The sequence below is a fragment of the Grampus griseus genome (genome assembly GCF_964374135.1).
Source record: "Grampus griseus genome assembly, chromosome: 4".
Classification (NCBI taxonomy): Eukaryota; Metazoa; Chordata; class Mammalia; order Artiodactyla; family Delphinidae; genus Grampus; species Grampus griseus.
The window spans coordinates 135442928-135515016 of record NC_138997.1 but is presented as its reverse complement, the minus strand read 5'-3'; the positions used below and the strand labels follow the sequence as shown (position 1 = coordinate 135515016).

Below are 72089 nucleotides of genomic sequence, written 5' to 3'. Positions count from 1 at the left end.
GTTTCTGCATTCTCCCTTATCTACTATGTCATGAAGAACTACTGAACCATCTTTTGCTAAGTCTGCAATGCTTCTCTGTGGGTGGAGTAACAACATTCCAGCACTTTGTTACTCATTCTGTTCTTCTGGTAGTTAATACAGTTAGCAGGTGGTGATAATTAAAATGCAGAAGTAAGCAGATGAATCTCTCTACTGAGTCCAAGTCAAGAAGATAATGAAAGATTAAGAAGAAATTTCTTGTCACTACCTGAATTATCTCCACTTCAACTGAAGCCATTTTATCTTTTGTGTCTTGAGCTATACAGACAAAAAACCAACAAAATTTTAAGAATACATTAAAATTATTTCTTCTTCTTAAATCTTCATATAAAAATTTCCCTAAGGTAACCAATTCCAGTTTCTTTATTCTTCAAAGAAAAGGAAATATTGTATAAGCAAAAAAGACACACCTGGGATGCAGAAGACGTAATTTTTTGTTTTGTTGTTGTTGTTTTTATCCTGGCTCTTTATAAAAGCTGTGTGTCTTAGGGTAAGTCACATAATTTTTCTGAGTCTTACTTACCTCCTTTAAAAATTGAGAACATCAACACAACTCACAACGTTGTGCCTAACTCACAATGTGGTAGGAAGGATCTAGTTAGGTAACTTCAAACCATTCATTTAACAGATGCTGTTCTGAGTACCTACTGTACATTACTTTAGCTTCTGGGTGAATAGGACACATTCCCTGCTATCATGGAACATACTTTCAATTGGGAAGATATAGTAAATAAATGATAGCCTAGCTCCTACAGTTAGAAGCTTTATAAATCTGTAATACATATTTTTAAAAAAGGCTCAATTAAGGACTGAACTGAAAATAACTGATCCTTCTTATGTTGTAGAATGTATCTCTGCCTTTGATTTTGTGACTGGTAGAATTTTCTCTTCCCTTATTCATAAAATATGATAAACATTTAAAACATATTTTGCCTCATAATGTCATACTACGTTTCACCAGTTGGCTATGTAGCATCAAATAAACTGCACATAGAATGTACAAGTATTTTTAATGGGTTATCTAACTCAGAAAAATTAATATACTTATCTTCCAAAAGTACTGAAGGTTTTTTTATATAGTCAGATTAGAGGGTTAATTTAGGTCCAGAAGCCGAATTATCAGCTCTCATGAATGACATAGTAATGAGATGTATGCTGAGTGGTTTGGCAATGTGTAAATCTCACTTGTTTAGTCTTAAATCACTGAGTTGCCTGTACTTACACCCAATAATTAACAAGCCTATTTTTCCTGTGGAATATGTATGAATTATGGAAATAAAGACAAAAACTGAATAAAGAAAACAGCTGAAGAGAACAATTTCACTCACCCCAAAATCGTTAAACTACTTACATATCAATAAAGGAAACTGACAAAGTATAGAGGCTATAAAGAAGGATAGAGAATGAGTGAAACACAATTCCCCAGTATTCTTCTTAAGGTGGAGTCAGAAGTGAACAAAATATGTAGGTTAGATCAGGGGTCAGCAAACAACTTTGTGAAAAACAAAAGGAGAGTGAATATTTTTAGGCTTTGAGGGTCATCCAAGCTCTGTTGCAACTACTCAACTGTACTAGCCCTTGTAGGGAGGAAGTAGCCAAAAACTGTAAGTAAAAGAATGAGTGTGACTGTGCTCTAACACACCTTTATTTACAAAAAAAAAAGCAGCAGACTCTTGGGTGATAGTTTGTTGAACTCTGATCTTGGTGATATATAACTTGAAATATTGAAAATAATTTTTGTATTTTGAATGTTAGTTTTTATATTTTTCAACATTAGTTTTAACTCTGTTTAAATTAGGATCTACCAAAAATAAGTTTTTGGCAATAATAGATTCCAGAAGGCAGTAATAGTTAACATATCTTAAATTATCTTAAATTATCAAAATTTGCATTTAGAGTTTTAAAATGTTAGGCAAGAGTCTATTTTTTTTTAATTTTCCAGTTTTACAGAGATATAATCGACATCTAACATTGTATTATTTTAAGATTATAACATAATTTTTTACATGTACAGATTGTGAAATGATTACCACAAGTTAACATCTTTCACCTCACATAGTTACAATTTTTTTTATTGTGATGAGAACTTCTAAGATCTACTCTCTTAGCAACTTCCAAATATTCAACACAGTATTGTTAACACAGTCAGCCTGTTGTACATTACATCCCCAAAACTTATTTATCTTACACCTGGAAGTTTGTAGCTTTTTACCCATTTCTTCCATCCCCCATCCCCCAACTCTGGCAACCATCAATCTGTTCTCTGTTTTTAAGAATTCAAGTTTATTTTAGATTCCACGTATAAAGGAGATCATACAGTGTTTGTCTTTCTCTGACTTATTTCACTTAGCTTAATGCCTTCGAGGTCTATCCAGGTTGTCAAAATGGCAGTATTTCCTTCTTTTCAATGGCTGAATAATGTTCTATTTTATATATATACCACATTTTTTATATTCATTCATCCATCCATAGACACTTAGGCTGTTTCTCTGTTTTGGCTATTGTTAATAATGCTGCAATGAACATGAGGGTACAGATGTCTTTTTGAGATTGATGTTGCTTCCTTAAGATACATGACAATAGTCTTAAATTCACTGTATATTATTAGGTAATAATTTTACATGATATTTTTGAAAGGATTTTTACTTTGTCAATAATTTAACATATGGGGGGCTTCCCTGGTGGCACAATGGTTAAGAATCCACCTGCCAATGCAGGGGACACAGGTTCAAGCCCTGGTCCGGGAAGATCCCGCATGCCGCAGAGCAACTAAGCCCGTGTGCCACAACTACTGAGCCTGCGCTCTAGAGCCCGCAAGCCACAACTACTGAACCTGCGTGCCACAGCTACTGAAGCCCGCGCGCCTAGAGCCTGTGCTCCACAACGAGAGAAGCTACTGCAATGAAAAGGCCACGCACTGCAACGAAGAGTAGCCCCCGCTCACTGCCAACTAGAGAAAGCCCGCACGCAGCAACAAAGACCCAATGCAGCCAAAAATAAATGAATAAAAATTAAAAAAATGATTTAACATATGAAACTTTCAGCTTTTTTTCTTCAAATACCTCAAAGCCTAAAACTTAACAAGTCAGTTACATTTTTTAAATCATTTTTGGACCCCCATCACAGATTCAGATGTATGACCCTTCAACTTCATGTCAGAGTATGTCAGTTGACAGAAGACTGACCATTCAAAAGGAGCACTGGCCTTCTGTTGTTTCTTGACATATATATATATATATATATATATGGATTAAACTAGCAAAAATATGGCAAAGAAGAATTTAAATGAGGTCAGGTTGACTTTTCTAAATACTCATTTGCAGGTTTAATTTAAAATTACAAAATTAAAAAAAGGAAAGATGTTTTAGAATAAGATATAAAAATTTTTAATAAGATCCTTCATACTTATTGTAATCTTCCATTGTATTTAACTTCATATTTTATGTCATGAAGGGTGAACAGAAGGAATTAACAGGTAAGGAATTGGAAAGAATATCTTCAAGGAAGAAGTCAGAATATAAACAAAGGTAGCATATAGCTCAGTATGGAGGGAGCTGTGTGCAGTGTGTGTTAAGCTTCAATAGAGAGACATGGAGAGATGACAGATGAGATTTGCCATGGAAGGGCAAGGAACTTAGATTTTATCCAGAAGTCAAAATTTAAGGAAAATGACACAATCTGATTTACATCATACAAAGATCCCCTAGGCAGGAAATGAAGTGTGAATTTTAACTGAACAAGTCTGGAGACAGGGAGAATAGCAAAGAAAACAGATTTAGAGGAAAGATAATGCAGATCTGAACTAGGATAACAGAGGAAGGAATGACTAAGAGAATACAGGATCAATGAATAATTAGGACACATAACTCACAAACCATGCATGGACAGTGGGAAGCTGGGATAAAGAAGGACATCCTGGATTCTAAAACTAGACCAAAAGAAACAAGAGCAAATCATTGTCAGTAAATGTATTCTGAATACAGTATTAGGGAATGCTATCTAAGTAATATGAGTATAATTACATAGAACAATTGAAAAAAGTATTTGATACCAACCACACCAGTTAAGTTGGGTTATATGGTTACATTTATCACCATTTCAGGATAATTTTAATAACTGCCCAATATCCCTTACAATTCGATATTCCTGATTTCATTTTAACTATTTAACTATAACCTACAGACTGCTTTAAATTTCGGTATCATAAATAAGGCTATGATAAATTTTCATATATATAAAGCTTTTAAATTGTTTTCATTATTTCTCTAGGAAAAAGGCACATTTGTAGCATTGCCACAACAGAAATATGAATGTGTTTAAAGCTATCACTTCATAATGGGATATTGCTTTCTAGTTTCTATTGGTAGTAACAATATATCACAGTATCCATTTCTTTACACTATTTCTTAGAACTGAAAAAAATACAAGAATTTCTTGTTGAAAAGCTAATATGTCTCTCAGTTTAAGGTATTATTTTGTATTTTATGATGAAAAATTTAAATATACTTATTCTAAAATTCTGAGAATTACTAGAGCATGTTCTTTAATATTTTTTAGGCATTATTATTTTCTTGCTTGTAGGAATTCATTTTTTCAAATTTAATTTTTTATAAATTTTAAAGTTTATTTTGGAACATCTGAAAAATACAGAAAATTATTAAGTAAAATATAAAAAATCATCAATAATTCTATTACCCAGAGATAAACTGTTAAACTGTGGATGTATTTTCTTTCTATGCCTATAGTGTGTATGTATATATGTAAAATAATTTTTAATAGAATTATGCTATGCTATACATAGTCTCAGGGCCTTATTTACCCACAATATGTTATATATTTTGCCATGTCATCAAATGTTCTTTTTTTGGGGGGGGATTTAAACTTATTTCTGATTATTACTTTAAATTCTCTGACAACAGCTTTACATAGTTTATTGAAGTATATTTGATTTATAGTTTTATATTAGTTTCAGGTGTACAACACATTTATTCAGTATTTTTATAGATTACACTCCCTTTAAAATTATTACAGAATGATGGCTATATTTCCCTGTGCTGTCCAGTATATCCTTGTTGCTTGTAGGAATTTTTAAGTTAATAATATTTAACATGTTTGCCATATATATCATTTGTTTTTTCTTTTTCGTTATGGTATGTTTTTAATATACAGTATTATTAATGACAATAGCCTGGATATAATTTCTTGGAAGAAAGCAGATAGAAGGTACTGCTATAAACATTATCAGTTTGCTGACAGAATCTAGTTATAGACTTTGTCAGCATTCAGGGATGGAAGGACGCTTGAATAAAGTAAGCAGAAAAAGCTAATAAAATATTTAGACTTTGCATTTAGAAATAAAAAGCTCATGAACACATTGAAGGAATAAAGGAGTAAATGCCTGTCAGAATGAAACACATAAAATGTTGTAGATGAATGTGACATGTAAAGAGAAGCAAAGCAGGAATAGAGCCAACTCAAGGGAAAACATTTAAACAGGAAGAAGGCCATAGTAGAGAGGGCTTGTGAGTGAACTCAAAAGAGGTTATAATTAATAGTTGCTAACGAAATAAGGAATCCATGTAAATTTTTGACAGAAATTATTTGAAAAAGATATTTTATATAAATTTAAGTCTTCAGACACTAGGGGCAAGTAAACAGATCAAATAATCACACGTGTCTGATATGTAGACAGTCATAATTTCCTTTTATATGCTCTAATACTGAACAATACCGATTTAGTTGTATATGTAGGATCATCTAAGACTTTCAAATATGCCTTTGAAAGCAAAATAGTCTTTTGTGAAATGCTCTCTTCACACACTTTTTTTAATTCATATTTTTAAGATATGTGGAAAAGAGATCTTAACAAACCAGTAAACTTACCTCTAGTTTTCACTCTGACAGACAGATGGGTGGGCAGGAACACATTGTTGATCTCAACTTATTTGGAGTATAATTGTTTTACATTGTTGTGTTACTTTCTGCGGCACAACACAGTGAATCAGCTACGCGTATACTTATATCCCCATATCCCCTCCGTCTTGCATCTCCCTCCCACCCTCCCTGTCCTACCCCTCTAGGCCATTGCAAAGCACCAAGCTGATCTCCCTGTGCTATGCGGCTGCTTCGCACTATCTATCTTACATTTGGTAGCGTATATATGTCCATGCCACTCTCTCACTTCGTCCCAGCTTACCCTTCTCCCTCCCCATGTCCACCAGTCCATTCTCTGTGTCTGCATCTTTATTCCTGTCCTGCCCCTACATTCTTCAGAAGCATATTTTTTTTAGATTCCATATATATGTGTTAGCATACAGCATTATTTTTCTCTTTTCTGAATTACTTCACTCTGTATGACAGATTCTAGGTTGATCCACCTCAATACAAATAACTCAATTTCATTTCTTTTTATGGCTGAGTAATATTCCATTGTATGTATGTGCCACGTCTTCTTTACCCATTCATCTGTCAATAGACACTTAGGTTGCTTCCATGTCCTGGTTATTGTAAATAGAGCTGCAATGAACATTGTGGTACATGGCTCTTTTTTTTTATGGTTTTCTCAGGGTGTATGCCCAGTAGTGGGATTGCTGGGTCATATGGTAGTTCTATTTTTAGTTTTTTAAGGAACCTCCATACTGTTCTCCACAGTGGCTGTATCAATTTACATTCCCACCAACAGTGCAAGAGGGCTCCCTTTTCTCCACACCCTCTGCAGCATTTATTGTTTGTAGATTTTTTGATGATGACCATTCTGACCGGTGTGAGGTGATACCTCATTGTAGTTTTGATTTGCATTTCTCTAATGATTAATGATGTTGAGCATCCTTTCATGTGTTTTTTGGCAATCTGTATATCTTTGGAGAAATGTCTATTAAGGTCTTCTGCCCATTTTTGGATTGGGATGTTTGTTTTTTCGATATTAAGCTGCATGAGCTGCTTGTATATTTTGGAGATTAATCCTTTGTCAGTTGCTTCATTGGCAACTATTTTCTCCCATTCTGAGGGTTGTCTTTTCGTCGTGTTCCAGCGGGTGAGCAGACAAGCCTCTCGGGCTGGTAAGTGCTGGTCGGCACCGATCCTCTGTGCGGGAATCTCTCCGCTTTGCCCTCCGCACCCCTGTTGCTGTGCTCTCCTCCGTGGCTCCGAAGCTTCCCCCACCCCCACCCCGTTTCTCCCACTGAAGGGGCTTCCTAGTGTTTGGAAAATTTTCCTCCTTCACGGCTCTCTCCCACTGGTGCAGGTCCCGTCCCTATTCTTTTGTCTCTATTTTTTCTTTTTTCTTTTGCCCTACCCAGGTGTGTGGGGAGTTTCTTGCCTTTTGGGAAGTCTGAGGTCTTCTGCCAGCCTTCAGTAGGTGTTCTGTAGGAGCTGTTCCACATGTAGATGTATTTGTGGGGAGGAAGGTGATCTCCACGTCTTACCCCTCCACCATCTTGAAGGTCCTCCCGAATGAAGAGTTTTGAATTAACTTCTATCTACTGTATGTGTATTGCTTTCCATTCAAATTCTTTAATAGCTGTTCCTCAGAGAGTTTAATGGATGTATCCAAAGTCACACAGGAAGCCAGACTTGGAAGCCAGGTCAGCTTAGCTCAGGCCCCTTCTCACGAGTCCTCAGGTCTCCCACCCAAATGAAGTCCTTTCTCAATGCTCTCCATAGATCAAAACATGCCTCCATTCATTTCTCTTCTTCTTTCAGCAGTTTTCTCCCATAATGCTGACAGGAGGTGGAACTCAGGTGGTAATGTAAGCGATGGGGATTGGCATGATCAACTGGGCTTTATTCCAGTGATGCAAGAATAGTCCAACATCCACAAATCAATCATTCAAACTGAGCCACAGCATTGGTAGTTGTATTAAAAAGTGCCAAGGGAGATGAACTTGGGTCTTGTAGCACTAAACCTAGTGCAATTATCCCTCAGTATCCACAGGAGATTGGTTCCAGTACCCCCCTGCAGATCCTAACAGATCATTTTAATGTCAATGAAGAATGCACAGAATACAATTATGCTTTCACAGTATGGCTAAAGAGCTAACAAGATGGACTGCCTGCTTTTGTAAAAGTGCACAAATAACTCTGACATAATAGCATTCACAGAAAACTCACAGAATTTTAATGTTAATATTTTAAAATTCATTATTAATATCAAAAATATGGAAAATAATATGATACTCTTTTTTAGTATCAGAAATTAAAGGTGTTTAATTCACAGAAAATATATAAAGTTAGAAGAAACATTTACCCATGGAGAAAAAAAAGGAGGAAGGACTTTTCAATTATTCTTTAATATATACCAACAACATATTTGATTAAATTTTCTCATTAATATTAAATTAATATATTGTTACACATATAACTTCTACATATGCATAAATTATAAAAATCTCTTTACTGATAACATTTTTGCTTGAAATTTTGAATATGCATCTATTACATGGGTGAAAAAATAGCATTTATATACATGCAGTTGTAAAATGATGAATTAAGAACAATGTAATGAAAGCACACAAAATCTAGTGAACTAGACAAAGGTGTTTGATGATCACAAACACTAAATTTTACTTGCAGCTTTTTAAAATTGAAATATAATTAACATATTCTATTTTTTTCTCATGTATGTCAAAATGATTTGATATTTGTATATATTGTGAAATTATCACCACAATAAATTTAGTTAACATCCATCATCACATAGTAGTAAATTTTTTTCTTATGATGAGAACTTTTAAGATTTATTCACTTAGAAACTTTCAAATATTCAATGCAATATTGTTAACTATGGTCACCATGCTGTACCTTCAATCCCATGGCTTATTTATTTTATAACGGGAAGTTTCTACCTTTTTACTACCTTCACCCATTTCCCTCACCTCCGACCCCCTACCTCTGAGAACCACCAGTATGTCCTCTGTATCTATGAGCTCAGCTGTTTTGCTGTTGCTGTTGTTAGATTCCACATACTGTAAGAGATCATGCAGTATTTGTTTTTCTCTGACATTTCGCTTAGCATAATGCCCTCAAGATCCAAGTTCCAAGGTCAAGATCCATATTGTCACAAATAGCAAGATTTCATTCATTTTTGTGGATGAATAATATTCCATTGTGTGTGTGTCTCCCACATTTTCTTTACCCATTCATCTATCTATGGACACTTAGTTTGCTTCCATGTCTTGGCTATTGTAAATACTGCTGCCATGAACATAGGGGTGCATATATCTTTTTGAGTTTGTGTTTTTGTTTTCTTTGGATAAATATCTAGAAGTGGAATTGCTGGATCATATGGTAGCTCTATTTTGAATTTTTTGAGGAACGTGCATACTATTTTCCACAGTGGCTTCACCAACTTACATTTCCACCAAGAGTGCACAAGTGTTCCCTTTTTTCCACTTTCTCATCAATGCATGTTATTTCTTGACTTTTTGATAATAGCCACTCTAAATGGCTTGATGTGATAGCTCACTGGGGTTTTGATCTGCATTTCCTTGACAATCAATGGTGTTGATCACTTTTTCATATACCTGTTGACCATCTATATGTTTTCTCTGGAAAAATGTCTATTCAGATCCTCTGCCCATTTTTTAATCGAATTGTTTGTTTGTTTGCTGTTGAGTTGTGTAAGTTATTTATATATTTTTGATATTAACCCCTTATCAGATATGTGATTTGCAAATATTTTCTCCCATTCCATAGGTTTCCTTTTCATTTTTTTAATGGTTTTCCTTGCTGTGTAGGAGTTTTTTAGTTTAATGTAGCCCCACTTGTTTATTTTTGCTATTACTGCTTTTGCTTTTTGTGTCAAATTCAAAAAATAATTCCCAAGACCCATGTCAAGAGTTTGCTACCTATGTTTTCTTCTAGGAGTTTAATGGTTTTAGGTCTTATTCAAGTCTTTAATCCATTTCAAGTTAAACATTTGTAGCTTTTGATGACTCATAACGTTTGCAAATCCAGCATTAAGATGGTTGACCACTTAAGCCACCGAACAGACCTGTAATTATTTTACTTTTATCTACTAGAAAATTTCAATTAAAGATTTCAAAATTTCTTGATTCAAATGAAGTCCACATTATACAGTCCATGTTACATACGGTAGTGTGTCTCATTTCTAATCTCTTCTTTCCTCTCCTCCACACTGCCACCCTATTTTCTTCTAAATATTTTCTCTGGCATTTTTTACAATATTTACTGTATACATATTTCCCATAACTATACCATTTGAGCTTTCTTAATGAAATAGGCTTTATATTTCCTTTTTTATATTTAATATTGTATAAATATTCTATGTTTGGAATAATTAAAAACTCCGCTATAAATCTGTAATTGTGAAAGTGTAAAAATTCTGAAATAAAATTTTATTAGTGATTTTCTTCTAAAACCAATAACCTGTTATTCTGAAAAAGACAGATTTTGTCTGTCTTTTGTCTGTCTTCCTCAGTGACAGATTTAAATTGCTCAAGGACAACACACCAGGAATGACGGTCATTTCATCACAGACAAATTATGGTTTGTCTCCCTTTAAACTAGATGCCCAAACCAATAAGGTTCTTTCCTGGGTAGTGTTGCCATATTGTCAAACAGGTTATGACTTGGTAAAAAACTGAAGTGAAAAAAATTTATTTTTGACTTGTTATGTAGCTCAAGATCAGAAGACGTTCGGCAGCTTTACAATGCTGACATTAGAGCAAGCATTCCCTTGATTCAGCACATCATTTTCAAGAGTCTGTACACCTTTAAGACATTTTGGTTTGAAGAAAATAAGTAATACATTTTTTCCCCTATTGCATAATATTTATTTCAACATAAAAAAGAGCTTCCTTCAAACATTAGAAACAATCTGTATTTCATTTTAGTGCTTGTGTTTTATACTTACATTTCTTTTTGAGTTATTATTTGTGTGATTTTTCCTTTTAGTGTGTTTGGTTGTTATCACTTTCTCATATGTCTCATATGTTAAAGAGGCTGAAACTAGTTACTCAGTTATTTTCTGCTTTTCAGAACAGTAATTTGAATAATTAAATAATTAAATAAAATAATTTAAATAATTAAATAATCAAAGTGGTGGTAGACTATCATATATGTATCTATATCTGTATATGGAATACCTATCTATATCTGTATCTGCATATGGGTATCTACACACACATCTATATATGAGATCTTGCGCTCTCTCTATATATACATTTATATAGATTATTTTACATACATCACTGGCAAAGAAATTATTACTTTTATAGCATTCAAGTCACATTTGGGGCATTTTTTAAAAAATCATTTGTTGACAGAGAGATTCAAATAGAAGAAATAGAAATAACTGAACGTAATATGATATGACTATATTGCCATTATGTTGATTGTTCCATAGCACATAATAATGCTTTATTTGTACCATGCTGTAATTGGCACTTATACATTCCTTTCTCTGAGAGGCCATTAGAAATGCAATTATGCCAAAACATGATGATATATTTCAGCACATGGAATTGAACCTCTGCCTTTGGCAATAGTCCCATGAGGTAAACACAGCTCTGTGAGCAAAATATTTATCAAAGAAAAAAGTAAAAGCTCATTTTACTATTGTACTGTATAGTACTTGCTTCGCAGCTTAGCCCAGTTTAAAAAAAAAAAAAGGGAACAGGCTGATACTTCTCCCTAGAAAGTAATCAGTCAGTGACTGATAAGATCATATTAGCAACAGGGGCAGGCTTATGATATTAACCATCTTGTGATCTTATCTGCTCCAGATAATTATTTTGCAATGGAAAGCAAGCAGTAAGCAATACCATCAGCCATTACTCATGGTAGGTAGAGGTTGTGTATTCTGCACTCCTTATGATAAGCCATTCTCTTTGTGTTGTTTTAGTGTCAAAGACAATCCCTATGCCTGTCAAAGATAAGCCATGCATTTTGAAACTCTTCATAATACTGTTTCATTTATCTAAGCCACAACCAAAATGATTTACAAACATGAAAAACGGATATTGGAAAAAAGATTTAATGACTTTTAGTTTCTATAATCAGATGTTGATGAAAATCAACATCATGTTTGTGAGAATATTCTAGAATTCTTATGTCTACCTTACAGTATCTTTACTATAATAATTCCTTAAACTTAAAATATGCCAAGAAACTTATACACTTACTTCATATATTTTAAGAAAAAGACAGAAGCTATTGATCACTTTTAATATGAAGATATCAAGATGTGGAAAGGCTATAGATTGCTGGAGGGAAACATAGCTAAACTAGAACCCAGGTTTAAACACCACATGAAGAATAAATTCCACCTAACCAAACTGTATGTATAAACAGCTTGCACTGGAAATACACATCTTGGACATTGCCATGTTATGTGGCAATAAGTAAGGAGGAAATTGGCGAACACAGCATTTGAGAAAAAGAGTCAAAGAATGTTAGACTGTGAGAACTCTACAAAAGATTACTATGTTCTGTGAAAAGAGTCTTAGCAGTGATATAAAAGATGATTTAATATGTTTTGTGATAAATAGAGAATTTTTTTCCTCTTTCCCAAGAATAGAACCTGAAGTTTTGGCAGTAATGCTTTAAGATAGATGTAGAGAAACCCCTTCTGACTATGGGTTGGATCTTCCTGCTGCAGACACTCAAGAGGAGGTGTGCAATGCTTCAAAGAATCTTTCATTTCTCTCTGGTTGGTATGGGTTACATTATTTAAAACACAGAATTACAAGTATAAAGAAATGGATTTCAAAAATTCCTTTTGGCCTGATGGAAAACAGGTTGTAAAAACACCTTGTATTGATAGGAAAGGGAAATAAAAGTAAATTTAGAGTTTAGGACTGGTCTTTTTATAGCTAATTTGTAATGAATTAATACACATGAAAAGAAAGTTGATATTGCAAAACAATGTAATTATTTTGGATTAAAGCAATATGTACTTTTAAGAGTAGTTTATAGACAATTCTGTTATACTATGTATAATTCTTCCTCAAGATTCCCCTCTTTTCTTTCTGAAATAGAAACAGACTATTTGCATTAATTTTAATGGTTCAACTGCTTGATTTCTCCCTGCATGAGACTGCATGCTTCAGTACCTCATATCTGCTGATATAATAATTCATATACTCTCAAGAGGTGTCAAGAAGGGATTTAAAGTAGAAGCAAAAAACATATGAACTAAAATTAATGATGATCCCCCACCACTTGCTGATGAATAGTAGAACAAGGTCATTCATTTCAACACAGAGGGACTGCCTTTTCTCTTAATCTTTTCTGGTGCCTCTGGCTCTGCGGGTGTGATTACAAGCTCCTTTGACACTGCTGGGCAGCACTGAGTAGAATAATACTAAACCCATCCATTAAGAAGTAATAAGGCCATACTATGAAATAATAACTTATTGCATTGTAGTAAACAATGGTACCCAAATACATTGAATATGTTGAATTAATTCATGCAGTATTCAAAAATGTACAGTTTATAGAAAAATTTGTATTGATTGATTAGGAACATGGCTACAAATATCAGAAAAGACGCACCAACTCACTCAAAGAACTAAAATTTTAGCATACTTTTAAATTTTCAAGGATTTAACAAAATACATTGCTTTTGTTTCTCCTCAATGAACATTTCCCCACCAAAATTATCCACCTAACAATGAACACAAATGTGTGAAGTGACTTTTTTCATAATTTTAGAACAAGAGGTTTCCTTGAATGTCACAGAACAGTTCTGCCTGCATGTCTTAGATGCTTTTTATTATTTATGGAAATATGTCATAAAACTGCCAATAACATCTCCTGAATTTGTTGTTCTATTCCATTTCCCTAGGGGAAAGCCCATAGGTAACAGAATCCATACTCACATCGCCATTATTGCTGCTTTTGTAAGTAATCTCAACAATAACAAAAAAATGACTGTAGAATATTCACTGTTTAACTTACATCCACTGGCCATTTTGTGATATTTAAAAAATAAAAGACATGCATTAGTTGATACAATATTCCCTGTACTTATTTCCAGAGTATTTGAATTTTTGAAGTGGCTAGTTGTCAAACTTGTGAGCATTAAAATCACTTTAAAAATCAAAAAGCAAGAAGTCATTATTTAAACTATAGAGAAATACTTCAACTGACCAAGGATTGGGCACTGTATCACCGTGACAAATGGATGAGAGTGTCACTCGTCCCCCCCAAGTGACATGTACATGTCAAGTAAGAATTCTAATGTCAGGATCAGAGAAAAGACCACTTCACTAGTGTCCCATTATGATGTGACACCCATACCAGGCTCAAACATGCCACAGACTATTATCAACCTATCAAATTGACTTTGAATTATTAAACAGATGTTGAGACTATGCAAATGAAAGGATAATCATATGTCTTTGATTCGCTGATAAAAACAGATAACATGAAATAGTATATTTTAAAAATCTATACCTTTCTTTTCATTTTAAATCTCTAGAAACCCCCATTTTGACAGTTTTCTCATTCTCAATTATTTGGCAAGTTAAGTAGTCAGCAGATATTCCAAAATGTCACACTGGTGAAATCTTTGGGACTTTAAACAAAAATGTCTACTTGCCAGCTTTCTCATTAAGTGGACTCAATGTGGGATTAAGGATGTTATTTTTCATTTTTGAAATAAGCACAATTCAATTGGCTACATGATTGCAATTCACATTATTCTTTCCTTTATCACATGTAAATGTATTCATTATACATTTTGGTGGAGTGAAAAAGAAAAAAGATAGAATGACATATCATTGTCAGTATAATAAAATGGTTCTTCTTAGCCAATTAATATTTTCTTTTGTTTCACATCTCAAATATAATTTTGGTTGGCATCTATGTCTGAGCATATATACATCTTACTACCGAATCATGACAAGGATCGCTATTGAACTAACTCAGAAACTCATCATAAGTCCTTATCAAGTCAATTTCTATGTGGTCACTTTTTATAGTTGTAATTTGTTGAAATCTCATGGGCCTTGCACATTTCCAAAGCTGGTAGATGACAATTAAACTTAGTTTCAAGCTCAAGTGTAGGAATTAGTTTTAAATCACTAAATCAGTCCTTACATTCACCATGGAATCTACTGTATGAGTTCCATAGGTTCAACATACTCATCAATCTACTGGAGGGAGGTTGTAGTAGCTTCAGGCACCTTCATTGCCCTGTCCAGTGTCAGTACAGCCCTCTGATCATATCTGTTTGTGAAACAGAATTGTAACAATACTGCTGTACACACTAAGAGACTTGGCAATTGGTAATACCTCTGTAAGGATTTCTTTATTTCTATTTTATCTGCCCTTTCTCTCCATAAATGCATCATTCAAAATACCAAAACTTTTCTAAAATATTTCTTAATATTTATTTTGATAATTACTTTCCACATTAAAATTAACTGATACAAAGTATATTATTGTGATCAATTTCACTCCCAACTTCCCTACATTCATTCATTCAATCATTCAACAAAAAGTTTAAAAGTTATTTGCTGCATAGAAGGTGAGGCATACTCATAGATAATTGGGAGGTATAGTGACCAAAAGAAAAATAAATATAGAAGTCATTTAATTTTTATTCTTTTTCATGATTTATTCCCATTGCAAATAAACTATATATGGAAATATCTTCTTACATGTAACAGCCATTTGTATTTCATTTATTATAAAATACGTCTTGCCCATCTTTCTGTTGAGTTGTGGTCTTTGTTTTTTCATTTGGTACTACTGCTTTAATAAGAATTTATTTATTTAATGCTATCTGTTGTACACATTGCAATTTTTTCCAGTTTGTGTTTTTGAAATTGATTTTCTTTCCAGTAATATTACTGCTATTCAGATAACTTTGCTTTAGAGTAGCCATCGGTACCAATTTTTATGTGTGGGGTTTGTGGTTTTGTCTCTTGCTAAACACAAACATCCACACGCTGGTATTTTTTCTAATAATTTGGTGAGTTCATTTTTATGTTTAAGTCTCTGATGCAACCAGAATTTTTGATGATGCAAAAATTTGACGTTAAGATAATTCTATATATTCACCAGGTTTTTAACCGTTTTTTCTAGCAATGTTACTTTGCAATTTTCTCCCGAATGCTCTGAAATTCTACCTATATTTACTGCTATAATTCTGTTATGTATTTAGATAAATTTCTAACTATTCTTTTTTCCCCACTTTCCTGTCTGTCTACATATATGCATAGTAGAAAACAATTTTAATTATAGTAGCATTACAATGTAGCTTAATAATGTAGGAAAAAAAGTCTCCACCGTCTCCCAATTTTTCTTTTACGGAAATTTGCTAGAAATTCTTGTATATTACATGACAAAATCAACTTTATTGGTTTATAATTTACACACAATAAAATGCACATCTTTTACATGCAGAGTTTGATGAATTTTGGCTAATTGATACAGTCATGTAACCACCATAAAAATCAAGTTAGATTATCCCCATTGTTCCTTGGTGTCCCTTCCTAGTCACCTTACCAGGGCACTGAACAACCACTAATCTGTGTTGTCATTATAAATTTTATTTGACTCTTCCAAAGTGTCATATAAATAACATTATACAGAGTACCTTCCAGCACCTGCGGGCTGGAGGGAACGCTGCTCACAGCTCTCTGTCAGCACGTCTTCGTGTGTCCTTACCTGCCTTATCCTGCACCCAGTCGCCCAGAGCAACCTTCCTCCGCGACCCCGCATCTGAGGCATGGCTGCAGGCTAGAGGCTGCCCTCGCGGTTCCTGTCTGGCCCTCGCCCCCCAGCGCCCGCCGCCCGCGGCCTCATTGGGACGATGCTGGAGTCCACTCGCGGAACGGAAAAGCTTCACTGGCCTGAGCAAGAACTTGCTAAGAAGTCTATTCTAAATGCAGAAGAGTCCTTGATCATTGACAGCAAAAGAAGCATGCCACATTTACCTCCTGGAATACTAAAGGACATTTTCACAACTGGAACCAGTAGTTACAATGTCCTACTACAGAGCAAAGAGGAGAAAGAGCATCATTCACTAAAACAGTCTTCCTCCACCTACTCCAAAAGATGTAGAAAACCCAGCAATCTCGTAGCTCTTCACGTAGTAAAGATCTTCGCAAGATAAAAGCCCCAGTGTCTGTGATGAGCAGTGGTACTTGGTACTGCCTACAGAGGCAGCCTGCTGTTTTTGTCACTAGTTCAGTGTCAAGTCCTGTAAAGTTTACACATGGTATCTCTGTCACAGGAAACAGCGTAGTACTGCCACCTACACCCCAAAATGAAAGAAAGGTCAAGCGACGCCATTTCTCTACTTTTCCAAAGCCAAAGCCACAGTCTCAGCTGTCTAGAAGTTTTGAAAAAGGAGATGAATTTTCTGGAAGGAAATTTTGTATACTGACTGCTATAAAGCCCACCAACTTGGAGAAAGAAAAAGTGAGACTCTTAAGTCTGACTTCACCTACAATCCTCAGTTTGAATATGCTAATCCTTCTCTGCTAAGTGTCTTAACCAAGCACAACAAAGCAACTGACCAGTTTCTTAAGCAGGTAAAATGCTACTTCAGTAGCGGTATTTCATTTTACGTAATGAAAACAATTATTTGCCATCTTATAGAAAGCCAAAAAGAGTTGTTTTAAAATATTCCAATTATTTATAGTTAACTCCCATCCAGAACATGTAAGTATGTGACAAGAAATCTCCAAGTGAGTGTCACAACTCATATGTAAACTACTTTGCACTAATCAAAATCTACAAAGAATCTATTATATAGACGTTGTGTCAGGAAGCAACTATATTAGGAAAAAGCTTCAGATTCTGGTTCCAGCTTTCATTTGGGAGTTACAAACTTATGGCCCATTCGTCAGTCCACAGACAAGTGTTTGTGTTTTCTTTTTGATTTTGAATGCCTTAGATGGAGCATGCAGTAACTCTGGTTCTCCCTGTTGTATTACATTCTCAGCTTGCTTAGGCCCCTAAAAGCATTTTGGGGTCTAGTCTTGATACTTGCCAAGGAACTTTTTTTTTTTGCAGTATGCGGGCCTCTCACTCTTGTGGCCTCTCCCATTGCGGAGCACAGGTTCCGGACGCGCAGGCTCAGCAGCCACGGCTCACGGGCCCAGCCGCTCGGCGGCATGTGGGATCTTCCCGGACCAGGGCATGAACCCGTATCCCCTGCATGGGCAGGTGGACTCTCAACCACTGCACCACCAGGGAAGCCCTCTTATTCCTACTTTTAACAAGAATATTAATACTGGGTGACATGTGATACTTATTTTATAATGTTACAATATTAGCCTACCAATCTATCTAATATTGTTAAGGAAAATGGCAGTTGACTTTTATTGTGTTAGTTCAATATCAAGGAGGCTTTATTTTTGATTAATCATATAGTTGTTTATAATCTTCAATTCTGTATTGTCAAGGGAGCTGTAACAGAGCAAAATAATAGCGGATCTGACAGGTTTATGTATCACATTCAGGTAGTGTGACCAGGGTTAGTATGGGGTCTCTCAATTCATTAAGACCCATGTCTCATTTTGTTCTACTGTATTCAACTTGTAGATTGTTTTAAATGTTCCATAATGTTTGTTCTTGATCACGTCATCAGGTCTGTATCTATACTATCATCTTTTTCAAATTATTATGTTTCTTCTATTTGTGATTATTTTCCTGGTATCCTCTTGTATTTTAATTCTTCTGATCCATGAACACAGCATATCTTTCCATTTATTGTGTGTCTTCTTCAGTTTCTTTCATCAATGTCATGTAATTTTCAGTGTAAAGATCTTTTACATCCTTGTTTAAATTTATTCCTAAATATTTTATTACTTTTGATATAATTGTAAATGGAATTGTTTTTCTTTGTCTCTTTTTCAGATAGTTCATTGTTAATACATAGAAATACAACTGATTTTTGCATATGGATTTTGTATCCTGCAACTTTACTGAATTCATTAATTAGCTCTAACAATTTTTTGGTGGAGTCGTTAGCATTTTCTATATATAAGATCATATCATCTGCAGAGAAAATTTTACTTCTTCCTTTCCAATTTGGATGCCTTTTATTTCTTTTTCTTGCTTATTTGTTCTGCCTATGGCTTCTAGTACTATATTGAATAAAACTGGTGAGAGCGAGCACCCTTGCCTTGTTCTTGATCTTAGCGGGAAATCTTTCAAACTTTCACCATTGAGTATGATGTCAACTGTGGATTTGTCATATATGGCATTAATTATGTTGAGGTAGGTTCCTTCTATAACCCATTTATTGAGAGCTTTTATCTTGAAGGAATGTTAAATGTCAAAAGCTTCTTTCTGCAACTATTGAGATTTTTATTTTTCATTCTATCAATGTGGTTATCAAATTTATTGATTTGCAAGTGTTGAACCATGCTTGCATCCAAGTGTTCTGAACCCCACTTGATCATGGTGTGTGATCCTTTTAATGTACTGTTGAATTCAATTTGCTAGTATATTATTGGAAAATTTTGCATCTATATTCATCAGGGATATTGGGCTGTAGTTTTCTTTTCTTGTAGTGTCCTTATCTTGCTTTGGTATTTAAGTAATAACGCTGGCCTCATAAAATGAGTTTGGGAGTGCTCCCTCCTCTTCAGTTTTTTAGAAGAGTTTGAGAAGGATTAGCCTTAATTTGGCTTTAAATGTTTGATAGAATTCACCAGTGAAGCCATCTTGAACATTTCTGTGTTGGGATTGAATCGGTAAGGAAACTGATGCAATCTCCTCACTTGCTTCTGGTCCATTCAGTTTTTCTATTTCTTCATTTCTTCATGATTCAGTATTGGTAGGTTGTGTGTTTCTAGAAATCTATCCACTTCTTCTAGGTTATTCAATTTGCTGGTGTATAATTTTCATGGTTGTCTCATGATGCTTTGTATTTTGGTGATGCCAGTTGTAATTTCTCCACTTTCATTTCTGATTTTATTTATTTGAGTCTTCTCTCTTTTTTCTTAGTTAATCTAGCCAAAAGTTTATCTATGGGCTTCCCTGGTGGCGCAATGGTTGACAGTCCGCCTGCCGATGCAGGTGACAGAGGTTCGTGCCCCGGTCCGGGAAGATCCCACATGCCGTGGAGAGGATAGGCCCGTGAGCCATGGCCGCTGAGCCTGCGCGTCCGGAGCCTGTGCTCCGCAACACGAGAGGCCACATCAGTGAGAGAGAGGCCTGCGTACCGCAAAAAAAAAAAAAAAAGTTTATTTTAACTTTTTTAAAAAACACAGCTTTTAGTTTCATTGATCTTTTCTATTGTTTTTCTGCTCTCTATTTGTGCTCTAATCTTTGTTATTTCCTTCGTTTTGCTAATTTTGGGCTTAATTTGTTCTTCTTTTCCTAGTTCTAGTTTCTAGTTGTAATGCTAAGTTGTTTATTTGTGATCTTTCTTTTTTCTTGTTAGGCATTTATCACTGTAACTTTCCTCTTAGAACTGCTTTTGCTACATCCCATAATTCTTGTATGTTGTGTTTCCATTCTCATTTGTTTCAAGATGTTTTTTGATTTCCCTTTTGATTTCTTCTTTTACCCCTTGGTTGTTAAGGAGTGTGTTGCTTGATTTCCATATCTGGTCTGCAGGAACCAGTCTAGAGAATAGGTAGTGGGGGCCACCCTGGTGCTGTTCCAGCCAGGAAATTGGTTTGGCAGATGCCTGCCAGGAGGCCAGATTTACAGGGTCTGGTTTGGAGCCTTGGGCCACAGGAGCTGCCTGGGACCAGGGGAGCCAGCTTGTGCAGGGATGGGCCAGGAGGCATGAGTTACAGAAGTCTAATGGGAGTTTCCCACCTAAAGCTGTGGGAGTTGGCCTCGTGCTAGAGCTGGCCAACATTGGGGTCTGCAGTGAATTCAGCTGCTCATTTCACTTCTTTTCCCATGGTGTGTCTCTCAGTGCTGGGCTCCCTGAGCTTAAGTGTGGGCTGAATGATGGGGATAATGTGGATCTATCTTTTTCATACTCTTCGATGCCTATTTCTGTGCTTTGTCTGGGTGCTATAAACCTTCACCTGGAATGCCTAACTCTTTGTGAAAGTATTTTTTTGCATGGATAGTTCAAATTGATGTTTTGGGGAGGGGGCAGTGCTAGAAATTCCTATACCACCATCTTGTTGATGTCACTACGTACATTCTTGTTTAATTTCTCAGTTGACTAAAACTATTTGTGCAGCAGTTTTTCGTTTTTTGTTTTTTTAAAAAAAGTTGAGATAGCAAGTGGCAGAGCTAGGACTAGAACCCAGGTGTTTTTTTATTTTTTTTAATTTTTTTAGAAGATGTTGGGGGTAGGAGTTTATTAATTAATTAATTAATTTTTGCTGTGTTGGGTCTTCATTTCTGTGCGAGGGCTTTCTCTAGTTGTGGCAAATGGGGGCCACTCTTAATCGCGGTGCATGGGCCTCTCACTATCGTGGCTTCTCTTGTTGCGGAGCACAGGCTCCAGACGTACAGTCTCAGTAGTTGTGGCTCACGGGCCTAGCTGCTCCACGGCATGTGGGATCCTCCCAGACCAGGGCTTGAACCCGTGTCCCCTGCATTAGCAGGAAGATTCTCAACCACTGCGCCACCAGGGAAGCCCAGCAGTTTTTCTTAAAATGAGAAGATTCTCTAAAAGTTTCATCATGTTTGAAAATATTTTCCTTTTGTTATTATATTTAAATATGGTTTCACTCAGTTTAAAATTCTTTGGTCACTCTTTCTTTCCCTGAAGACCCTACAGTCATCGTTCATTTTCTTCTAGCTCTGAATTCCCAATTTTAATATCTGAATTCAGACTTTTTTTTTTTTTAAGTTAGGAGATAACTTTTACTCCCTGTACTTTCAAAGGATTTATTCTTCATTTTACAACATGGCACAGTTTTCATTGGTATCCAGTATTTCTTATTTGGAATAGTATATGATACATTGTGTTATATACATTTTTAATTGAAGTAGAGTTGATTTACACCATTGTGCTAGTTTCAGGTGTACAGCAAAGTGATTTAGTTATATATATATATGTATGTTATATTCTTAAGTCTTTGTATATTTTTGGAACATTTTGTCATAATTTTTACTATTTCTGTAACCACCTTATTTGTCTCTCTTCCTCAAAGATACCAATTATGGATATACTGTGAATACAGATATACGGAGTATACCTATCATGCACATGTAAGAAATGTCTCTGTAAACAACTTAACTTTTTGCTTATTCCCCTCTATTTTGCTCACTTACACTTGAGCTCATGTTTATTTTCATAAACTGTATTGAGCAAAAATCATTCTCTTTTTTGAGGCCTTAAAAGAAATCTTTATTTCTGCAATAGTTTTATAGTCTCTTCCTCTTCTTTTCTGAATTTTTCTAGCTTATATTCTATACTTTTAGAATTCTAAATTTTTTTCCTAATAACTTTAAAATATATTATGCAGTTTTATTGACTTATGTAATTTTTAAAAGAAATCTCTGTACATGAATTTATTTTTATTTTTATTTTTTGTTGGCGGTACGTGGGCCTCTCACTGTTGTGGCCTCTCCTGTTGCGGAGCACAGGCTCCGGACGCACAGGCTCAGCGGCCATGGCTCACGGGCCTAGCCACTCTGTGGCATGTGGGATCTTTCTGGACCGGGGCATGAACCCGTGTCCCCTGAATCGGCAGGCTGACTCTCAACCACTGCACCACCAGGGAAGCCCTCAACATTTACTTTTTAAAATCTATAAAAATGGCATCAAATGATTTCCTGATAATTTCATTATAATAATAAACTTCAGAATTGATGCCTGGACTATAAAGTTATTTTTTACTCATAGTTAGTCTGGTAAGTTTATTTTTTTGTCTAGGAAGCTTACAGAGATTAATTTTATTGGTTCTCTCTCCCACAGTCCCAGATACATAATGATGGAAACTACAATATTATTTTGAGCACATGTACTTAAATAACCATTTAAAACTCAACACAGAACTAAATGGATACAAAGTATTTTCAGATTTGAGTGTGGACTTGTGTTATTTCTCTTCAAAGATCTAAATGCTTTCAGAAATTTAAACTATCAGATTTCCCTGCCCTAAAACTCAATGATAAAATTTCCAAAAAACTGAGCAGTCAGGAATCAATATTTTACTTTGGTCACTACAATTTCATAATGTATTAAACATACGGATTCCATTTTACTAGAAAATGATCACAAATGTATTAACCAATATATTTTTGTGACTTTCAGCTCAAGAGTTATGTTTTAAAAATTCAAATATATGTGTTTTAGACAAGCCAAAATGTAATGTATCATGTGCTATCTTCAACTTCTATTTTGGCACTCAGTAATCTTGACAATATGGCAGAAAAAGAGGAAACAGAGATAACACTCTTGTTTAGAGTGTGACAATATTGATTATGGATTTTTTTCCTTAATCACATTATTATCATGAAATTAATATTGAACATATGATATATAGGAAGACCTTTGTCATCCCACCTTCTTAACATTGATTCAACAGTTACACTATGAATAAGAGTTGGAATGATGGTCTGAATTTTACAAATGATGTTGACAAATATATTGAGCCTTAACAAAATATAACAAGTTCTATATTTCATATTTACATATGCCTTTTTAATTTTGAGCTCTGAGAATTTTAAAAGCATATTTTCCATATTATTTTTCTCTGATAAATCAACTATTTTATTCACTAATAAAATTTTTTTTACATAGAGAGAGAAAGTATATTCTGGAAAAGTAACTGAACTCCTAATTTCTGGGCAAAATAATCACATGATATAAATGTTAAAGATGTAAAAATCATGAGAAGTATAGAGTATAAATACATTGAAACATCTTATAGAGGTTTTAAATTAAAGGTGAATACTTGACATTCTGTACTAGAAAAGAATATTAAGATATAAATGATTAATGTAAATACACTTTATTTATATAACCATTTCATAAATTTGAAAGAAATAAAATTTAAATCAAAGATCAAACATATTACACATAAAGTGATTAAATTAAATTTTTACAAAATTAGGGTAAATAGTGTACTGGTTAAATATGAAAGTATGAACAGGATCTAAAGGATACCTCTTCAATCAGGAAATTAAAACTTTCAGGTTTGATGAATAATATTTGCAATATAAAATTATATGAAATGTGAAAGCAGAAATTAGGAAACTTATGAAAATCATTACACATGAAGCAACCTTGAAATTCTGTTCCTTCTATATTCCTATCTTATTCTGACTTCCTTAGTGAAAGCTCATAAAATTCTCATATTGGATAATAAATGGGATCGGCAGAGAGAAAAATGGATATAATGACAAAGGAAAGATTTATTAGAGCAAGTTGAGACTTATCTCTTTTGAATTCAGTTCAGTTAAACTAGTATACGCTGGGCTTGTGCTGTGTTATTTACTTTACCAGGTGCTAAGTAGTCAAAATAAAAATATTGATCCTATCCTCATGTTCAAGAACATTAGAGGTGAGATTCAGACAATATCGACTGAGCAGACAAAAAGAGAAATTTGTAAATGGTTAAGCTTCTTGAATTTTGACAAGAGCTTCCAAACAGTTAAATGTGCCTTAAATCCGTATACATTTGATGTGACTAACAGTAATGATATATAATTACAATGTATCCACTACCACCCCTTTCTACTGTGACAGTGAGTCAATCTTTTTCCTTACACTCTAAAAAAAAAATTAAAAACTAGCATGCATGAAAAGTTTTCAGACAGAGAACAGAGACAAAAATTTCAGATTATTATTATTTTGTTCACTTGCCTATCAGACCATATGTAAATTATATCTTGGAAGAGAATGTCCATGACTCTATAGGATCAGGCTCTGGAAATAACAGAAGCAGGTTATTCACCCAGACTCTTTCCAGGTAACAGTAGAACTATGGCATGGAAAATATACAGAAGTCCATGTGGCTATCAAGATAATTTTTCAAGATTTCTGGAGGAAGACTGCACAGTGGCTTGTTACATTATTTGAATAATATACATGGAATGATCTTAGAAAAAGGCCTAGGATATGGTAAATAATGAATAAATATTACTTATTATTAATAATTATTATTAATTAAATACAATTAAAATTAATATTCATAATAATTTCTATTATTAAATTCTCAGGTTGTATTAATTTTTTTCACTCCAACATATTATTTTGTACTGTCATCCAGAGAAGTTCATTTTGAATTTATATAATCAGGGTTATTTCTTCTGGAACTGCAACCAGAATTTTCTACTGTAAGTATTATAAAATAACATGCATATCGATAACTACCTTAAATGTAAATGGACTAAATGCTCCCACAAAAAGACACAGATTGGCTGAATGGATAGAAAAACAAGACCCATATATTTGCTGTCTACAAGAGACCCACTTCAGACCTAGAGACACAAACAGCCTGAAAGTAAGGGGATGGAAAAAGATATTTCATGCAAATGGAAACCAAAAGAAAGCTGGAGTAGCAATTCTCATATCAGACAGAATAGACTTTAAAATAAAGACTATCAGAAAAGACAAAGGAGGACACTACGTAATGATCAAGGGATCGATCCAAGAAGAAGATATAACAATTATAAATATTTATGCACCCAACACAGGAGCACCTCAATATATAAGGCAAATTACTAACAGCCATAAAAGGGGAAATCGACAGTAACACATTCATAGTAGGGGACTTTAACACCCCACTTTCACCAAAGGACAGATCATCCAAAATGAAAATATATAAGGAAACACACGCTTTAAATGATACATTAAACAAGATGGACTTAATTGATATTTATAGGACATTCCATCCAAAAAAACCAGAATACACATTTTTCTCAAGTGCTCATGGAATATTCTCCAGGATACATCATGTCTTGGGTCACAAGTCAAGCCTTGGTAAATTTAAGAAAATTGAAATTGTTTAAGTATCATTTCCGACCACAACGCTATAAGACTAGATATCAATTACAGTAAAAGATCTGTAAAAAATACAAACACATAGAGGCTAAACAATACACTACTTAATAACAAAGTGATCACTGAAGAAATCAAAGAGGAAATAAAAAAATACCTACAAACAAATGACAATGGAGACATGACGACCCAAAATCTATGGGATGCAGCAAAAGCAGTTCTAAGAGGGAAGTTTATAGCAATACAATCCTACCTTAAGAAACAGGAAACATCTCGAATAAACAACCTAACCTTGCACCTAAAGCAATTAGAGAAAGAAGAACAAAAAAACCCAAAACTTAGCAGAAGGAAATAAATCATGAAAATCAGATCAGAAATAAATGAAAAAGAAATGAAAGAAACGATAGGAAAGATCAATAAAACTAAAAGCTGGTTCTTTGAGAAGATAAACAAAATGGATAAACCATTAGCCAGACTCATCAAGCAAAAAGGGAGAAGACTCAAATCAATAGAATCAGAAATGAAAAAGGAGAAGTAACAACTGACACTGCAGAAATACAAAAGATCATGGGAGATTACTACAGACAACTCTATGCCAATAAAATGGGCAATCTGGAAGAAATGGACAAATTCTTAGAAATGCACAACTGCCAAGACTGAATCAGGAAGAAATAGAAAATATGAACAGACCAATCACAAGCACTGAAATTGAAAGTGTGATTAAAAATCTTCCAACAAACAAAAGGCCAGGACCAGATGGCTTCACAGGCGAACTCTATCAAATATTTAGAGAAGAGCTAACACCTATACTTCTCAAAATCTTCCAAAATATAGCAGAGGGAGGAACACTTCCAAACACATTCTACGAGGCCACCATCACCTTGATACCAAAACCAGACAAGGATGTCACAAAGAAAGAAAACTACAGGCCAATATCACTGATGAACATAGATGCAAAAATCCTCAACAAAATACAAGCAAACAGAATCCAACAGTACTTTAAAAGAATCATACACCATGATCAAGTGGGGTTTATTCCAGGAATGCAAGGATTCTTCAATATACACAAAACAATCAATGTGATAAACCATATTAACAAATTGAAGGACAAAAACCATATGATCATCTCAATAGATGCAGAGAAAGCTTTTCACAAAATTCAACACCGATTTATGATAAAAACCCTGCAGAAAGTAGGCATAGAGGGAACTTTCCTCAACATAATAAAGGCCATATATGACAAACCCACAGCCAACATCATCCTCAATGGTGAAAAACTGAAAGCATTTCCACTAAGATCAGGAACAAGACAAGTTTGCTCACTCTCACCACTCTTATTCAACATAGCTTTGGAAGTTTTAGCCACAGCAATCAGAGAAGAAAAGGAAATAAAAGGAATCCAAATCGGAAAAGAAGAAGTAAAGCTGTCACTGTTTGCAGATGACATGATACTATACATAGAGAATCCTAAAGATGCTATCAGAAAACTACTAGAGCTAATCAACGAATTTGGTAAAGTAGCAGGATACAAAATTAATGCACAGAAATCTCTGGCATTCCTATACACTAATGATGAAAAATTTGAAAGTGAAATCAAGAAAACACTTCCATTTACCATTGCAACAAAAATAATAAAATATCTAGGAATAAACCTACCTAAGGAGACAAAAGACCTGTATGCAGAAAATTATAAGACACTGATGAAAGAAATTAAAGATGATACAAATAGATGGAGAGATATACCATGTTCCTGGATTGGAAGAATCAACATTGTGAAAATGACTCTATTACCCTAAGCAATCTATAGATTCAATGCAATCCCTATCAAACCAATACTGGCATTTTTCACAGAACTAGAACAAAAAATTTCACAATTTGTATTGAAACACAAAAAACCCCGAATAGCCAAAGCAATCTTGAGAATGAAAATCGGAGCTGAAGGAATCAGGCTCCCTGACTTCAGACTATACTACAAAGCTACAGTAATCAAGACAATATGGTACTGGCACAAAAACAGAAAGATAGATCAATGGAACAGGATAGAAAGCCCAGAGATAAACCCACGCACATATGCTCACCTTATCTTTGATAAAGGAGGCAGGAATGTACAGTGGAGAAAAGACAGCCTCTTCAATAAGTGGTGCTGGGAAAACTGAACAGGTATATGAAAAAGTATGAGAATAGATCACTCCCTAACACCATACACAAAAATAAGCTCAAAATGGATTAAAGACCTAAATGTAAGGCCAGAAACTATCAAACTGTTTTAGGAAAACATAGGCAGAACACTCTATGACATAAATCACAGCAAGATCCGTTTTGACCCATCTCCTAGAGAAATGGAAATAAAAACAAAAATAAACAAATGGCACCTAATGAAACTTAAAAGCTTTTGCACAGCAAAGGAAACCATAAACAAGACCAAACGACAACTCTCAGGATGGGAGATAATATTTGCAAATGAAGCAACTGACAAAGGATTAATTTCCAAAATTTACAAGCAGCTCATGCAGCTCAATAACAAAAAAACAAACAACCCAATCCAAAAATGGGCAGAAGACCTAAATAGACATTTCTCCAAAGAAGATATACAGACTGCCAACAAACACATGAAAGAATGCTCAACATCATTAATCATTAGAGAAATGCAAATCAAAACTACAATGAGATATCATCTCACACCAGTCAGAATGGCCATCATCAAAATATCTAGAAAAAATAAATGCTGGAGAGGGTGTGGAGAAAAGGGAACACTCTTGCACTGTTGGTGGGAATGTGAATTGGTTCAGCCACTATGGAGAACAGTATGGAGGTTCCTTAAAAAACTACAAATAGAACTACCATATGACCCAGCAATCTCACTACTGGGCACATACCCTGAGAAAACCATAATTCAAAAAGAGTCACGTACCAGAATGTTCATTGCAGCTCTATTTACAATAGCCCAGAGATGGAAACAACCTAAGTGTCCATCAACAGGTGAATGGATAAAGAAGATGTGGCACATATATACAATGGAATATTACTCAGCCATAAAAAGAAACGAAATTGAGCTATTTGTAATGAGGTGGATAGACCTAGAGTCTGTCATACAGAGTGAAGTAAGTCAGAAAGAGAGAGACAAATACCGTATGATAACACATATATATGGAATTTAAGAAAAAAAAAAGTCATGAAGAACCTAGGGGTAAGACAGGAATAAAGACACAGACATACTGGAGAATGGACTTGAGCATATGGGGAGGGGGAAGAGTAAGCTGTGACAAAGTGAGAGAGAGGCATGGACATATATACACTACCAAACTTAAGGTAGATAGCTAGTGGGAAGCAGCCGCATAGCACAGGGATATCGGCTCGGTGCTTTGTGACCGCCTGGAGGGGTGGGATAGGGAGGGTGGGAGGGAGAGAGACGCAAGAAGGAAGAGATATGGGGACATGTATATGTATAACTGATTCACTTTGTTATAAAGTGGAAACTAACACACCATTGTAAAGCAATAATAAAAAAATAAACATGAAATTAATGCATCCAAAATTAAATTTTCCAACAGCTGTCTTAAAGAATAATTCACATATAATAAGTTACACATATTTAGAGTGTATTGTTTAAGTTCTGAAATACGGAAACACCCGTGAAACCCTCACTATAAAAAAACACTGAACATATTCATTGTCCCCCCAAGGTGTTCTCATGCCCCTTCGTATTTATTTCCTTCCTCTTTATTCCTACACCCTCCCTATCTCCAGGCATACTCTGATCTGCTTTTCATATATATTTAGATTATTTTGCACATTCTGAAATTTTATAAAAATGAAATTATATAGTATCCATTCTTTTATGAGGGCTGTGGCTTCTTTAACTCAGTAAAATTAGTTTGAGATTTCATCCATCTTGTAGCATGTATTCATTTTTATTCTTGAGTAATATTCCAAAGTATTGATATACAGATTTGTTTATGCATTGAACCAGTGATGAACATTTGAACTGCTTCCAGATCTGAGTTATTATAAGTAAGGCTTCTATTAATATTCATGCAAAAGTACTGACATATGCTTACATATCTCATAGGTATATACTGAGGAGTAGAATGACTAGACATATGGTAGGTAGGTGTATTATTTAACAAAACTGTCAAAGTACTTTTCCAGCTGATTGTCTCAGTGAATGAAAATTCTAGTTTCTTCTTATCTTCACTACTTTTGGTATGTTTGGACTTTTTAATTGCCATTCTAAGTGATGTGTAGGTTATTTAACTTGCTTTTTTAGAATAATCAGTATATTTGACTATTTTTCATGTGCTTATGTATCATGTGTTTATCTTTTTTGGTGAGTGTTTGTTCAAATCACTTGCCCATTCTAAATCGGCTTTCTTAAAATTGCATTTGAAAGGTCTTTACATATTCTGGATACAAGTAATTTATCGTATGTATGGTTTGCCAATATTTTTCCAAGTCTGTGTACTGTCCTTTCATTTTCTTAGCAGCATCTTTGTAGAGCAGATTTTTAATTCTGATGAAGTCCAGTTTACCAACTTTGTTTTTGTGTAGCACGTTTTTGCTGTTGTATCCAAGAAATCTTTGTCTAATTCATGGAAACAAATATTTTCTTCTATGTTTTTCTCTAGAACTTTTATAGTTTTGGTATTTACATTTAGGTTTCTGGTTTATTTTGGCTTAATTTTTTTAAGTGGTGTGCAGTATGGGTCTAAGTACATTCTTTTGTGTATGAATATCCAACTGTTCTACCACTGCTTTTTATAATTCTATCATTTTCCACTGAACTGCCTTTGCAACTATATCACTATTCCCTATCTTGTTCTATTGCTCTATTTGTTTGAATTTATGCCATTATCACACATCTTGATTGTTGTAACCTCATAATATGTTATAAAAGGTAGTGTTGGCTTTATAAATTTGTTCTCTCTCAAAGCTGTTTTGGATATTATATAATTTTGCATTTCCATATAAATTTGAAAATCAATTTTCGATTCCTGCAAAGCACCTGCTGGGATTTTTATTAGGATTCCTTTATATTTGTATATCAATTTGGACAGAATTGTCCTCTTAACAATATCAAGTCTTTGAACTCACGAACGTGGTATGTCCTTTACTTATTTAGATCTCTTTATCACACCGATGTATTACAATTTCCAGTGCACAGGTCTTTCAAATATTTTGTTAGATTGATCTCTAATATGTTACATGCTTTGACACTATTGTATATGTTATTGATTATAAATTTAATTTCTGATTATTCATTGCTATTATATAAGATACAATTGATTTTTGTATAAAGATATTATTTCCTTCACTCTCTTGTTAGTTTTTGTGTTCAATTCACTTATTTTTTTCAGTGGGTTTTATAGATTCCACTGAATGGATGATCATACTATTTGCAAATAAAGATACACAAGATCATCAGAAAAAAAATCTTCCTTTTTTAATTCGGATTATTTTTTCTCATCTCATTATATTGACTAGAATCTCCAGTACAATGATGGATAGAAGTGGTGGGAGTAGTTCACCTTGTTTTCTTTCATATATCCAGAGTAAAAGATTAAGTTTTCACCATTAGATATGATGTTAATTGTAGATTTTTTGTAGATGCCTTTTATCAGGTTTAGGAAGTCTCCGTCTATCTTAATGTTTTGATAATTTCTATTAGTAATGGATGTAGTATTTTGTTAACTGTTTTATCTGTATTTATTGAGATGGTCATTTTTTCAAAATTTAAAAAAATTTGATATAATGAACTAATTGATTTTACAAGTGTTAAATCAACTTGAAGAAACCATACTTGATAACCGGGTATTATTTTTTGTACTGATAAATTCTATTTGCTAAAATTTTGATTATAATTTTTACAGTTTTTTGCCATATAATTTTCACTTCTTTGTAGTGTCCTAGTCTGTTTTTATTGTCATGGTGTTCCTGGTGTTATAGAATGAGTTGAGACAATTTTCTGGAGGAGTTTGTGTAGAATTGGTTTTATTTCTTCTTTAAATGTTTAGTTGAATTCATCAGTGAGGTCATCTGGGCCAAGATTTTTCCCTGTGGAGAAGCTGTTTAACTATTAAAGATATACTGTTCCTCTCTGGGCCCTTGGTGGCCTCAGATTTGTTAGTCTCAAGAGATTCTTCAGCCCAGTGATCTTCAGAGGGTAATTCTCCAGCTCAGAAAATGTTGAAATCTAGGCATCCCTTCCTAGGAACCAAAATCATCAGAATAAAGAATCTTGGCAGCAATATGACACAGCTGAAAATGTCTGAGAGAGCATATAAAAATGGAAGTAGAAAAATAAGAGCAAGAACCTGAGACTGTGGAGAATACACAGCAAAAACCTTTTCTTGTAGTATCATCTTGAACCAGTTCTGGAAATCAACTCATGCTTCCAAAACGAACATAAAGTGACTGTGAACGAGGAGTCCCTGTCATCAGCCAGAGTCACACTCAGGTCTCATGTGAGGTAATGAGTGTGCAGGACAGTTCTGAGAGGAAACAGAATATGGCTGAAGAACACTGAAGGGAAGACAGGCATTAGATGAGATCTGCTGACTAGCTGATTGTACCACAAGGAAATTCTAACATTTGTTAGAAGTTTAAAATATCTCAAATTATGTTAGAACTTAAAAAAGCAATATACAAAATGGATATCTACCTATGATGCCAGAAGTAGTATGTTACAAGCAACTTCATGATGAGACAATCTCTGTATATTTATGTTTTATCTATATATTTATGTTTATATGTATGTTTATATTTACAGGTTGTAGATTCTGAAAAACCAGCACAGATGATTTGAAATACTGACCAGGCTGAAACCAATAATATTTTCTTTTTCTGTTGTGTTTTATGTGCCTCCTCTCTTCACTGGATAACATAAATTTTCTGCTATTTTCCTTAGCTAACAATATCAATGTTTGGGTCTTAACTGTATTATGCATTGGGTGGCAGAAATATAACAGAGAAAGGAAATTTGCTTCTACTTTTTAAATATTTGGATATTGAGGTTAATTAATGTCTAAGAAAGTTTACAGCATGAAAGTAGTTTATAGCAAGACAGACAGATATAAAAAGAAAGGGAAAGAGAGAAACAGAGATGGATGTGAATGAGTCCATTGTTTATTTTAACATGCTAACATTGTCCATCAGAGAAACTAGGTCAGATAATTGTCATTGTCTTACCGAGCCCTCTCATCCCTTGGAGAAGTATACTTAAGTGGAGAGGATAACGACAACAATAATAGCTGATATTTATTGAGTGTTTATTACTTGCCAGACTGTTTTTTTCAGCATGAAATATGTACTCCCTCCTTAGATAGCTCTTATACTTGTATAGTACTACAATAGTCCTTTCAGGGATGTATTATTACTGTTCCTATTTTAACATGAGAAAACTGAGAGACCAGTGAAATTAAGTAAATTGTTAGGATCACAAGCTGGTCTGTTGTGGCTTCAATGTTCCAACCCATCTGCTTTGTGCCTTTAGCTTGCACTAAGTTATACTTCATAAATGTATTTCTCTAAACTTATAACTTGACAAGATATTGGTATAATGTCTATCTGCTCTGAGATAATATGAGGAAATTCAAATATGTATTAATTCCCTAACAAATAACTGGAAAATAAAGTTCAAGCCACTTAAAATAGCATCAAGATAACCTGTATGATACATATGGTTGAATGAACTATTTCTTAAATCCCTTATTATCTCTCTCATATATTCAAATACTGCACTCAAGCCGTTCAAATTCAGATCAGCTGTAGTAATATGTGCCCAATTCTTCCTTAAATACTTTTGTTGTTTATTTTATAAATGTCAGAAAAATACAATTTAAAATAAAATTAATTCAGTGCAGCAAACAGGTAATCTTTTAAAGATGAAAGATATAATTCACCATGTAGAGATAACTGTCAAAATTCTTTTTCCTAAAATATTACTGGAGACATTATGAAGAACCAGTAGAAATCCAAGAAAAAAATCTGTTCAGATATATAAAGAGATCAAGTGAATGTTTTCACTGGTATAATATTTTTAGTCTTTGCAAAATGCAAAATCAATATTAACATATCTTATAAAATGTTCATAGGTAGAACTGTGTATTTATTATTTTCCAATAATCTGTGATTATCAAAAAATGCTCTAGTATCTTTTTCCTATTTACCCATTCCATCATTTTTTCCCTCATATAGCCTATATACGTACGTTACTCCAAACTTTTCTCCATGCTAATACACAAAATATACATGGAGGATTTTTTATTGTTTAATAAAAACTGGTTCATGCTATATAAGTTTTCTCTTCCAATTTTTCATTGTATATCATTATGTTTTTATTATTTTAATTAATTCTTTTTATTGCCTTAACATTTATTGTTTTTATGGTTACAACTTGTTCAGAAACTCAAATGCGTTAGGCATTCATGTTGTGGATAGTTTTGGTACTATAAGCAGCTCTATAGTAAATATTATCTACTATAAAGTTTTTCAAGTATAATTTCTATTTTTATGTAGTATAGCCCCAGGACTGAAAATGTTGTATCTAAGAGCATGAGCACTTACACTTTAATAGACACTGACTGTTTGATTTCTCAAGAAGGTGGGAAATCCTTTACATTTCTACTTAGTGCATTAAAATACTTCTCCCTCAGCATTAGGTGTTATCATTCCCCTTCCCACTTTATTTTATATTATCAGTTGTTAGAGTCATATTTTTTCACTTTATATCATATTTGGAATAAGGATGTCATTTATAATGAATATTAAATTTATATTTGCAAGGTGTTTCCCCTGATGTTACATAAAATAATGCTTTGTCTTAGATTTCATGAAATACGGTTAGTTTTAAAAAGCTCATTCAGGAGGTACAAAATGACTTAAGAAAATCTGCATGATTTGAAAATGCTGTGTAGTAGTTTAATTGGCAATTTAATTTTACTTTTTGGTAACACATAAAAAATAAGCCTCTTAATATGTATAACTGAATCACTTTGCTGTACACCAGAAACCAATACAACGTTGTAAATCATCTATACTTCAGTAAATAAATAAAACAATGAAAAAATAAGCCTCTTATAAACAATGTCATCTTCAATTCAACGAATTAAGCAATATTCCACTATGTTGTACTGTATATTTAATACCTACAAAACATGGGATCAGAAGAAAAGGTGAAAATAAAAATGGCTCCTCTCTCACCATCATTACAAATAATCTACATGCATGGTAATAAATTATTCATTCTATCTTGAAAACTGGGTTAAAGGTCCTAGCTCATGGAGAACAGAGAGGACACAGGGGACACAGCAAGCATCCCAATGAATTGGAGCTGCCACTCCCCACTGGTCACTTTATGCTCTTTAGGCTATGGATCAGGGGGCAAAGGAAGGAGTTAATTTGCTGTCAGTGGTAATAGATCCTGATTACCACGAGAAACTGTAATTGCCACTATAAAATCATAGCAGAAAGAAAAGTATATGGAACCTATGGAATTCACTGGACACCTGTTAGCATGGTGTATATATGTCCTGTGATAATAGAAAACAATTGTGATAAGAAAGGCAAAACAACTAAGACTCAGATGCCTGGAGCATGGATCTGTGAGTCCCTGACTTAGCCCATTTACATAGCCATAACAAAATACCACAGACTGTGTAATTTATACACAATAGAAGTTTATCTCTCACAATTCCGGAGGCTGTGAAGTCCAAGACCGAGGCACCAGCAGATTTAGTGTCCAGTGAGGGCCCACCTCTGGTTTCACTGTGTTCTCACATGGTAGAAGGAGCAAAGGAGCTATCTAGGGTCTCCTTGATAAAGGCATTAATTCCACTGATCAAGACTCCATTCTCGTAACCTAATCACCTCCTAAAGGCCCCACCTCCAAAACCATCTCATTGGTCATTAGGTTTCAACATATGAATTTGGGGGGAACTAAAGATTCAGACCATAGTAGTCATCTCACCATATAAGCACAGCTGCCTGATCAAAGTGCTGCCCAAGGGTAAGAGAAATCTAGAATACGTAAGGGAGAAGAAAGATGGTGAAAATTTTTCAGCTATAAAAGCAGTTGCAGCAGCAGGACTGTAGCTTGTTTCTTAAAGACACCACCTTGAAGAGGACGCTGATGGATTGTACCTTCTGTCTCAGAGAAGAAATAAGAGCACCTTGTATAACTGATTCATTTTGCTGTACAGCAGAAACTAACACAACATTGTAAATCAACTATACTCCAATAAAATAAAATAGTAAAATTGATATTTGAACTCATATTAGTCTGATTACAACTTGTAAATTTTTGTCATTACATTCTACCTCTTAGTTTAAATGATTTATAAAATAGTACTGGGAAAATTAAAGAAATATTAATAATTTAGAAAAAGAAATGATTCTCATTATAGAAACAAAAACACAGTAAAATATAATTTGTTTAAATTTAAAAAATAGAAACATTTTGGAATCTGTGTTTCTTAAGTTATTGAGAAGAAACAATACATATACAAGACAATTTTTGAGATAGATTAGTAATAATACAAGACTTTCACTAGCAAACATTAAAACTCTAATTATATCGACTATACACAATAGGTATAAAAATGGGCAAAGAAATTAATAGATAGAATATTGAGTTGAATTCTGTTGCATAACTGATTACAACAAATGGATTCACCATTTTTAAGAATTATTCAAAACCTGTAGACATCAGTAATGCTCTCTGTAATCCAGTATCCATTAATACACCAACAGTTTTACGGATTCTCAATGAATATATTGCTAAGAAATTCCATTTAACTCTGTCTTAACTCTAGGTTTAGGCAGTAGTAAAGCTAAATTGGGCAAGCAAGGCCACAGTATTTTACAATGCTCTATATTCCCTGTCTTTGTATATGTTATGTTTGTCTGTTTTCACTAAAAAGCAAATCTATATATAACATTTTGTGTTGGGAAGTTAACTTTATCAATTCACTTGATTATTCTGAATAAGTAAATAACAACTTTTTGAGGAAATTTAAAATGTGGGTTAGGTTGATCTTCTTTTAAGTTGATGTTTCAAGAGTATGTGTTAAGTTATCTACTTGGGTAATTATAAAAGTGTGTTCAATGTAGATACATGAATGTGTCATATTCATCTACTGCTTGCGTATAGATGAATAAAAATGAAATACAAAAAAAGGAAACATTTTTATTATAATAGATAATAATTGGCATAAAATATTTTTAACTTCTCAATCAAAAAATTACTGTGTAAGAAGAAGCTCTTCTGTTTGTGGTTGGTTAGTATGAGAGCAGAACTGTTTTGCATTTTAGAGGTTAAAATATTTAGGCCCAATTATTTTTATAGATGCAAGTGTAGTTTTTTTCTCTTTCCTTCCCTCCCTCGTCCTCTTCCTTCCTTCCTTCCTTTCTTCCTTCCTTCCTTTCCTTCCTTGCTTTTTTTCTTCTTTCTTTCTCTCTCTTTTTCTTTCCCTTCCTTCTTTCTTTGCCCCACTTCCTCCCCTTTCTTTTCTTGCCCCTCTCTCTCCCTCCCTCCCTTCTCTCTTCCTCCTCTCCTCTTCCTTCTTTTTCTTTCTCTCTTTCTTTCTTCTTTCTTTCTCTCTCTTTTCTTTCCCTTCCTTCTTTCTTTGCCCCACTCTCTCCCCTTTCTGTTCTTGCCCCTCTCTCTCTCCCTCCCTCCATTTCTCTTCCTCCTTTCCTCTTCCTTCCTTCCTTCTTTTCTTTAACTGAATACATATACTTTCCCATTACTGTTGTTTAATTTTCTCCTTATAAAACAAATTAACAAGAAGACCCCTTTTCCTTATCCAAGTAAATCACATCCTTAATAGAAAGCAGACCCTAATTTTTATGCCCAGGGAAAGATCTCATACTTCACTAAGCAGGTAGTATATTTAGGTTTCACTTTTTTCTCCTTCCTTTCTATTTCCCTCAAGTCATTAGGAAGAACAGGGGTACTCTTTTCTCAAAACACCTACATTTAATTGTTGGTTATTGTTTGTCCCATAGGAAGACATGAACAGCTGGATTAAAATAAACTGTAATGATAGAAGAAGAAAAAAAAAAGAAAGAGAACATTCTCATTTGGTGGATGATTTACACTGTTCAGGGGGGAAATATCCAACAAAATTAAATAGGAGTTCTGAGGCTAAATAATTTATGTTGTGATTTTGCCAAATTTTTTTTATTTTTACTTCTGTCTTTCTTTGACTCCATCATGTTAACACTCTGAAATAAATGCATTATTATCTGAAAGTCAATATACTGAAAAGTATCTATTAAAACCTCACCTTAGAGAAAAAAACAAAACAAAACAAATAAAGCTACTGTAGTTGACTGAGCTTTCAGGCTACTGTTTGTTTACTAGTGGAAAGATTTCCCACAAAGCTTTGGCTGCTACTCAGAGTCCACATTTAAATGCATATAATTCAATAAGATCAAAGCACTATGTCTGAGAGTTAAAGGGAATGGATGTTGGAGGCAAAGGTTCCAAAGTTCACGACTCCTAGAAGGGGAGGGGAATGAAAGGCTCTCAGCAAAGAAAGCAGGAGACCTTCAAGATGGCAGAGGAGATCACCTTCCTCCCCACAACTACATCAGAAATACATCTACATGCGGAACAACTCCTACAGAACACCTACTGAACGCTAGCAGAAGACCTCAGACTTCCCAAAAGACGCCCTCAGGCAACCTACATGCAGAAGCAGGGCCAAATCCAAAGCTGAACCTCAGGAGCAGTGCGAACAAAGAAGAGAAAGGGAAATCTCTCCCAGCAGCCTCAGGAACAGCGGATTAAATCTCCACAGTCAACTTGATGTACCCTGCATCTCTGGAATACCTGAATAGACAACGAAGCATCCCAAAATTGAGGCAGTGGACTTTGAGAGCAACTGTAGACTTGGGGTTTGCTTTCTGCCTCTAATTTGTTTCTGGTCTTATGTTTATCTCAGTTTAGTATTTAGAATTTATTATCATCGGTAGATTTGTTTATTGATTTCATTGCTCTCTTCCTTTTATATATATATATTTTTTCCTTTTTCTCCTTTTGTGAGTCTGTATGCTGCTTTGTGTGATTTTGTCTGTATAGCTTTGCTATTACAATTTGTCCTAGGGTTCTGTCTGTCCTTTTTTTTTTTTTTTCTATTTTAGTATAGTTTTTAGCACTTGTTATCAATGGTGGATTTGTTTTTTGGTGGCTGCTCTCTTCTTTCGTTTTTCTCAATTACTTTTTAATTTATTTTAAATAATTCTTTTTTATTTTAATTATTTTATTTTATTTATTTTTCTTTCTTCCATTTTTTCTCTCCCTTTTCTTCTGAGCCGTGTGGCTGACAGGGTATTGGTGCTCTGGTCAGGTGTCAGGCCTGAGACTCTGAGGTGGGAGAGCCGAGTTCAAGACATTCATCCAACAGAGACCTCCCGGCCCCTTGTAATATCAATCGGTGAGAGCTCTCCTAGAGATCTCTGTCTCAACGCTAAGACCCAGCTCCACTCAATGACCAGCAAGCTACAGTGCTTGACAACTCATGCCAAACAACTAGTAAGACAGGAACACAACCCCACCCATTAGCAGAGAGGCTGCCTAAAATCATAATAAGTTCACAGACACCCCAAATCACACCACCAGACATGGTCCTGCCCACCAGAAAGACAAGATCCAGCCTCAACCACCAGAACACAGGCACCAGTCCCCTTCACCAGGAAGCCTACACAACCCACTGAACCAACCTTAGCCACTGGGGGCAGACACCAAAAACAACGGGAGCTACGAACATGTAGCCTGCAAAAAGGAGACCTCAAGCACAGTAAGTTAAGCAAAATGAGAAGACAGAGAAACACACAGAAGATGAAGGAGCAAGGTAAAAATGCACCAGACCAATGAAGAGGAAATAGGCAATCTACCTGAATAACGATTCAGAGTAAAGATAGTAAAGATGATCCAAAATCTTGGAAATACAATGGAGAAAATACAAGAAACGTTTAACAAGGACCTAGAAGAACTAAAGAGCAAACAAACAATGATGAACAACACAATAAATGAAATTAAAAATTCTCTCGAAGGAATCAAGAGCAGAATAACTGAGGCTGAAGAACGGATAAGTGACCTGGAAGATAAGATAGTAGAAATAACCACCACAGAGCAGAATAAAGAAAAAAGAATGAAAGGAATTGACAACAGTCTCAGAGCCCTCTGGGACAATATTAAACACACCAACATTCAAATTATAGGGGTCCCAGAAGAAGAAGAGAAAAAGAGAGGGACTGAGAAAATATTTGAAGAGATTATACTTGAAAACTTCCCTAATATGGGAAAGGAAATATTCAGTAAAATCCAGGAAGCACAGAGAGTCCCATACAGGATAAATCTAAGGAGAAACATGCCAAGACACGTATTAATCAAACTATCAAAAATTAAATACAAAGAAAAAACATTAAAAGCAGCAAGGGAAAAACCACAAATAACATACAAGGGAATCCCCATAAGGTTAAGAGCTGATCTTTCAGCAGAAAGTCTGCAAGCCAGAAGGCAGTAGCAGGACATATTTAAACTGTTGAAAGGGATAAGCCTACCACCAAGATTACTCTACCCAGCAAGGATCTCATTCAGATTTGAAGGAGAAATTAAAACCTTTACAGACAAGCAAAAGCTGAGAGAGTTCAGCACCACCAAACCAGCTTTACAACAAATGCTAAAGGAACTTCTCTAGGCAGGAAACACAAGAGAAGGAAGGGACCTACAATAACAAACCCAAAACAGTTAAGAAAATGGTAATAGGAACATACATATTAACTACTTAAATATAAATGGATTAAATACTCCAACCAAAAGACACAGACTAGCTGAATGGATACAAAACAAGACCCGTATATATGCTGTCTACAAGAGATCCACTTCAGACCTAGGGACACATACAGACTGAAACTGAGGTTATGGAAAAGGATATTCCATGCATATGGAAATCAAAATAAAGCTGGAGTAATAATAATCAGATAAAATAGACTTTAAAATAAAGAATGTTACCAGAGAAAAGGAAGGACATGAAATAATGATCAAGGGATCAATCCAAGAAGAAGATATAACAATTATAAATATATATGCACCCAACACAGCAGCACCACAATACATAAGGCAATGCTAACAGCCATAAAAGGGGAAATCAACAGTAACACAATCATAGTAGGGGACTTCAACACCCCACTTTCACCAATGGACAGATCTACCAAAATGAAAATAAATAAGGAAACACAAGCTTTAAGTGATACATTAAACAAGATGGACTTAATTGATATTTATAGGACATTCTATCCAAAAACAACAGAATACACTTTCTTCTCAAGTGCTCATGGAACATTCTCCAGGATAGATCATATCTTGGGTCACAAATCAACCTTTGGTAAATTTAAGAAAATTGAAATCTTATCAAGTATCTTTTCCAACCACAATGTTATGAGACTAGATATCAATTACAGGAAAAAAATCTGTAAAAAATACAAATACATGGAGGCTAAACAGTACACTACTAAATAACCACGAGATCATTGAAGAAATCAAAGAGGAAATCAAAAAATACCTAGAAACAAATGACAATGAAAACACAATGACCCCAAATCTATGGGATGCAGCAAAAGCAGTCCTAAGAGCGAAGTTTATAGCAATACAATTCTACCTCAAGAAACAAGAAACATCTCAAATAAACGTAACATAAAGCAATTAGAGAAAGAAGAACAACCAAAAAAATCCCCCAAAGTTAGCAGAAGGAAAGAAATAATGAAGATCAGATCAGAAATAAATGAAAAAGAAATGAAGGAAACAATAGCTAAGATCAATAAAACTAAAAGCTGGTTCTTTGAGAAGATAAACAAAATTGATAAACCACTAGCCAGACTCACGAAGAAAAAATGGAGGAAGACTCAAATCAACAGAATTAGAAATGAAAAAGGAGAAATAACAACTGACACTGCAGAAATACAAAGGATCATGAGACATCACCCTGAGAAAACCATAATTCAAAAAGAGTCATGTACCACAATGTTCATTGTAGCTCTATTTACAACAGCCAGGACATGGAAGCAACCTATGTGTCCATCGACAGGTGAATGGATAAAGCAGATGTGGCACACATATACAATGGAATATTACTCAGCCATTAAAAGAAACAAAACTGTTATTTGTAGTGAGGTGGATGGACTTAAAGTCTGTCATACAGAGTGAAGTAAGTCAGAAAGAGAAAAACAAATACCCTATATATGGAATCTAAAAAAAAAAAAAAAGATGCTGAAGAACCTAGCGGCAGGACAGGAATAAAGATGCAGAAGTAGATAATAGACTTGAGGACACGGGGAGGGGAAGGGTAAGCTGGGACGATGTGAGAGAGTGGCATGTACATATATACACTACCAGTTGTAAAACAGATAGCTAGTATGAAGAAGCCGCATAGCACTGGGATATCAGCTCTGTGTTTTGTTACCACCTAGAGGGGTGGGATAGGGAGGGTGGGAGGGAGATGCAAGAGGGAAGAGATATGCGATATATGTATATGTATAGCTGATTCACTTTGTTATAAAGCAGAAACTAACACATCATTGTAAAACAATTATACTCCAATAAAGATGTTTTTTTAAAAAAAGCACTATGTCTTTTAGGAGTGGTTTATTTAGAAGATAAATTTTAACTTAAGGCAATAAATATATTTTTTTTCATCCTGCTGTCTATATAAAGTTGTGATTGGTTATTTGTGAAAGGTTATGAAATCCAGCCATGGAAAAGGATAGGAAAGTTGTACTTTTTAAATTTCACTATAACTGCTTTCTATCTTTACAAGAATGTTTTAAGGAATACAAACTGTAACTAGAATGTTGCAAAGACCACTGCAAAAATGCCCTTCTCCCACACTTTATTTGATGTTCTGACTATACAACTATAGGATGAGGAAAAATAATAAAATTGGAAATGTAGCCTGGATATAAACATGTTGCATTGGGTATATTGTGTGTGTGTGTGTATATATATATATATATATATATATATATATATATATATATATATATATATATGCATATGATTTTTCTGAAAATTCATTGCAGTTCCATAGTAACGTGTATTTACAATATGGAACTTGGGAATCTGAAGTAACAATTGACTCCCTTTCCTGTATTATTCTTCTTCTTGGAAATATGCATATTGACAACCTGAAAATATTGAATTTTATAACATTCACAATACAAGATAATATAAAATATCTAAAATGAAAAATTTAGCTATTATGAAATATCAGCACACTATAAAGAAGAGTAAATGTGAGCCTGCCTATGAACATTTGAGCCCTGGCAAGTCAGAGAATTTTGTCTTTATCTTATGTGGTACTTTGAGGGCAGGCTCCTGTGCCATCATGCAAAAGGTGCTAGGAGCTGGCACCCTCTCAATTCAGTGTTAAAATATGACAATCTCTGCCTTTTCAAGATAAGAAGAAATTAGAGCAATGTATTAATAATGGATGTCATCTGGATATTAAGGAAACTTGATGGAATGAATGGGAATGAAATGCAATGAATTCTTACAACTGACAAAACTGAAAGCAAATTATTGACCATTAATTTAATTTTTCTCAGCTACAGTTATTATTTACCTTTTCCATGATGTCTATATTCTGTGTGCTGCAGAATTGACTACTGTTTTATAAATTAGCTTTATATATTGTAGTTAGCCAGTAAATAATTATCCACTAATTCTTCTCTGGACATCATTTCTATAAAATCCATCTATATCTGCCATATGATATGTATAATTTTAGGTCCCCTCTACTCTAATTGCTATTCTTATTCATGATTTTCCTTTGTCCAGGTTTAAGTTTTTTGTAAAGTGTGTATTTTCTTTTATTTCCCCTATTAGTATGTGTCAATACACACATACTATGTATGCAATCAATTTTTAAAATCCATTTACTTTAGGTGTACTTCTAAGTACTTTTAAATTTAATCCATCAACTTTGGTTTACTTATTCTTAGATGTATTTATGTACTAAATAAATTTGTTTCCTAAAATTAATTCAACACTTATAGAAATCTTACTAATATTGGTCACTATTCAATCACTGTATAATGCAAAAAAAATTTATTGAAAGCATAGTTATTTAAATGCACAAATATATCCATAAATTAAATTTAAGAGCTTGATACCCTTATGTCAAGAAAATAAGAATTTCAACAGAAAATAAAAGGCATATGTTAAATTTTTGACAAGGAGAGAAAAAGTCAAATCAGTTTCATTGACTTTAGAAATGAATTCATTTCCCTTAAGTTTTGTGAGATGAAAAATAAAATCAAAGTTGGGTTGATTCACAATGAAAATTTTGTGGGTTGTTTTGTCTTTGAAATTATCTCTGGATTGGAGGATTTAGGGGTCTAATAGATGGTGTAGCAAAGTTTGGAGCAAACTGTGGGGTTTTAAACAAGTCTTTGCCAGTTACTAGCTGTGAGGTCTTAGAGCAAATATAGGACCTAACTGACAAGGGTGATGTGTGATACACCTGAATTTATATATATAGTATGTTTAGAACAGTGACTGGCACATGTGTTCCAGCTAAAATTATCATTGCCTTGTCATTGTTTTTATTCTTTGCCCAAGTGCTGAACTACTTGAGAAATTAGGCAAAGCTCTAAGGCTTAGCAGACATAAGAGTGTCTTTGTTGGGAACAAGCTGATACTGGAGATCCTGGCTCATATCTGAAGAAATTAGGTTTCCAAAAACTGAATCTGGGATTGAGACAGACTTCCTATCTTCTCATAGTCAGTTATGCACTAGGACAGAGGTCTCTACTACAGTTACATGGTTTACAGCTGAAAAATTTGAGGCATGAAGGGGCAGAGAGGAAGGGGAGAGCAGTGAACTACCAAATGAGAGAGGAAAAGAAAGGGCTACACTCCAGATCCTGCTGTCTCTTTTCTAAATCCCAAATCAACGAAATTACTCCAGCAAAACACTACAGCACAGGGAAGCGAAGGGAACAAAAACGGAAAAGAACTTTGCACTAACAAGCTCCCTTGTCATAGATGGAAATTTTCAGGGAAGGAAATAAAGCCTTCCCACCGGCTCCAGAAAGCAATGGATCATTATGTCCACTATATGAAAATCATCTCATAATTGTATTGAAGGACAGACTTCAAATAGAACCTAATTCCAGAGAGGTCTTTGGGTTCTTTATGATAGTTTTATGGAAGACTGAAAATTTGATTGGGAAGTTTAATAAAAATAAGGAATCAAGTAATTTCCTCCATATGCATTTATTTACCATTGAACAGATATGTATGTATTACCACTGAGGATACAGAAACTATGAAAACAAAGAGTGTGGTGTTGAAGACTTTCAGAAAGTATAGGAATAGGAACAGATATAGGTAACAAGTATAGGTATAGATATAAGACAGGTATAGGTGTAGACGTAGGGAAAGGTATAGATATGTTTATATCTACTTATATATAAATTCATTTTGGAGCAAAATTAATTTTGGAGCAAAAACATTTAACTGGCAGAAAGAATTGTGCTTCATACAAGGCTAGGAATTGTTTTCATTCATTTATCATTCAACAGGAATTTACTGTCTAAGAGTATAAGCAGAGATAGAAAATCCGTTATCTTCAGATAGCTTTTATATCTATACCTAGAACTATATCAAGATTTAAATTTAATGTATTACATTTAATTATCCTAAATGCTAATTACAATTGCTAGTTACAAATTCTAATTGCAAATTTTGCTTAGAATTTCAAATGTATAATGTTGTTAATTAACTGTAAGTTTAAGGTGTAGAATTGTTGTTAATTAACTGTAAGTTTAAGGTGTAGAATTCTGAAAAAAATGTTATTTGTTGGGAAAATATTCTTTCTACTTTTTTGGAAAGGGCTCAATATCATTTTTGTAATGCAGAGAATCTAAGCAAATCTAAATATACATGAATGAAAGTCTCTATATCATACCTCTAAAGAATGTGAGCATGTGATGGTGAAGTTTGTGGATGAATTTCTGTTAGTTTGCTTTGGTTTTGTTTGCATATAGTTTTTAAAATTGCTATTTTTGTTGTTGTTGTTGTTGTTGTTTTTATTGCAGTACGCGGGCCTCTCACTGTTGTGGTCTCTCCCGTTGCAGAGCACAGGCTCCGGACGCACAGGCTCAGGGGCCATGGCTCACAGGCCCAGCCGCTCCGCGGCATGTGGGATCTTCCTGGACCGGGGCACGAACCCCGTGTCCCCTCATCGGCAGGCGGACTCTCAACCACTGCGCCACCAGGGAAGCCCCTAAAACTGCCATTTTAAAAGAGATTTTAAATAAATATGCTCACTATTTGTTATATCTACTAAAATAATTATGGAAATTTTGTGATAATAATTCTAACCATTTTTAAAATATGGTGGGAGACTGGAAATTCTGGCAAAGCTCACTGTTTTGCTTGATGTTGAGACCATTAGCAGATTTGGGGCAATAGGAATCTTTTAGTAAATTACCATTTAATTTTGTTCAGAATTAAATATCACCCTGTCTAAATTCATTATCTTAAAAATTTCAATATTTCATAGCTTAGTTCAAAGGTCATAAAGTGTCTTAAATCACAAAATTATTGAAGGTAATGGCAGTAAAATAAGGTGGTTTTATTTACTATCCATGGTCAATAATTTTGAGGTTTTCTCTCAGAAAGCATTTAAGAATATACAATATTTAAATTTTTAAATTTTATTGTTTTTATTAAATGTTTAAATTTAATATTTTTGAGAATACTCATTGCTGTTAAGTTTAATAAACTCATTACATTTTAGTATAGATATAATTTACATGTGTATATATGTTTATATGACAAATATACATTTGTTATGAATTTGTGTGTATTCATGCATATTTTAGATTTTAGAGATTGATAAAGTTGAAGAAATTTTGAAAAGTTTCTGCTTGTATCAATCACTGTTTTCTGGTTCAATAGTTACCAATGGTGCAACTTTGGACCTCACTGTTCCTTGGTTTCCTGACCTGTGAAATGGGGATAATATTTCTCATCTCACAGAGTTGATCTGAGCCTTATATTAAGTATACATGTAAATTCTTAGATAGTGCCTGACACAGAATGAGTTCTCTAGAAATTATAACCTTACCTATAGTTAACTATAACTAATTATTGCTATTATTATTCTATTATTTTAAACTAATTTGAAAACATAAGCAAGATATTACAAGGAAACTACCCCAGGCACTCTGATCTTAAAGATGTAAAATGTAAGGTTTAAAAGGCTAAGCAAGGTACCCACTCTCACAAAAGAATTTAAAGATTATCTTAGAACTAAGACAAGGTTTCTAGACTAAAACTTGATCTGTTCCACCACTTTCTAACTTCAACATACACTAACGATTTTTCTAACCTTTATTAAGAGTGATCTTAAAGAAAGACTACATTTATGCTGAAGATTTACCCTTGTTTTGTATTTCCATTTAAACAAACCAGATGCAAATAAGTAAATCCACAGCCCCACAAAATTATACATTTACTTTTAGTACACATGAAGCTAAATATAATGAATATTTATCTAAATATCTAAATCTAATGCAATAATATTAAGTTTAACTTGAATAATCTTGACATAAAAATGTATAGATATACGTATTACATGTTTAAAATTATACTTTGTGTGTATATATGTGTATGGTTTGTGTGGGTATTAGAGTACAGAATGACACATAGTACACTGTATAATCCCTTAAAAATGTTGGAAATTACATCAGCTAATAGCAAAAATATTTATTAGTACTTATTTTTAAGAAATTTTATTTGCAGGTCTACAAACTCTTCTTATAGAAGTTTACCTTCTCAATCTTAATATATGGATAAATAGCTTTTATCTTCCCACAAAGCACTTAGTCACTGCTTTGCTGTATAATTTTAAAAATAGTGTATTTTTAAAATTATGAAAAAAAAAGAAAAGAGTCATATATTTTTTTGACCTCAGGAAAAAAAATGAGTCATATATTTTTTCTATTATATAATTAAAACTATGCACTTAGATTTCTCTTAGTTTGCTGCTATATATCTGTTGTATATATTTTATTAGAACTTCAATTGATTTAGAAGGAAATTGACATGCTGAAAAATTAAAAAAGGATAAAATAAATATTTTAAAAATCATCATGCTCTTGATCGGGGTCAGACTTAGTTTCCCCTTACCTTTCCTACATCACTCTTCTTAGAGAAGGAGTTAAGAAGTTTAGAGGGTGATTACATATCTTGAGATACGTGCTCCAAAAATAATGAAGGCATTAACAAAAGATTCCACAAATGCAGTTTAGATATCACCATTCACAAAAGGACATGTTTTACATTATTTTTGGAAATAGAAAGAATTCCTAGGTCACTTGGCAGAGACCTAGTCCATATTCATTGCATTTCCTATGTCACATGACTGTAAGAACGGACATACTATGAGGGTTTACTAATTGGTAGAACTACAGATGCTTGGCTTTACTGGTGTTACTACCAAAACTAATAGAAGGCAAAATTATATGATTAATGGTAAAGATTACTATCAGTCCTTACCTAAGAAAAATATTTGCTGGCAGTTTTTGTTTTAGCTCTTTTAATCTAACTGAATCAATATTCCCATAATATTTTGTTAGCCTAGTTCTTATTCAGTGAAAATGATGAAAGCCTGTCATGAAACTAAAGTATTATTCTATTAATGGTTTTATTTTCAACAGTTTCATGAAAGTGCAAGTTCAATTTTCCATTCACAGGGAATTGTAGTTGGTTTCTTGCCATTCTCTAAACATTTACGGAATTCCATTCTATTTTACTACAAAAGGAATTTCATTATAGATAATTTCACAAAAATAAAATACCATCTTAATTTAGAAATAATTAAATGTATCTTCTTCTCAGACAAATAAGTATGCTAAATTCCTCACCACTGTGGAGAAACTTTCTAGCCATTGAGCCTGTTGCCTCTTCATATAAAGAATGCCTGTTATTTAATGTCATCACACCAAAATTTGCTGCAATGAGAAACTATATAAAATATTAACCTGTACTTTAGTTTTGCAGATACATAAATACTTGAAACACTGAGAAACTATTTCCTAAGACCTGTAGGTGGTGAACTACTATGTATACAAAGTAACTTTCTTGAAATTTTTTAAATTGAAAAAAATTATACAAGCAAGCAGTATAAAAAAAGTCAAAGACTTTACATTTGCTAATCTTTCCTTTCTCTTTTTTTTCCCTCAGATGGTCCCTCAAAGAGAAGGCTTTTTCGTCAAAAAGCTGTTGTGTTTTTCTTGGTCAATGCAAAAGGAAAAAGTAGGAAGGGTAAAGCAGAAGAAAGTTAATTGCACAGTTACACCATCTGCTTAACCTTGTGTCAGCCAGTGCCTCTCTGAGTAACGTAAGCGTGTGGGCAACATCCCTAAAGGGGAAGGCTGCATGGTGCAGAGTTTGCTTAGCTTAAATCTCCTTTCACAGAATTTGCAAAGCAATATAATAAGGTGGTTAGGAGCATACGTTTGACAGCAGACAGAAATATGTTCAAATTCAGGTTCTGCCACCTTGTAGATGTAAGAACTTGTCAATCTCCTTAACCTCTCATACCCTGAATCTTCAACTTAAAAATGAGACTAATATTCTACCTCAAATTCTTTATGAGAATCAAAATTATGTATGAAAATACACGGTGTGTAATGTCCCTCACATACTAAGCACATAAAACACTGTTTGTGTATGCTGAAACAATGACTAGATATAATTTTAACTTGGAATTATAGCAAATGCATCCACTGTATGGTCATAAAGAAGACACAAACTTGAGTGAAGGATATACACTTATTATAGAAATGGTTTTCTTGTTCCTAACTGCAAGAGCGTTTTTTCAAACACCTCACATATCTTCAACATTTTGGCACTGCGTATTCAGAGAGGAGAAATTTATCTATCAAGGTGTGGGTACCGGAGTGAATACCAGAGATAAAACTTGAGCAGATATGGTCATTAAGGATGTAATTAAAACATTACTCTGAAACTTGAATTCCACCTGTAATTATTGTGTAGACTTACTATGAGCTCTGGGTTCAAAAAAAGACACATCACTGTTAATTTTCCAATACTTGAATTTCTGAATTGTCTTTTGGGATCATTTTGACTGACTTTTGGTTAACTAAGAATCCCAAGGGTTTAAGGGGTGCAAAGCTGAGTGGAGAGCAAGTTATGGGCAGTGGGTCTGGAGAAGAGATTTCACTGCTATAAGCAAATAGGCAAGGGCTGGGGGAGCCACTGCCTTGAGAACTATCCAGGGCTGGCTTTGCTTCTCAGACTCATTCAGGGTCCCTTTGATAATGGCTTTCACTGTCCAGGCTGTCCACATTTGGACAGTGCCTTACACAACCTTGCACACCCTGTCTGGTTCTTGGTGGGAGACCAGTCACACTCCTTCAGACAAAGATGTCAGGCATTTAAACTCTTAGTGTTGCAGATCTTATTATGTCTGTGGCTTTTATGCAGAATACCTTCCTGCCTCAGAAGTTCCTCCCAATAATATTGTTTTAGTCAGTTATTTACTTTTTAAACAAATAAACAGTAATGTAGCATTGTTTGCAGCATAAAGAATATATGTTCCTTCTGCTGGCAGCATAAATAATACATAATTTATCTTTTCAATATTTGGCTTGGCCACAGATTGTGTGCCATTTCTTATATTGTTATTCATTCAGCATTCTTTGCTCAAAAACTATGTCATTCTATGTTTAAAACCTGTATCATTTTTATAAATATGTATCTGAAAATTATGTAAACTTAAAAAATAATAATATGAAAGTATCTTTAAAAATAATAGGTTATTCTATTTAATAATTTGGATACATTTGGTCTCTACTCACTATTATATTTTACATATCTTATTTGCTAAGCTTTCTTGTGACCTTTTGCTTCTTTTTCCTTTACTTTTCAGAACTGATTGAAATTTCATGATATTTTCTACTACTAATATAAAGGATTTATATACTACTTGTATTCTTTCAGAAATTAATTTAAAAATGACATTTAAATATTTCTTTCTTACAAAACTGAGAATATTTATAACTCCCACCAAATGAGAAGCCAGATATAACCATTCCTCAAGTTTAATTAACACTCCACATATATCAAGTATGCTGATATTTTTCAAGAATGTTTCTTGTTTTCCTATTATGCTGGTTTTTTTGGTGACTGATCTTAACTGATATTTCAACAGTACCTCAAACTCTCTGCAGACTCTCCTGAGGAAATAATGAGGTTTTTATTTATTTTTTCTTTCTATTTAATCTCTGCTTCTCCTCAAGTCAGTTACTTTATTCACATGGTTTTCTGTTCACTCTTCTTTTTTGAAATGATTGATAATTTTTAATTAGTCACATAGACATAAATAAAGCGTTGGCTTTCTTGATTGCAAGCAAATTATTTCTATTCAGTTTTGAAAGTCTGTTCCACACCTATCTCTCCACTCTATACTACCTGGCTGTGGCTGTGTGGTTAAGTGGGCAGGGGGATTTAAACAGAGCCTCCAACAGAATGTTCTTAAAGAAAATAGCCAGAGCCATGTGAATAAAAAAGTAAGAAAGATTTAACCTAGGTTTGTAAACTATAATACATTTTATTTTTAATCTTTCTCTCTTCCTTTGTATGTTTTCTACCATAATTTTTGATAAGGTTCCTTTTTTCTCTCGTGTAGACATATAGTAAGAAGACATGGAGGAGCATCACCGCTTTATTTATAGAGCACTTCATGAGGTCACACCTGGGACTACAGAGTGACAGGATGAGACTCTGAAGGAATCCTGGGTCCAGACTTTCCATATCCATCCAATTAATTACCCTATCTTTGGCCCCTTCCTTTCTCCTATTCTCAGCCCTGGCCATTTACAAATATCCTATTTCCTTGGGGGTCTTTTGAGAAGAAGAGCTCTCTCTGCCACATTCATCCTTCCCTGTGCCACTATGGTTTGCAGACTTCACCAGAATGAATTCTAGCTCAGTTTAGCATGCCATTAAAAGACAGACTTTTGACAATATGCTTTCCTACTTCCATTGCCTTTATGGGTTTCTCACTCTTCCTTTTGTTCATTCAGCTAAATTGCATTTTGGGAGGGAAGGAATGTGAAAGCTTATGTTTAGCATACAATTTTGAAGCAGAAGATAGAAATGGTCTCTTGAATGGCCAGTCTGTTTGGATTATATGCCCTGATGAAAAAAAGCTTTATATAACTTAAATAATATGAATTGGCCATAGGTGTATAATCAATACACTCAACCATTTAGCTATTTTCATATTCCAATAAACACTTTAATTTTTAATGAACATTAAATGCTTAAAGTTCATTGAAATGAAATGGGGCTGTACTCTCTTATAATAAAGTATATTTATCTCTATTTACTCAAATCAGTTGTACTCATAAAATGAATAGGTGGACTTACCTGGAAGCCTATTAATTTCTAAAACAATATCACCAAAAAGGAACTGTCCACTTTAGAAAGCAGGCATTTTCCAGAATTTCTTTTCTTTGCCATTTCTTTTATTCATCTTATGTTCTTTGTGAGAGTCCTTTAATTTATTTATGTAAGAAAGCAATACCCTGGTTAGTACTCATTAAAGAATCTTGTTATTTCCTTTCAACTGTTTGTCTTGTGATGTTTGATTCTCTTCTCTGTGTATCCCAGAGAAGGAGAAATAAAGCTGCTTGGCTAAGAACCACTGTTCAGAGATGCAGGATTTTTAGCTACTAATTAGGACTCAGTTATTTCTAGTTAATTTTCCTTATGTAATAGAGCTGAAAATCTGCATCAGCAGGATTCCAAAGAGTAAACAATGAATCACAGGGAGTTTTTAGAGGGTGTTAATGGACTGAATGTGTCCCCCCCAAATTCTGCCTTCAAAGGATAATTAAGTTTAGATGAAGTCATGAGGATGAGCCCCTGGTGATGAGATTAGTGCCCCTGAAAGAAGAGACACCAGAAAGTTTACTCTCTCTCCACTCACCCACCCACATCTAGGAAAAGCCATGTGAGGACACAGTAAGGAGACAGCCATCTGCAAGCCAGGAAAAGGGTCTCCCCAGAACCTGACCATGCTAGCACCCTGATCTTAGACTTCCAGTCTCCAGAATTATGAGAAAATAAGTGTCTATTGTTTAAGCTACCCAGTCTATGGTATTTTTTTTTTTTTTTAGAATATGTTGGGGGTAGGAGTTTATTAATTAATTATTTATTTATTTATTTATTTTTTGCTGTGTGGGGTCTTTGTTTCTGTGCGAGGGTTTTCTCTAGTTGTGGCAAGCGGGGGCCACTCTTCATTGCGGTGTGCGGGCCTCTCACTATCGTGGCCTCTCTTGTTGTGGAGCACAGGCTCCAGACATGCAGGCTCAGTAGTTGTGGCTCACGGGCCTAGCTGCTCCGCGGCATGTGGGATCCTCCCAGACCAGGGCTCAAACCCGTGTCCCCTGCATTATCAGGCAGATTCTCAATGACTGCGCCACCAGGGAAGCCCCAGTCTATGGTATTTTGTTATGGTAATCCAGGCTGACTAAGACAGAAGGGCAAATCTACTGCCACCCTCTTGATTCCTGCACTCAAATTCTCATCACTGAGGATCCAGCAACTCATCCAGCAAGATAGTACAACAAACTTGAAGCATGTTATTCTGAGATGCTATCATTGCTAGGCCTTTAACAGGATAACCCATGTGTGTTTGTTTTCATTTGTTTGTTTAGATATGATAGCTCCTGAATCACAACACCCTCTATGCTTTATTGACTTATGTAAAAACCCATTATTATCATACAGAATTTGATCCCCAAACAACTCTAATTATAAAGATTGTATAACAGTTTTGCTTAATATTCTTGTCTCTCATTCTTATTATACAAAACATATGTAATATAGCATGCCTTCCCATGAAAGAAAGAAAGAAAGAGAGAAGAAAAGAAAGAAAAGGAATGAAGGAAGGAAAGAAGGAATGAAGGAATGAAATAAAGAAAATGAATGAAGGAAGGAAAGAAGGAGGAGGGAGGGGGGAAATGATTTAAAAAAAATAAAACACTGTATGGTTTCTTTACTGGTTCGATTTTATGTCCTCAAACTTGTTGCTAATTCTTGCACAAATATTATAAATTTACTTAATATTGAATAAATTCGAGCACATGTATTGGGTGAACCCATGCCAAGATACAAAAACAATACACAAATCATGTTGTACAAGTTGTAGCCCAAGAGGAATCTAATTAGTGGACTATTTTTTTAATATCACAACCATTTTGGCTGCTTTTACATCGAACGTTTCTATAGTATTTTAGTAAAGATATTAGTATCTTATGCATTCACTCACCTGGAAGTGAGTGAATCAAGTCGATTTTGAGTCTACTTCTTTACTATTTGGCTGTATTAATATAACAATAAAGAACAAATTACTTTTGTTTCCACCTGGTTTCCTATTAGTAATTAAATGTAAAATTTCCAAGTACGTCTAGTGCATTGATGGATGGTTACTTGCTTTATGGGCTGCATTTAAGTTGCTGGGGTGCAATCTGTAACACAACATAAATCAGTCAGCATGAGGGTAGACATGAATATCGATTCTGGTGGTGAAAATTCTCAGGAGATGGTTTTTAGAAAGCCACAGATTAAGACAAAGTCTATATAGAAATATCATTGAGCATTTATTGATCTTCGGCTAAATAAGTATACTAATAATGGTAAACACCTTTTCACTGTTGCCAGGAGACTTAAGTTACATGTTTTAGGTCTAAAATCTTAACCATTCCTAATACACAAATATATAACTATATATTTTGACAGACTAGAAGTCATTGTTGCTGCATATAAAATCACTGACACCTTTGTACAATCTCAGTGGCCTAAAAAGAGGACCTGAAAAATATAATTGCTTTGTAAGGATATAGACAGTGGCAAAGAGAAAACAAAAGGGAAGTACTGTTTTGGTTGGTTCACAATGGATGAAATCAGAAGTATGAGTTGGTAAGATTTCTTTTTATCTAGCTCATTTGCCGGAAGAGATAAGAAATCTACAGAACATTGATACTAACATAGGAAAAATCATATAGAAATGTTGTTACCACTTCTGTCACTGTTTTGGCTGCTTTGCTGCAGCTGCTACTAAAAGTAGAATTTTTTAAAAAAATTAATTAATTATTTTTTTGCGGTACACAGGCCTCTCACTGTTGTGGCCTCTCCCTTTGTGGAGCACAGGCTCTGGACGTGCAGGCTCACCGGCCATGGCTCGTGGGCCCAGCCGCTCCGCGGCATGTGGGATCCTCCCGGACCGGGGCACAAACCCGTGTCCCCTGCATCGGCAGGTGGACTCTCAACCACTGTGCCACCAGGGAAGCCCAGAAATTTTAATATGGGAAAATGTATGAACAAAGAGGAGAAATATGCTAAATGAACAAATAAAGCTTAATTTACTCTTCATGAGAGGGCATTTTATATTGTGGCATCACCTTAATTCACTGTACATAAAAGAAATGAGCATTGAATGTATAGTATTTTAAATGATGATAGTGGTACCATGACAGTGAGCGCTTAGGGAGTGTGTCTGCCCTTTTTTGTCTTCAGCCTATTCTCAGTAGAGCAGTTGGCATGAGCCTCTTCAAGTGTGCACCACATGGTGTCTTTCGTCGAAGGTTTCTAGTAGCTGCCCATGGCCCTCAGTGGAACCATGCTCCTGAGAGTGACCTGTAAGGTCAACATTCTCTAATCCCTTCGTGGCTCTGTCCTCATCCCCTGGTCTCTCATTTGCTGTCCATATTCCAGGCACTTGGTCTCTTTGTTTGTTATTGAGTATCCTATTCACTCTCCTCTCTTTGGGTTTCTACATCTCATCAAACCACACCTCATCATTAAAGTATTCCCTGAGCACCCCACATAAAATAGTCAATTACCTACAAAACACACACAACATTTCTGGAGACAGCTGTGCCCATTTCCCTTACCCTGCTTTATTTTTGTTCATTGTACTTCTTGTCATTGGGTTTATTATGCATTTAATTGTTTATTTGCTTATTTTTATCTCCATGCCTCCCCAGGAAATGAAAGCTCCCCAAGGGCAGAGAATTTGACTCTATTGTTTACTGCTGTGTGTCCTGTTCCTAGAAGATAGGGTCTCAATAAATACTGTTAAAAGCTTAACACTACAGAGCACCAACATTTCCCACACTTATCTAATTTAATCTTCCTATTATTATGAACTACATTTTACAGAGAAGAAAGCCCAATTTTAGTTAAATTACATAAATTCCCAAAGATCACCACCTTGCAATTGGTTGATCCGGGCTTCTACACACTTAGTTTGATTTATTGCTTAGTATAGTGGTTTTTCTACTCTCTGCATTGTGAGTCATTTGGTAATTCAAAGAATGATCTAATGACCAGCCTAATAATGCAAAATGAAATAATATTCACCATATATCTTCTGCCTTAGTCACCAATCTCAGGGCCAGAAAAAATTAAGCAACAATAAGAACTGAAGCTATTTATAGTTCAAGCCTCAAACAGTGCCATTTAGTTTCGGTTTTCTCTTTTATGTGAAGAGTATACTGTCCTACATTTAATTCATGGAATTACACGCAGCTTTGCTATAAGGTAAAACCAGTAAATATTATGTTTTTCTCAGCACAGTCATCCCTAAATTTCTATGCCTTCTGCTGTTTTCAAACTGTGCCTAGTTCAATAGTTCAGAAAAGTTGTGAGATTCTCCCCACCAATTACCCAACATACAGTATGTCAATTCCCACAAATGTTTTACATATAAATGGATGATCTACTTTTTTCATGCCTTCCCTTATCTTTCCTAGCCATGAAGGTGAGATACGTCCAATATGCCTTAAAAATATCCCATTTAAATGGTGCCCTAGTGATTCCAACTGCTGTATCTTACATCAAGCCTTACACTTTCTTTTTGAAAATTAAATGTAATCATGGATGTTGAACAGCACAGTTTAAGCAATCATTACAATAGGCTATAAATTCTTTGTTATTTAAAGAATGGAACTATTAAGACATCAATCAACACTCAGCAACAAGTGTAAGACAAAAATGTAAGAAGAGATATATTTACAAGGATTTAGATATCCACAGCTCCCCATAACTATCAATTCTCAACTTCATATCAATTACCATTTTCCCTAATGTGGTAATGATTACAAATATGTTGGAACAAACTAATATCCAGATCCTGCAAATTTACTCAAAATGTTTATCTTTCTTGACAATGAAATATTTGAGAAATAACTCTACCAAATTTAATCATAAACATTTCTGAACTAAAATGGAATAGTACCATATAGCTTATATGAGAAGAGATTTTACAGTTTATGTAGAGTTTATGTGATACAGCAACTTAGGTAAGTGCCTGCATTAAAACCTAGTCAATAATGACTCTTTATTAGCTAAGTATAATTAGGTCATCTTTCTTTTAACTTTATAAATTTTTTTAAGAACATACAAAGCATCTTGTGTTAAATGAGAGAAAAGATGAATCTAACTGTTCTAAAAATTGGGAAAAAAGAAGACATATCATAGCACAGTGTGTTTATTCCCCCCCCCCCCCTTTTTGGGCAATTGGTGAATCCACTGGTTCATTGTATAGTCACAAATATACAAATGTACTTGTAATCGTTAATTTTATGTGTCAACTTGTCTAGGCCATGGTGAACAGATATTTGGGCAAATATTATTCTTGATGTTTCTGTGAGGGTGTTTTTGGATGAGATTTACACTTAAATCAATGGACTCTGAGTAAAGCAGAATGCCCTCAATAATGTGGGGGGGGCTCATCTAATCAGTTGAATACCTGAATAGAACAAAAGACTGTCCTCCCCTCATCCCATCCCCTGCAAAAGGAAATCTGCAGCAGACTGCTTTTGGACTTCAACTGCAGTTCTCTAGCCTGTCAGCCCACCCTGCATGTTTCAGACTTGCCATATTCTATAATCCCACAAGGCGATTCCATTACAAATATATAAAAGCAACTTAGGTAAGTGGTTGCATTAAAACATAGACAATAATGGTCCTTTATTATCTAAGTCAAGTTGAGCTAATCTTTCTTTACACTTTACATTGTTTTGAGAACACACACAGCACACGCACACGCGCGCACACACACACACACACACACACACACATTCTAATGGTCTGTTTCTCTGGAGAACCCAGATTAATACATTATTTATCCAGAGAAGAGATGAAAGAAGTGGATAAAGGGTATGGGAAAATATCTAAGCTATTCATTTAACACAAACCATTATAAAATATTAGAGTAAATTTCTATAATCCTAACATATTGCAAAAAACATCAGTACAGAGTTTTAATGAATTTTCAACCTCTATTTTCTGTAACAAAGTACAGAGATAATGATTATTATTGGAATTTTGCCATAGAATCATTTAGCTCCCCTCTTACATAAATATTTATATGTGTAACAATATAGTATGATACCATATGACACCAAATCAGCCTTAAAGTGTTATTTGTTTTTCCGTGATTTTTATTATATATTTTTTTCAGATCATTAAATATTTTTTCTGGGAATCTACCATCTTATAAAACTAAATATTTCCTAAGAGTCCTCATGGAACTGATAGGTTAAAAAATTAAAAATAAGTGTTATTTGAGGCAATGGGAAATGTAGGCTATGTGTATGAAGCTACAGTGTACACATGATGGATTAAGAGCAGTAAGTATTAAGTAGAAATAGATTTCCAAACTTTCTAATATTTATACATTCAGACTCTTTTCAACGAAATAAAAACATAAATTAATATCTGAATGGCTTAATATTAATCCATAAGGTTGATCTATGAAAGTTAAGAATTTGAAAATATATAACTATTTATGACAAAAGAATCTTTATTTAACTTTTTCTTTTTTTAAATTTTAGCTAAACTATACATCAGGGGTTTGATGTGCATGTTTATTTTCCTTTATATTATTAATGTACAAATTGATATTAACAAATAAAAATCACTGTTTTTATAAAAGTGTTCTATATGTGTCTAGTGTAATGTGCTACAACCTTATACACTATTATTGTTGCTGAGTGCATTTTTTTATTTGGCCAACATGCACTAATAGAAATCCTTGCAGTAAATAGAAATCCTTTTATAAAAGCTTTCTACGTTACTGGAGTCAGACTGTCTGGTACTTAGTAACCCATTCATGACCCATGGAGACATTCAACAACAAAAAAAGAATATTGAGGGTGACAATTCACGACAAAATACATCGCGAAAAACAATGACTAAACTAAGTGATGTTATATACAAAGGTATTTAATGAGAAGCAGAGATCTCCAGCCATTGTGTGCCATCCAACTATTCCACCATATCTCGGGAGAGTTTTTACAAATGTTTACTTAGAATGCTTGGCAAAAAAAGAGAATATAGATGTGAACATGACAGAGGGCTTATGCTGTTTTGGAGTAAAGTACAGGATTGTCTTCAAATTTGCTGATGAGAAAATTCATAAGGGGAAAAAAAAAGAATGGCAATAAATTAAACTTGGACCAAAATATATTTTGGGTTACAAAGAGAGGTACTTTTAATTTAATTATGCCTTAGTGAAAAGACCAAACCATCCCCAATTTAATGTGTATTCTTTTTCATCCAAACAATTCTTTTCAAATACAGAAACCAAGTCATTGTTTTTAATGATCATTACTCTAAGTTCCAAGGAGAAGAGAGAAATGGGTTGTGAAATTGGAAATTCCAAATGTAGAAAAGAGATAAACCACAAACACCTGAACACTCAAAGGATAAAATGTTTACTGGCTACAATTTTCTTACTTAGAAGAGCAGACAATAGACAAGTCCTGGAACATCTTGCTTAGAAAAGCTGTGATAGATATAGAGAACACCACCTCTATTCCTGCATATCTCTGTGACAGATATGTGTAAGAAAGTAAAGTCCTGAGGTCTAACCATTAATCTCTCATGATGTAAACATCATTTCACCTTCTGTCTATTTTTTAACACCTTTAATAAAACCTATGCTTTCACCAAATCGGAACAACACTTTTTGATTATGTGAAGAATAAAAATTGACTCCCGTAAATATATTTCAATATATTTCTTAATAATAATAAATAAACATATAAAAGGTAAAAGATTCAAAGATGCATTGGTTAAATTTTCTGTAGAAGGAAGATAACTTTATACTATTTCATATTTAAGTGATCTTCAAAGTTATTTAAGAAAATAGTCTCATTTAATATTTAGTTCTTGCTTCAAGGGAAAAAAGATTTACATAAAGAAAGAAAGAACATGAGAGAATGAATAAGTGTAAAATACAATTTTATTTTTTTATTAATTGATCAAAAGATAAGTTTTTGCTTAAAGAAATAGTAACAATGTGTTGGAGTTTATAACATGTATTAGTGAAATGAATAACATCAAAAGCATAAGGACTAAGGCAGAAGAATTATGAATACTTTGTTATAAAGTACCTGTACTAATTGTGAAGCAGTATAGTATTATTTGAAGATTAATCTATATTAGCAAAAATGTGTATTGTAGACTCTAGAACACTCACCTAAATGTTCAAAAAGAAGGATATTGAAGGGTAAGCTGGGACAAAGTGAGAGAGTGGCATGGACAAATATATACTACCAAATGTAAAATATATAGCTAGTGGGAAGCAGCCGCATAACACAGGGAGATCAGCTCAGTGCTTTGTGACCACCTAGAGGGGTGGGATAGGGAGGGTGGGAGGGAGACGCAAGAGGGAAGAGAGATGGGAACATATGTATATGTATAACTGATTCACTTTGTTATAAAGCAGAAACTAACACAGCATTGCAAAGCAATTATACTCCAATAAAGATATTGATATCCTAAGAAAGAAGATAAAACAGAATCATATAAAAGGCCCAATTTAAGTAAGAGATGTCAGAAACATATAAAAATGTAGGAAAAAACAGTAACAAACATTTTAGATGTTAATTTAACTATATCGATAATCTCTAAATATGAATGGTATAAATATACTAATTAAAGACAGAGGTTGTCAGAGTGGATAAAAAGAGGCCCAATCATATATTTATAAAAATTCCACTTTAATTGTAAAATCTCACAATTTTACTTTTAGTTAAAAGTAAAGGAATGGCAAAATATTTACCATGCTAACAGTAATAAATGAAAGCTGGAGTTGCTATGTTAATTACAAATGAAACAAATTTGAGAATAATAAAAATGATGGAAGATTAAGAGGAATGTTGCATAATGATAAATGGGTCAATCTGTCAATTCTCCCCAAAGATGTAACAGTCTTAAATGTGCATCTATATAACTATACAGAATTAAAATATGTGAGACCAAAACTGATAGACTGATGAAAGGAGAAATAGACAAACCCACCACTATAGTTGGACACTTCAGCTTTTCTCTTTCAATAATTCATAGATCAAGCGGGCAGAAAATCAAGAAAGATATAGCTGACCTAAACAGCATTATCAATAAAAATAATCTAATTGACATTTATAGAATACTCCACCCAAAAACAGAAGAATACACACTTTTCTCAAGCTCATATGCAATATTCACTAAGAAAACATTCTGGGCTATAAATATACCTTAAATATTAAAATAATAGAAACCAAAGTATGTTCTCATCACATGGAAATTAGAAATCAATAATAGAAAGACAGTTGGAAATCCCAAATATTTGGAGATTAAATAACATATTTCTAAATAGTATATGGGTCAAAGAAGAATTCTCAGTTAAAACTTTTAAAAAATATTTGAACTTATGAAACATAAAATAAAAGGTCAAACTTTATAGGAGATTAGTTCTAATGCTTTAGAAGTACATATTTTAGAAAAATAGAAAGATCTGAAATCAATAATTAAAAGCATTCACCTTAGGAAATTTTGGAAAGAAGACCATTTTAAGTTAAAGAAAAGAAATAATTTAAAAACAGCAGAAATCAATGAATTTGAAATCAGGAAATTGATAAGAGGAAATGAATGAAAGTAAAATCTGAACCTCTACTTATGCAATCCAGTAAAATAAGTAAGGAAGTCACAAATAAATATCAAAAATAAAAGAAGTTCATTACTACTGATCTCATGGACATTAAAGAGTGATAAAGGAATACTATTAACAATGCTGTGTTCACAAATACACTAAATTTGATGAAATGGACTAGTTCCCTGAAAGACCCAATCACCTAAAACTCATACAAGGAGAAATAGATAATCCCAGCAGACTTATAACTGTTCACGAAATTGAACCAATAATTAATAGCCTTACAAAAAAGAAAGCATCAAACTCATATGCTTTCACTGGTAAATTCTACCAAATATTTAAGGAAGAAGTGATACTAATTCCTCACAATCTTTTCCAAAAAATAAAAGCAAAGCGACCCCTTACTAACTCATTCTGCAACACCAGCATTACTCTCATAACACCAAAATAAGATAAAGACATTACAAGAAAGGTTAATAGAAAACCAGCACCTCTCATGAAAAGAAGTGCAAAAATCCTCCAGACAATACTGAAACTGAGTTCAACACTAGATTAAAAGAATTATACACCATGACCAGGTGGAATTTATTCCACTTATACAAGGCTGTATATCAACACTATAGCAATAATGAACAATCAATATAATCCATTGAATTAATAATATAAAAAATAAATATCACCCATTGATGATTTTACAAGACTCAGAAAACTACAAGTAGAAGAGAATTTCCTCCACTTGAAATAAAACTTCTACAACCCTACAGCTAACATCAAACATATGGTGAGAAACCAGATGCTTTATCCCTAATATCGGAAACAATACAAGGATGTCATCTCTCTCACCACTACTCTACATTTTACTGGAAGACCTAGTTCGTCTATTAATACAAGAAAAGTAAACAAAATATATAGAGATTGGAAATAAAGAAATAAAACTTTTCTGTTTATAGACAGTATGATTTTTAAAAACCCCAAAGAATTGACAAAAAAAATCTCCTGGAACTAATAAGCAGGTATTGCAAAGTTATTGGATATAAGGTTAATATTCAAAAAGTTGATAGCTTTCCTATTTCCAGCAATGCACAACTGGAATCTGAAGTTAAAAAAAAAACAATAACACCAAAAATAATGAAATACATAGGTATGAAACTAACAAAATATATACAGAATCAATACACACAAAATTACAAAATTCTAGTGAAAGAAAAAAAGAAGGTGTAAAGAACTGGTGAAATATTTCATGCCTATGGGTTGGAAGACTTGAAATTATTATATATGAATTTCTCCCAACTTGATCTATAGATTCAGCACCATCTCAATCAGAATCACAGCACTCGTTTATTTGTGGATATTGACAAGCTGACTGCAAAGGCAAAGAACCCAAAATAGCCAACAAGATACTAAAGAAGAATAAAAGTAGAGGGCTTGCATTACCAATTTCAGGACTTTGTATAAAGCTATCTTAGATAGGATGGCATGGCATCGGGGAAACAATTGAAACATTGGTCACTGGAACAGAAAAAAGAGCTCATAAATAAACAACACAAATATAGGCAACTGATCTTTGACAAAGGAGCACAGGCAATTCAATAAAGAAAGGACAGTCTTTTCAACAAATACTACCAGATGAATTGGACATCAATATTCAAAACACAGAATAAACTTACAAACAAACATTATGCCTCTCACAAATAGCATCTCAAAATTAATCATACATCTAAGTTTAAAATGCAAAAATGCAAATCTCTTAGTAGAAAACATAGGAGAAAGTCTAGATGACCTTGAGTTTGATAATGAGTTTTTAGATACAACACCAAAAGTACAACCCATATGGAAGAAACTGGTAAGTTGAATTTCGTTAAAATTACAAACTTATGCTCTGTGAAATATACTGTCATCAGGATTGAAAGTAAAGCCACAGACTTGGAGAATGCACTTTCCAAAGATATTTTTGAAACGTCTTGGATCCAAAATATGTAAAAAACTTTTATAACTCAGCAATAAGAAAACAAGCAGCCCAATTTAAAAAATGGGCAAAAGAGCAGTCAGAGACCTCACCAAAGAATATATACAGATGGAAAATAAAACATGAAAAGATGCTCCACATCATATGTTATAAAGAATTTTGAATTAAAACCATAATGAAATACCACTACACAACTATTACAATAACTGAAGTTAAAAAAATACTGGTATTGGGCTTCCCTGGTGGCGCAGTGGTTGAGAGTCTGCCTGCCGATGCAGGGGACACAGGTTCATGCCCCGGTCCAGGAAGATCCCACCTGCTGCGGAGCGGCTGGGTCCATGAGCCATGGCCGCTGAGCCTGCGTGTCCAGAGCCTGTGCTCCGCAACGGGAGAGGCCACAACAGTGAGAGGCCCCCGTACCGCAAAAACAAACAAACAAACAAAAACACAAAAAACTGGTATTACAAATTTCTGGCAAGGATGCAGAGCAACAGGAACTCTAATTCTTTGCTGGAGGAAATGTAAAATGCAAGACTTTGGAAGACAATTTGGCTGCTTCTTACAAAGCTAAATGTAATCTTGTCACATGATCTTGCAATCAAGATTCTAGATTCTTACCCAACTGATCTGAAATGTTACGCCTACACAAAAAGCTACACATGAATATTTATAGCAGCTCTATTCATAATCTCTAAAAAGGAAGCCACCAATAGCTCCATAAATAGATACGTGGATAAACAAGCTGTGGCACAACAATGTAATGCAATATTATTGAATAATAAAAGATGAGTTATTAAGCCACAAAAAAACCCCATGAATCAACTGTAAATGCATATTGCTAAGTGAAAGAAGCCAATCTGAAAAGGCTACATATTATATGATTCCAGTTAAATAAAAATTTGGAAAAATCAAAACTACAGAGACAGTAAAAAGATTGATACTTCCCAGGGATTTGTGGTTGTCAGAGTATGTTTGAATACGTGAAACACAGGGGATGTTTTAGAGTGGTGACTCTATCCTGTATGTTATTGTATCTGTGGGCACATGATGTTATCCATCTGTCAAAATAAATAGAACCTTATAGTACAAAGAGTAAACCTTAATGTATGCAAATTAAAAAAATAACTTAGTAGGCTGAGGGATCCCAGGAAGGAATGTAAAATAGGGCAAAACAATCTAACTGTATTGAAAATGTCTGAAATGACGTCACTGAAGTGAACAAGGGAAAATGTGTTGACCAAAGGCACTTTGGAAATGAATCACGTAAGTCAATTTAAAAACAAAAGAAAGTTTCAATCAGCACCATACTCTAGCTGATAATGGCGTGTCCCATGAGGTTATGGATTAAAAATTCTGATATTCCTATACACATATGCCTGTATTGGTATTGAAAAGTAAGTAAATGTATGACTGATGGGGAAAGCCACATTTCTCACTATAGCAGTGAGAGATTACAGAGAAGCAAAAGGGGGAAACCAGAATAATCCATGCAGTAATCAAACAGAGTTGAAGACCACAGTATGAACTCGTATTTAACTTAAGTTCAGATGTATACAGATGGAGATATTTATGGATTTCTGTGTATACATAGGTTAGTATTCACACATATATTTCCTTGTTCTGGTACTTGAGAGGCCCTAGAAATCATGATACCCTCATAGCAACAAGCAGACCCAGCACCCAGACCTTGGCTTCTGATTCCACTCTTTAATAAAAAGAACCAGGGCTCCTGTGAGAAATGACTAATTCTAGGACCAGCGCAGGAGATACACAAATGAGCCTGGAGTAGCTTATAGTGACAGAAAGTAAGGAAATGCTCAAAAGAGAGAGACAGAGAGAGAGAGAGAGAGAGAGAGAGAGAGAAAGAAACTACACACACTGATGGAGGTGTGCAAAAGTAATACAGAATTTAACAGAGAATTCCACAGAAAGAGCTCCCAACAGCCAAAGCAGGAAAAAATTAGATCAAATAAATCATTAAAGTACAACTGGATTATAACCCAGGCATAAAATAAACATCCACGATTCCACCCTGATACAAATAAAAGATTAAATAAATAATGGAAGGGTAGAGATAAATCTCTCATGCAACAGAATTCCAAATACATATGTAGATACTGTGCCCTTAGCATGGGAGCACATATCTCTCTACTCCATACGTGTGGACTGCATATAGTGACTTCTTTAGAAAGAGTACATTATGGAAAGGGGGAAAGAATAAAGAGTAATTTTACTGTGGAGAAACCTGACAAACTACTTCAGCCAGGTTACCAAGGTTAACATCAATAGTGATAAGTCTTGTTGATAGCATGTGACCTTGATATGAGGGAAAGAAAATGGCACTCTTCCTCTGTGACTCTCCTCCCCCAAATTCACAACCCCAGTGTAATCGTGAGAAGAACATCACGCAAATCCCAATTGAAGAGCATTAGATAAAATACCTATTCTTAATAAATGTCAAGGTCATTAAAAAACCAGGAATGTCTGAGAAACTATCACAGGTAAGAGAAGCCTTCATAGACCTGACAACTAAATGTCATGCTGTATCCTGGATGGGACATGTTGTAACAGAAAAGGATATTAGATAAAAACTAAGAAACTATGACTAAAGTATAGACTTCAGCCAATGATAATGAATCAATTGATTCTTTACTGTGACTAATGTACCATACCAATGTAAGATATTAACAATAGGGAAAATTTTGTGCAAGGTGTATATGACAACAGATTGCAATATCTTGCAATGTTTCTATAAATCTCAAAAATATACATTCTAAAAATTAAAGTTCATTTAAAATATATGGTGGTGTACTTTTCTTAAGGTTACTTATCTATTTATTTTTACTTGGCTTCATAGAGTTAATGAATAGTATCTGCTCTCAAATATCTTAATCTTTAAGGATCTGACATTCAATCATTGTCAGAATTCCATATGAGATATTTAATATTTGAGGAAAATTCATTAAAATATCAGTTTGCCATGCCTCATGTAGATTATTTATTATTTATCCAAAAATATATCTATTACATACCCAGTTTATAGTCATTATTACTGATACTGTATGAACAAAACTATTATGCTCTCTTTACAGAGCATCTAGTCCCTGGATCTAGTTAATTTTCCAGTAACACAGTTGAAGTTAATCACCTGAACTACATTATTTTGGATTTATCTTGAAACATTTCAAAGCATTATTATTTTACCATCTTAATAAAATATTTATTAACAATTAAAACTCATGCTCATTAATATTTCTTGTCAAAGAGAATTCTTTTTAACAAATCAAATATATTGTTTTAATGCACTATATAAGTGCATATAGCTTCATCTTTTTAAACAATCAAAATTAAGGAATTAATACTATTTACTTGTTTGTCTCAACTATTGGGATGTTCAGAGGAGATATTCTTCTCAGGCAATCATATTTAATGTATATCTCATATTTAATCAGACTTATTTGTCTCATTTTTATTTGCATTACTTCAATTATTTTATTTTATTGACTAAGAAACTCATTTTTGTAAAAACTTTTAACCAAGAGAATCGAGAAGATGGTGGAAGAGTAAAACGCGGAGATCACCTTCCTCCCCACAGATACACCAGAAATACATCTACACGTGGAACTCCTACAGAACACCTACTGAATGCTGGCAGAAAACCTCAGACTTCCCAAAAGGCAAGAAACTCCCTACGTACCTGGGTAGGGCAAAAGAAAAAAGAAAAAACAGAGACAAAAGAGTAGGGACGGGACCTGCACCAGTGGGAGGGAGCAGTGAAGGAGGAAAGCTTTCCACACACTAGGAGCCCCTTCGGGGGCGGAGACGGCGGGTGGCGGAGCGGGGGAGCTTCGGCACCGTGGAGGAGAGCACAGCAACAGGGGTGTGGAGGGCAAAGCGGAGAGATTCCCGCACAGAGGATCGGTGCCGACCAGCATTCACCAGCCCGAGACGCTTGTCTGCTCACCCACTCGGGAGGGTGGGGGCTGGGAGCTGAGGCTCGGGCTTCGGTCGGAGTGCAGGGAAAGGACTGGGGTTGGCGGCGTGAACACAGCCTGCAGGGGTTAGTGCACCACAGCTAGCCGGGAGGGAGTCCGGGAAAAAGTTTGGACCTGCCGAAGAGGCAAGAGACATTGTCTTCCCTCTTTGTTTCCTGGTGCTCAAGGAGAGGGGATTAAGAGCACTGCTTAAAGGAGCCCCAGAGACGGGCTCGAGCTGCGGCTAACAGCGCGGAACCCAGAGACGGGCATGAGACGCTAAGGCTACTGCTGCCGCCACCAAGAAGCTTGTGTATGAGCACAGGTCACTATCCACACCTCCCTTCTGGGGAGCCTGTGCAGCCCACCACTGCCAGGGTCCCGGGATCCAGGGACAACTACCCCGGGAGAAAGCACGGTGCGCCTCAGGCTGGTGCAACGTCCCACCGGCCTCTGGCGCTGCAGGATTGCCCTGCATCCGCACCCCTCCCTCCCCCCAGCCTGAGAGAGGCAGAGCCCCCGAAGCAGCTTATCCTTTAACCCTGTCCTGTCTGAGTGAAGAACAGACACCCTCCAGTGACCTACACGCAGAGGCGGGGCCAAATCCAAAGCTGAGCCCCAGGAACTGTGCGAACAAAGAAGAGAAAGGGAAATCTCTCCCAGCAGCCTCAGAAGCAGCAGATTAAAGCTCCACAATCAACTTGATGTACCCTGCATCTGTGGAATACCTAAATAGACAACAAATCATCCCAAATTGAGGAGGTGAACTCTGAGAGCAAGATTTATGATTTTTTCCCCTTTTCCTCTTTTTGTGAGTCTGTATGTGTATGCGTCTGTGTGAGATTTTGTCTGTATAGCTTTGTTTTCACCATTTGTCCTAGGGTTCTATCCATCCGTTTTTTTCTTTTTAAAAAAATTTTTCCTTAATAATTACTTTTTACTTTAATAACCTTATTTTATTTTACTTTTTTATTTTATCCTCTTCCTTCCTTCCTTTCTTTCTTTCTGTCTCTTTCTTTCTTTCGCTCTCTCCCTCCCTCCCTCCCTACCTCTCTCTCTCACTCTCACTCTCTCTCTCTCTCTCTTTCTTTCTTTCTTCTCCCTTTTATTCTGAGCCGTGTGGATGAAAGGCTCTTGGTGCTGCAGCCAAGAGTCAGTGCTGTGCCTCTGAGGTAGGACAGCCAACTTCAGGACACTGGTGCACAAGAGACCTCCCAGCTCCACATAATGTCAAACAGCAAAAATCTCCCAGAGATCTCCATCTCAACACCAACACCCAGCTTCACTCAACGACCAGCAAGCTACAGTGCTGGACACCCTATGCCAAACAACTAGCAAGACAGGAACACAACCCCACCCATTAGCAGAGAGGCTGCCTAAAATCATAATAAATCCACAGACACCCCAAAACACACCACCAGACGTGGACCTGCCCACCAGAAAGACAAGATCCAGCCTCATCCACCAGAACACAGGCAATAGTCCCCTCCACCAGGGAACCTACACAACCCACTGAATCAACTTTAGCCACTGGGGACAGACACCAAAAACAACGGGAACTACAAACCTGCAGCCTGCAAAAAGGAGACCCCAAACACAGTAAGATAAGCAAAATGAGAAGACAGAACAACACACAGCAGATGAAGGAGCAAGATAAAAACCCACCAGACCAAGAAAATGAAGAGGAAATAGGCAGTCTACCTGAAAAAGAATTCAGAATAATGATAGTAAAGATGATCCAAAATCTTGGAAATAGAATAGAGAAAATGCAAGAAACATTTAACAAGGACCTAGAAGAACTAAAGATGAAACAAGCAACGATGAACAACACAATAAATGAAATTAAAAATACTCTAGATGGGATCAATAGCAGAATAACTGAGGCAGAAGAACGGATAAGTGACCTGGAAGATAGAATAGTGGAAATAACTACTGCAGAGCAGACTAAAGAAAAAAGAATGAAAAGAACTGAGGACAGTCTCAGAGACCTCTGGGACAACATAAAACACACCAACATTTGAATTATAGGGGTTTCAGAAGAAGAAGAGAAAAAGAAAAGGACTGACAAAATATTTGAAGAGCGGTTGAAAACTTCCCTAATATGGGAAAGGAAATAGTTAATCAAGTCCAGGAAGCACAGAGAGTCCCATACAGGATAAATCCAAGGAGAAACACGCCAAGACACATATTAATCAAACTGTCAAAAATTAAATACAAAGAAAACACATTAAAAGCATCAAGGGAAAAAATAACACACAAGGGAATCCCCAGAAGGTTAACAGCTGATCTTTCAACAGAAACTCTGCAAGCCAGAAGGGACTGGCAGGACATATTTAAAGTGATGAAGGAGAAAAACCTGCAACCAAGATTACTCTACCCAGCAAGGATCTCATTCAGATTTGATGGAGAAATTAAAACCTTTACAAACAAGCAAAAGCTGAGAGAGTTCAGCACCACCAAACCAGCTTTACGACAAACGCTAAAGGAACTTCTCTAGGCAAGAAACACAAGAGAAAAAAAAAGACCTACAATAACAAACCCAAAACAATTAAGAAAATGGGAATAGGAACATACATATCAATAATTACCTTAAATGTAAATGGATTAAATGCTCCCACCAAAAGACACAGAGTGGCTGAATGGATACAAAAACAAGACACATATATATGCTGTCTACAAGAGACCCACTTCAGACATAGAGACACATACGGACTACTACTAGAGCTAATCAATGAATTTGGTAAAGTAGCAGGATACAAAATTAATGCACAGAAATCTCTGCCATTCCTATACACTAATGATGAAATATCTGAAAGTGAAATTAAGAAAACACTCCCATTTACCATTGCAGCACAAAGAATAAAATACCTAGGAATAAACCTACCTAAGGAGACAAAACACCTGTATGCAGAAAATTATAAGACACTGACAAAAGAAATTAAAGATGATACAAATAGACGGAGAGATATACCATGTTCTTGGACTGGAAGAATCAACATTGTGAAAATGACTCTACTACCCAAAGTAATCTACAGATTCAATGCAATGCCTATCAAACTACCACTGGCGGGCTTCCCTGGTGGCGCAGTGGTTGAGAGTCCGCCTGCTGATGCAGGGGACATGGGTTCGTGCCCCGGTCCTGGAAGATCCCACGTACCGCGGAGCAGCTGGGCCCATGAGCCATGGCCGCTGAACCTGTGCGTCCGGAGCCTGGGCTCAACAACGGGAGAGGCCACAACAGTGAGAGGCCCGCGTACCGCAAAAAAAAAAATAAAATAAAAAAAAAAAAACTACCACTGGCATTTTTCACAGAACTAGAACAAAAAAATTCACAATTTGTATGGAAATATAAAAGACCCTGAATAGCCAAAGCAATGTTGAGAATGAAGAAGGGAGCTGGAGGAATCAGGCTCCCTGACTTCAGACTATACTACAAAGCTACAGTAATCAAGACTGTATGGTACTGGCACAAAAACAGAAATATAGATCAATGGAACAGGATAGAAAGCCCAGAGATAAACCCACACACATATGGTCACCTTATCTTTGATAAAGGAGGTAGGAATGTACAGTGGAGAAAGGACAGCCCTTCAATAAGTGGTGCTGGGAAAACTGGACAGGTACATGTAAAAGTATGAGATTAGATCGCTCCCTAACACCATACACAAAAATAAAGTCAAAATGGATTAAAGACCTAAATGTAAGGCCAGAAACTATCAAACTCTTAGAGGAAAACATAGGCAGAACACTCTACGACATAAACCACAACAAGACCCTTTTTGACCCACCTTCTACAAATGCAAATAAAAACAAAAATAAACAAATGGGACCCAATGAAACTTAAAAGCTTTTGCACAGCAAAGGAAACCATAAACAAGAACAAAAGAAAACCCTCAGAATGGGAGAAAATATTTGCAAATGAAGCAACTGACAAAGGGTTAATCTCCAAAATTTACAAGCAGCTCATGCAGCTCAATAACAAAAAAACAAACAACCCAATCCAAAAATGGGCAGAAGACCTAAACAGACATTTCTCCAAAGAAGATAGACAGACTGCCAACAAACACATGAAAGAATGCTCAACATCATTAATCATTAGAGAAATGCAAAACAAAACTACAAAGAGATATCATCTCACACCAGTCAGAATGGCCATCATCAAAAAATCTAGAAAAAATAATTGCTGGAAAGGGTGTGGAGGAAAGGGAACAGTCTTGCATTGCTGGTGGGAA

At 34.7% G+C, this 72089-nt stretch overlaps 1 pseudogene across 1 annotated transcript; it reads left to right on the top strand.

Annotated features, from left to right (window-relative positions):
* The first annotated feature begins 16822 nt into the window (after positions 1 to 16822).
* Positions 16823 to 55637, top strand: LOC309822321 (putative tyrosine carboxypeptidase MATCAP2; annotated as a pseudogene). The gene is made up of 2 exons: positions 16823 to 17546; positions 55512 to 55637. The product of its transcript is annotated as a putative tyrosine carboxypeptidase MATCAP2 (transcript).
* The last annotated feature ends 16452 nt before the right edge of the window (positions 55638 to 72089 follow it).